The sequence below is a fragment of the Engystomops pustulosus genome, chromosome 5 (assembly GCF_040894005.1).
Source record: "Engystomops pustulosus chromosome 5, aEngPut4.maternal, whole genome shotgun sequence".
Classification (NCBI taxonomy): Eukaryota; Metazoa; Chordata; class Amphibia; order Anura; family Leptodactylidae; genus Engystomops; species Engystomops pustulosus.
In genome coordinates, this window is record NC_092415.1 from 112,513,001 (window position 1) to 112,585,089 (window position 72,089).

A 72,089-nucleotide genomic window follows, 5' to 3' on the forward strand; every position below is an offset into this window, starting at 1 on the left:
TTGATACCCCCCGACCCATATATAAAAAAATGCTTTTTAACCCCCTCCTCCACTGACAACACACAAGCTTCCCACTCTCTTCTGACACACACATCCTCCCCTATAGACAACATCTAAGCTCCCCCTCTCCCGACGATGACCCACCAGGTACCCCACTCCCACCCAACACATGCCCTCCCCAACTTATAACTCACACTCCCAATCCCCTCCCCCCACCCACACTGCCAACACACGCACAACCCTAAGCGACAACATCTAAGCGATTCCTCACTGATAACTCACACTCTGGAGGAGGTGTAGTCTCCTTTTAATGATAAAAACCCAAAAGTTTATATTACACCATTTTCCAAGAATAGTCATATAAATAAATTAACAAAAAATCATAAACTTAATGGTTATTTCCAGCAGTGAACATCATAACGGAAAATAATGATCAAATGTCCAAACTGCATAAAAACTTTAATAAAAAGTGATCAAAAGGTTGTGCAGTATGCAACATGGCAGCAATGTCATCTTGTCCCGCAAAAAAAAATTAGACCATACACACTTCTGTACATTGTAGTATAAAAAAGCTATTGGTGTTAGAACATGGTGAAATGAAGAAGGAAAAGTGAAAGGCTTAAATAAAATGAGCCCACAAGAAAATGTTTTTTTTCAGGGGAAATTTCATCACATTTAGATTTTTTTCCTGCTTCCCAGTACAAAATATGCAATATTCGATGCTGTGGAAAGTACAATTTGTTACACAGAAAGCAAGCAGTAACACAGCTCTGTACATTGAACCTCCATTTTGTTTTATGTCAATAAAGCGTAACTGTAAAGTTATTATAATTTGGTACAATCATTATATGTAGAGATGAGCGAACACTAAAATGCTCGGGTACTCGTTATTCGAGACGAACTTTTCCCGATGCTCGAGTGCTCGTCTCGAATAACGAACCCCATTGAAGTCAATGGGAGACTCGAGCATTTTTCAAGGGGACCAAGGCTCTGCACAGGGAAGCTTGGCCAAACACCTGGGAACCTCAGAAAAGGATGGAAACACCACGGAAATGGACAGGAAACAGCAGGGGCAGCATGCATGGATGCCTCTGAGGCTGCCTAATCGCACCATTATGCCAAAATTATGGGCAACAGCATGGCCATGACAGAGTGACAGAATGAAGCTAGATAGCATCTAAAACATCCAATAATTGACCCTGACACTATAGGGGACGGCATGCAGAGGCAGCGGCAGCAGGCTAGAGAGTGGCATGGCGACATACCCTAATTGGACTCAGGCTTCAAACCAATGGGTGTCAGAGAGGAACCAAAGGAGGTGAGCAAGAAGCGCTCAAATAATATCGGTACATGATAAAAGTTTGCCAGTATATTTTGTGGATTACACAGCAGGGTGGCGACAAAGTTAACATGGAAGCCATGAAAACAACCCAAAATTCTGCCTGACACAGCTCGTTTGATAAGGGGACCATGTATGCTTACAGTTCATGCCAGTCGCTGCACTGGCTGCCAGTCTCCTTTCGAATACAGTTTAAAATAATAATAACCCTCATCCATAAAGCTCTGTATAATGCTGCACCCCCCTACCTCTCCTCTCTTATCTCAGTCTATCGCCCAACCCGTGCTCTTAGATCCGCCAGTGATCTTAGATTAACCTCTACCCTAGTGCGGACCTCCCACTCGCGTCTCCAAGACTTCTCTAGAGCTGCACCAATTCTATGGAATGCTCTGCCCCGGACTATCAGACTAATACCTAACCTCCAAAGTTTCAAACGTGCTCTTAAAACCCATTTCTTTAGGCAAGCCTATAACACTCATTAACTGCATGAAGTTTTAACTCTTCTACTAACCCGTCCTGTGTCGTCCTCCCATCTGTTATCCAGCAACCAACAGGCACCAGACTTCTCTGCAGTCCCATTCACCCTGGACCTGGTATATAAGATGACGGCTGAGTGGTTCAAGCGACAGCAATTCCATTTATTATATTTTTTTCTATTCCCTAAGAAGAATGGCTTGACCATTAAATATTCTTTTACCTCGTGTTAACCCATCATCTTCATAAACCGTAAGCTCTGGCGAGCAGGGACCTCACTCCTGTTGTTCCATACAAATGTTGTGCTCTGTTACATTACATTTGTATTTGTTTCCTATGATTTGTAAAGCGCTACAGAATATGATGACGCTATATAAATAAAGATTATTATTATTATTATTATTATGGAGGCAGTGAACTAGTAGTAGATTAAAGGTGCTGCAACTATGTTAGTTGGATCTTGGGATGGAGCTGGCGCTCTGCAGCCAGGCGAGCTTTCGCCAATCCAAGCCCCTGTCTCTAGGCTACTCCCCAAACAGCACTTCTAAGAACCTTTTGTATAAGATCAAGTGTAGTAGCGTTCTTATAAGTTTAGGATATGCCGGGTGAGGGGAATGTAAACAGATGCGCAAGAAGCGCTGAAATAATATCCCTAAATGGTAAACGTTTGCCAGTATATTTTGTGGATAACACAGCAGGGTGGCGACAAAGTTAACAACTTTGATGTGGAATCCATGAAAACAACCCAAATTTCTGCCTGACACACCTCGTTTGATAAAGGGACGATGTATGGAGGCAGCTATATGGACGACTTTTGGAGGTAGCAATGGAGACAACGTGTGGAGGCTGCTATGGAGACAATTTAATTTGGATAGTGCCTGTATGTGGCAGTCCCAAACATTTTTCAAACCAGAGGAGCAGGTAGGTGGCCCTCCAGTAAAATGGAATAGATTGAGTGCCTGTATGTGGCAGTCCCAAAAATTTTTCAAACCAGAGGAGCAGGTAGGTGGCCCTCCAGTAAAATGGAATAGATTGAGTGCCTGTATGTGGCAGTCCCAAAAATGTTTCAAACCAGAGGAGCAGGTAGGTGGCCCTGCAGTAAAATGGAATAGATTGAGTGCCTGTATGTGGCACTCACAAAAATTGTTTCAAACAGAGGACCGGGTAGGTGGCCCTCCAGAAAAATTAAATGCATGAAGTACTATAGCAAGAGCCAGTGGGCCCTGTCAAAAAATAGCCATTTTCCTCTGCTTTACTGTACAAAGAGGAGGAGAAGGAGGAAAATGAGGAGGAGGAGGAGTGGATCAATTATTCAGGTTGAGCTTCCTTCACCTGGTGGAGATTGGAAATTCTGAGAAATCCAGCCTTTATTCATTTTAATAAGCGTCAGCCTGTCAGCGCTGTCAGTCGACAGGCGTGTACGCTTATCGGTGATGATGCCACCAGCTGCACTGAAAACCCGCTCGGACAAGACGCTAGCGGCAGGGCAGGCAAGAACCTCCAAGGCGTACAGCGCCAGTTCGTGCCACATGTCCAGCTTTGAAACCCAGTAGTTGTAGGGAGCTGTGTGATCATTTAGGACGATGGTATGGTCAGCTACGTACTCCCTCACCATCTTTCTGTAAAGATCAGCCCTACTCTGCCGAGACTGGGGACAGGTGACAGTGTCTTGCTGGGGTGACATAAAGCTGGCAAAAGCCTTGTAAAGCGTACCCTTGCCAGTGCTGGACAAGCTGCCTGCTCGCCTACTCTCCCTCGCTACTTGTCCCGCAGAACTACGCACTCTGCCGCTAGCGCTGTCAGAAGGGAAATACTGTTTCAGCTTGTGCACCAGGGCCTGCTGGTATTCATGCATTCTCACACTCCTTTCCTCTGCAGGGATGAGAGTGGGAAGATTTTGCTTGTACCGTGGGTCCAGGAGAGTGAACACCCAGTAATCGGTGCTGGAATAAATTCTTTGAACGCGAGGGTCACGGGATAGGCAGCCTAGCATGAAATCTGCCATATGCGCCAGAGTACCAACGCGTAAGAATTCACTCCCCTCACTGGCCTGACTGTCCATTTCCTCCTCCTCCAACTCCTCCAACTCCTCTTCTTCTGCCCATACACGCTGAACAGTGAAGGACTCAACAATGGTCCCCTCTTGTGTCTCGCCAACATTCTCCTCCTCTTCCTCCTCATCCTCCTCCACCTCCACCTCCTCCGATATGCGCTGAGAAACAGACCTGAGGGTGCTTTGGCTATCAACAAGGGAATATTCTTCCCCTGTCTCTTGTGACGAGCGCAAAGCTTCCGACTTCATGCTGACCAGAGAGTTTTTCAACAGGCCAAGCAGCGGGATGGTGAGGCTGATGATGGCGGCATCGCCACTGACCATCTGTGTTGACTCCTCAAAGTTACTCAGCACCTGACAGATATCAGACATCCACGTCCACTCCTCATTGTAGACTTGAGGAAGCTGACTGACCTGACTACCAGTTCTGGTGGAAGTTGACATCTGGCAGTCTACAATCGCTCTGCGCTGCTGGTAAACTCTGGATAACATGGTCAGTGTTGAATTCCACCTCTTGGGCACGTCGCACAACAGTCGGTGAGCGGGCAGTTGGAGGCGGCGCTGCGCTGCCCTGAGAGTGGCAGCATCTGGGCTGGACTTCCTGAAATGCGCACAGATGCGGCGCACCTTCGTGAGCAAATCAGACAGATTGGGGTATGTCTTGAGGAAACGCTGAACTATCAGATTTAACACATGGGCCAGGCATGGCACATGTGTCAGTCTGCCGAGTTGCAGAGCCGCCACCAGGTTACGGCCGTTGTCACACACAACCATTCCCGGCTTGAGGTTCAGCGGTGCCAGCCACAGATCAGTCTGCGCCGTGATGCCCTGTAATAGCTCTTGGGCGGTGTGCCTTTTGTCGCCTAGGCTCAGCAGTTTGAGCACCGCCTGCTGTCGCTTAGCGACGGCACTGCTGCTGTGCCTAGAGCTACCGACTGATGGCGCCGTGCCCACGGATGGTAGTTCGGAGGAGGAGGTGGAGGAGGGGTGGGAGGAGGAGGAGGCATAGTAGGCCTGAAACACCTGGACCGAGGTAGGCCCCGCAATCCTCGGCGTCGGCAGTATATGAGCAGCCCCAGGGTCAGACTCGGTCCCAGCCTCCACCAAGTTAACCCAATGTGCCGTCAGCGATATATAGTGGCCCTGCCCGGCAGCACTCGTCCACGTGTCCGTGGTCAGGTGGACCTTGTCAGAAACGGCGTTGGTCAGGGCACGGATGATGTTGTCTGACACGTGCTGGTGCAGGGCTGGGACGGCACATCGGGAAAAGTAGTGGCGGCTGGGGACCGAATACCGAGGGGCGGCCGCCGCCATGAGGTTGCGAAAGGCCTCGGTCTCTACTAGCCTATAGGGCAGCATCTCCAGGCTAAGCAATCTGGAGATGTGCACATTAAGGGCTTGGGCGTGCGGGTGGGTTGCACTATATTTGCGTTTCCGCTCCAGCGTCTGGGGTATGGAGAGCTGAACGCTGGTGGATGCTGTGGAGGATCGTGGAGGCGACAATGGGGTTTTTGTGGCAGGGTCCTGGGCAGGGTGCTGACTAGCAGCTGACACAGGGGAAGGAGCAGTGGTGTGCACGGCCGGAGGTGAACGGGCTTGTTGCCACTGAGTGGGGTGTTTAGCATTCATATGCCTGCGCATACTGGTGGTAGTTAAGCTAGTAGTGGTGGAACCCCTGCTGAGCCTGGTTTGGCAAATGTTGCACACCACAGTCCGTCGGTCATCCGGTGTTTCCTTAAAGAACCTCCAGACTTCTGAAGATCTAGCCCTCGCCGCAAGAGCCCTCGCCACGGGAGCTTCACTAGTTGACACATTTGGCGCTGATGCACCAGCTCTGGCCCTGCCTCTCCGTCTGGCCCCACCACTGCCTCTTCCAACCTGTTCTGGTCGAGGACTCTCCTCCGTCTCAGAAGCACTGTGTTCACCCGGCCTCTCAACCCAGCTTGGGTCTGTCACCTCATCATCCTCCGATCCCTCAGTCTGCTCCCCCCTCGGACTTCCTGCCCTGACAACAACTTCCCCACTGTCTGACAACCGTGTCTCCTCATCGTCGGACACCTCTTTACACACTTCCACTACGTCAAGAAGGTCATCATCACCCACAGACTGTGACTGGTGGAAAACCTGGGCATCGGAAAATTGCTCAGCAGCAACCGGACAAGTGGTTTGTGACTGTGGGAAGGGTCCAGAAAACAGTTCCTCAGAGTATGCCGGTTCAAATGCCAAATTTTCCTGGGAGGGGGCAGACTGGGGGGGAGGAGGCTGAGGTGCAGGAGCTGGAGGAGAGGCGATTTCGGTGACATGGGTGGACTGCGTGGAAGACTGACTGGTGGTGGACAAATTGCTCGAAGCATTGTCAGCAATCCACGACATCACCTGTTCGCACTGTTCTGGCCTCAACAGTGCTCTACCACGAGTCCCAGTAACTTCAGACATGAACCTAGGGAGTGTAGCTCTGCGGCGTTCCCCTGCTCCCTCATCAGCAGGTGGTGTCTCACCCCGCCCAGGACCACGGCCTCTGACCCCTGCAGTAGTTGGACGCCCACGTCCCCGCCCTCGTCCTCTACCCCTAGCCCTCGGGTTAAACATTTTTAAAATGAGAGTTATAACTTTATTTTTTTTTTAACTTTTTTTTGTTTTTTTTTGTGTTTTTTGTTTTTTTTTGTGTTTTTTGTTTTTTTTTGAGTTTTTAAAACCAAACAATGCTATCCTATTGCTATGGCTATTTTCTAGCCAAGTATCAAAGCACACTACTATGCCAGATGAGATGACACTGAGTTAGTGCCTAATTGAAATCCAACCCCTACTAAATTTTCCCACTTCGGTCTTTGCTATGGATATGTGCGTCACTAAGCGCAGAACACAGCGGTCGCAAGTCTCACTACAAATTGCTCAGAATTGGCTAGTACATGCACTGCAGAAAGTACAGCCACCAGCAGATCAACCAGAAATCAAATATATAGAACGCTACTGTAGGCGTAAGTAAGCTCTTTGTATTCTCCTATGGCTATTTTCTAGCCAAGTATGAAAGCACACTACTATGCCAGATGAGATGACACTGAGTTAGTGCCTAATTGAAATCCAACCCCTACTAAATTTTCCCACTTCGGTCTTTGCTATGGATATGTGCGTCACTAAGCGCAGAACACAGCGGTCGCAAGTCTCACTACAAATTGCTCAGAATTGGCTAGTACATGCACTGCAGAAAGTACAGCCACCAGCAGATCAACCAGAAATCAAATATATAGAACGCTACTGTAGGCGTAAGTAAGCTCTTTGTATTCTCCTATGGCTATTTTCTAGCCAAGTATCAAAGCACACTACTATGCCAGATGAGATGACACTGAGTTAGTGCCTAATTGAAATCCAACCCCTACTAAATTTTCCCACTTCGGTCTTTGCTATGGATATGTGCGTCACTAAGCGCAGAACACAGCGGTCGCAAGTCTCACTACAAATTGCTCAGAATTGGCTAGTACATGCACTGCAGAAAGTACAGCCACCAGCAGATCAACCAGAAATCAAATATATAGAACGCTACTGTAGGCGTAAGTAAGCTCTTTGTATTCTCCTATGGCTATTTTCTAGCCAAGTATCAAAGCACACTACTATGCCAGATGAGATGACACTGAGTTAGTGCCTAATTGAAATCCAACCCCTACTAAATTTTCCCACTTCGGTCTTTGCTATGGATATGTGCGTCACTAAGCGCAGAACACAGCGGTCGCAAGTCTCACTACAAATTGCTCAGAATTGGCTAGTACATGCACTGCAGAAAGTACAGCCACCAGCAGATCAACCAGAAATCAAATATATAGAACGCTACTGTAGGCGTAAGTAAGCTCTTTGTATTCTCCTATGGCTATTTTCTAGCCAAGTATCAAAGCACACTACTATGCCAGATGAGATGACACTGAGTTAGTGCCTAATTGAAATCCAACCCCTACTAAATTTTCCCACTTCGGTCTTTGCTATGGATATGTGCGTCACTAAGCGCAGAACACAGCGGTCGCAAGTCTCACTACAAATTGCTCAGAATTGGCTAGTACATGCACTGCAGAAAGTACAGCCACCAGCAGATCAACCAGAAATCAAATATATAGAACGCTACTGTAGGCGTAAGTAAGCTCTTTGTATTCTCCTATGGCTATTTTCTAGCCAAGTATCAAAGCACACTACTATGCCAGATGAGATGACACTGAGTTAGTGCCTAATTGAAATCCAACCCCTACTAAATTTTCCCACTTCGGTCTTTGCTATGGATATGTGTGCCACTAAGAGCTAAACACAACGGTAGCAAGTCCCCCTGCTAATTCCTCACAAAATGGTACTAGATGCAAATTAAAATAAAAAAAGTAGAACGTTATTGTAGCCCTAAGAAGGGCTGTTGGGTTCTTTGAGAATCACTCCTGCCTAACAGTAAGCTAATAGAACACCCTAACGCTCTCCCTAGCGGCATCCAGACACAGAATGATCCGAGCAGCGCGGGCAGCGGCTAGTCTATCCCAGGGTCACCTGATCTGGCCAGCCAACCACTGCTATCGACGTGTAAGGGTACCACGTCATGCTGGGTGGAGTGCAGAGTCTCCTGGCTTGTGATTGGCTCTGTTTCTGGCCGCCAAAAAGCAAAACGGCGGGAGCTGCCATTTTCTCGAGCGGGCGAAGTATTCGTCCGAGCAACGAGCAGTTTCGAGTACCCTAATGCTCGACCGAGCATCAAGCTCGGACGAGCATGTTCGCTCATCTCTAATTATATGTGATTCCCCCTTTGATAACAAGCAGAACGATGCCTACTTTGTGCTGCTCACCCTTTTGTTTCCAAAGTTATGGCATTTTGTCACAGATGACCCGCGGTCCATGTCACATATCACGGGCACACCCGTGCCCCTCCCCGTGGCGCTTCGCCCACCAGTTTGAACTCACCCCTCCACGTGCCTGCACCCGTCCTGGCTAGGCCACACGCGCGTCCCCACTAGCACTTGAAGATTTAAAGGACCAACGCACCGCTGATTGGCTCTTCCAGGTTTCCCATAAAGACCAGCGGTTCCCATCTCTCCCTCCGAATCTTTGAGCTACCTAGCCATAGAGAAAGCTTTCCTGCATTGTTCCTTTCACCTTCCTTCTGCATTTATCTCCTGTTGTGACCTCGGACCTGACCTTTGCCCTCTGCATCTCTGCCACCTGCCCTGACTACGTGCCTGTGCATGTTCTCGAGTCTGAACACTGATCCTGTACCCCTCAGCCTTGGCTGTCACCGTGGGCTTGTCGCACCTGTGGAATGACCTGGTGGCATCCTGCCACAGCAAGATCATCCCACTTAGATTCCGGTCCCAGGTGTCGGCTAGTGCCATCTCCCACAGAGGTCCAGAGGGGTCCACTGACCCCGAACCCTGACATTAAAATCCGGCCATGGACCCCGCAGAGGTGCCACTACCGATACTGACTATTTCTAGAGTTGTCGCCCGGCAATCCCAGAAGATTGCTGCACATGGAGAACTGCTTGGTCAAGTCACCTCCGTGCTACAACAGCTGTTTACCTCTGAGCAACAGCGTCAGGTTCCAGCGACTAGTCCTGCGGCAGTTTCTGTGACTGCTACAGTTACTCCAGCTTGTCTACCGGCGGTAGAACCCAGGCTCAGACTCTCCATGCCTGATAAGTATGATAGCGACCCCAACTTTTGTGGGGCCTTCATTACTTAGTGCTCACTGCACATTGAACTGATGCCTTCCCAGTTTGTCACCGAATGCTCCAAGGTGGCATTCATTGTCAGTCTTCTCTCCGGAAAGTCCTGGCCTGAGCTACCCGTCTATGGGACAGAACAGAAGCGATCCAGTCACGGCTACCCATACTGCATCCCTGGCTGAATTCCGGTCCATGTTTGAGGAACCTGCACAAGCCTCCTCAGCTGAAACGGTGCTGCTGAACTTACAAATATGCTGAACTTAAACAAATACGCTGTCAAGTTCCTCACCCTTGCTTCCAAGCTCTCCTGGAATGATGCAGCCCTGTCCGCAACTTTTATAAAAGGACTGTCATCTCAGGTCAAAGACACATTGGCCACCCGTGAGCTGATGGCTACTCTGGTCTTATCGCCCAGGCCGAGCGTGCTGAAGAGTTGCGTCACGAGCAACCACAGATAAGGCTTCCACGTCTTACTTGGATTGATCCAGTTTCCCAAAGGCCGCTCCAGCCTCCAGTCTGCAGTGGTGACAGAAGAACCTCTGCTTGTACTGTGTCAGTTTAGGTAAAGAGTTGGATACAGGTAGTGGGGTTCTGGGGAGAGAATCCCCAAAATGTGTATACCGGGGCCAATTGTAAGGCACTCTGTGCGGTCACCCCTCACTAATAACACACTGGTCCTAAATAAACAATATCGAAAAAACTTTTACCCCTCAAAAGAGGGGAGAAAAAGGACCAACTGAGAGAATGCATGTAAAACACGAAATCTTTACTTATAATATTTTACATTAAAAATTACAATAAAAAACATAAAGTGGTGGTATACAGAAAAATGCGGAGCGATCCAATCTGGACAGGATGGAGTAATATGGGTTGAAATGAGGAACAGCCTAGGTATGAGATAAACCCAATAGATATGGGGTGGCTATTGGTTGATAATGTTTGTAAAAAACCCTGTGGTAATTAGCATATAAGTCATGTTTACTCTTACCAGGCAATATAGGTGTTTGGAGTTCCACTGTCCAGAGAGGGCCGCGTCCCCGACGTACGTTTCGGCTCACGCCCCCCAGACGAAGGCGTGAGCCGAAACGTACGTCGGGGACGCGGCCCTCTCTGGACAGTGGAACTCCAAACACCTATATTGCCTGGTAAGAGTAAACATGACTTATATGCTAATTACCACAGGGTTTTTTACAAACATTATCAACCAATAGCCACCCCATATCTATTGGGTTTATCTCATACCTAGGCTGTTCCTCATTTCAACCCATATTACTCCATCCTGTCCAGATTGGATCGCTCCGCATTTTTCTGTATACCACCACTTTATGTTTTTTATTGTAATTTTTAATGTAAAATATTATAAGTAAAGATTTCGTGTTTTACATGCATTCTCTCAGTTGGTCCTTTTTCTCCCCTCTTTTGAGGGGTAAAAGTTTTTTCGTTCTTGTACTGTGTCAGTTCCAAACACTTCATCGGGGCTTGTCCGATCCCTCGTCCTCCTTTTCCGCTGTCTACTGCTTCCGATGTCCCGGTGGTAGAGGATCTGGTGCAGGACCTTAAATCAATTGGGGACCAGTCCCGCCAGTCTCTTCCGCGAGCCTCAGACCGCACCAAGACCCAAGCTGACAAGAAGCGGCGGCCTCCTCCTGTCTTCTCTCTAGGTGACAAGGTGTGGTTATCTTCCAGATATGTCTGGCCAAAGATGCTTATCTACAAGCTTGGTCCTCGCTTCCTTGGTCTTTTTGAAGTTATCATGCCCTCCCCTGAAACTGACAGATAAACAAACTATAATTAAAGTACGGACTCACAGGGCTTGTAAGCACATGGAGAGGTAGCAGCTCCCTCAGCACGGAGATATTCTGAGAGGAATAGAAAAGAAACTGCTGCATATAGGTAACAAAGATAATAGATAAGTTTTACATGCCAAGAGCTATTAAGCTTCCTACAAGCTATTTTGAATACTTTGAGGGATGAAGTTTGTAAAATGGGGTAATTTGTGAGGGTTTCATTTAAACCATATAAATTAATGCAAAACCTATCACCCAAAATTTACTACTAACCTGAAGTACAGCATTTCACGAAAAAGGTTAAAGTGTTCTAAACATAGCAGCAGATAAGATGTCATAAGCCAATTTTAAAAAATAGTGTTTGGTCGAAATTAGCTTGGTCCCTAAGGGGTTAAACATGTCAAGGGGAACTGGCAAGTTTTTATATTTTCAGTTGAGTGTGTTTTATCAAACATTGCATCAGATTTGAATTGTTAAATAAATGTTTCCTGCGGCCTGTTAATGCACCTGGCACATTTTGTGACCTATTTTTATTCTTTTTTAGCCACTGTACTCTTTTACAAATTATTGTTTGTAAATATTTGGCCCTTTCTTACTGTAATGTATTATCCGTATTCCATTGACTGGTCAATTTTTCCAATTGTCTTGATTTGGCAAAAAAATATAGGCATGAAATATTTGATGATTAGATTGTGTCAAAAAGTATCAAGCTGCCAAATGTGCTGATAAACACTGGGGCATGTATCAAAGTTTCAGCCAGGCAAATTGTCAAATTTTAGCGACTTTTGCCATTTTTGCACCATTTCTGGTGCAATTCTGCACCTAGTCCTGGGCAGGTGCAAAGGAAGTTTTTTTTTTTCAAGGACCCGATTTTAAGGTGTAAATTTGAATTATTTCACAATGCTTTAACTGTTTAACATTTTGCACAGTAACCTCTTTTGTCATCTTAGCTCATGTACATTCAGCTTCAGGAAGAGTCTCCACGTATGTAACAATGCTTCAGAGATGGTGACCATCCTAATGGCACCTTTTCAGTATGAATTCTTCATTTTACATGTCAATACACAAGGCATAGAACCTCCTCTCAGCTGTTGATTACTTACGGGTACATTTTTTTTATAATTTTCAATTTTATATAGGATTAATATTTTCCAGATTTCTTTCATAAACCATGGTGTTCTGACACAGGCCAGGGATGTTTCATGAAAGTGGAACAGAAAGAAAGGTTGTACTTATTTTGTAGTGACCTGAATTCAACATCAGATGTTAAAATCATGACAAGAAATTTTGGTTGAGAGATAAAAGTAAGAACAGAGAGTTGACCACATGCCGGATAATATTAGTGGCAGATGTGATCGTCAGAAGTGTGATGGCATTTCCTCTGAATAGGCAAATGTACTTTTAAAACTTTGATGTTAACATGATTAGCAATGAAAGTATGCTTTGTTCCTTTGCCTTCACATGGTCTCAATATTGGCACTTATCGTTTACTTGTATTTTTTAAATCAAATATTATCCCCTCCTTTATTTATGTGCAGATGCTGAACACAATACCGCTCTTTTGCTCCTCTAAAAGTGAACTGTGAATAAAATATACAGATTGAGAATAAAGTGCTAAAAATAGGCCTTTTTTCCTGTTTGATTGTAGTTTAATCCAACTCTTTATGTTTTTCCGCTTTTTTTATTCTTTTGATCTTTATGACATTAAAATAGCCAGTACTGTGCACCATCTTATCTGCAGACTCCATAATTATATGCCACGTCAACTTTTCAATAGCAAAACTGCTGGTTAGCTATATTAATAGAAAGTAGCAACAGTTTATAAAGAGATGAACCAAAAGATGTTATAATATGTAAATAAATATATCTGTGTAAGATAGATAGATAGATGAGTACCACCAACTTAGCAGCAAAGGTTACGCATACACTTAATATGGGTTTTCAACTGTAAATGAGCTTACTATTTGAAGTCATTACTTAATTTAGAGGCACCTTAGGAATGACAAACTCAAAGCCAGTTCCTTTTCCCTGTGAAAAGATACTCTGCTTCAGAGACATTTAAAGAGCCCCCCTGCCAGAACTACACTAAGCACTCCAAACAAGCAGAAACAAGCTGGGTGTGATCCTAAGCTAATTATAGAATTAAAATAGGAAAAGATCACTACTTAGGATGACTGCAAAGTCAATCCAGCTGCTGCTTCACAAAGACTTTCTCCTTCACTGCACTGTATGAGCCTGTAATAAAAGGCCAGCAGGCAGAAGTGTATGCAATTGATTAAAACAAGTGCACTTATATTGCTACTTGTGTTATGTAGAATGATCAAGCTGAAATTTTACGATTAAAATGAAGGTCGTTTACAGCATGGTTATTATGGGACTTTTGTAAGATAAATGCAGTTGAAGGGAAAGTTTACCATGAACTGGCAATATGCCAATATGGCATGTAATATGTAGGCAGAATGTTACAGAACAGCAGAAGCTGAACAGATTGATATACAGTTTTGAAGGAAAAGAATTACAGTAGAGATTGATATACAGTTTTGAAGGAAAAGAATTACAGTTGTTTTACAGTAGACACCACTGTGTTGTTATTGTGGACTACTGTGACCTGTTTCCTCACCCATGCATTAATGGTAGTGCCCTTGAAATGAGTTGCAATGGATTATAGCAGTGATGGCGAACCTTTTAGAGACCAAGTGCCCAAACTACAACAAAGTCCCACTTATTTATCGCAAAGTGTCAACACAGAAATGTAATTAGTGATTTACACTCCCTGCTCTGTTACAGTTTTCCTTCTTATCAGCACCTTGAGGACACTAATAAAGCAGAAAATAAAAAAGATTTGGATGATCATTGTAGCTTCCCACCAGGGTCCCATAAACAGGAAGAATTGTCAGGGCCGGAACAGGACCTACAATGATAATCCAGATCTGTCCACACCTTCCTACTTCTCCAGTAGTCCCAGGCAGGGCCAGATTAAGGGTCCCAGCGGTATGGAGCACCTCATTTAGGATGGGGCCCCCCCAGCTCGGCAGCCAATGCGGGGCCCCCTCCCACAACAATATAAGTAAAAAAGATACCACATAGTTATACTGTTAAAAAGCTCTAGAGATATTAGAAACCAAAAAATACTCCCGCCATACCATTATAAAATAATTATACCACAATACTGTTACCAATTAAAACTACCATAAGGCCAGTATTCCAAACAATAGCGCTGCTATTTATAAATGATCCCTCCAAAATGCAGCACACAGCATCACCACAACATAAAGATAATACCAACATCCTGATAATGTGCACAAGCCTCTATACACAGACCAGAATTACCAATAATTTACCAAGTATGTACTCCATTTACTGATGATCTTTACCGCCATATTATTATTATACAAACCCCAACCAGCACAGGACAATATCACTACTGACACTTCTGTACAAGGCCCAAATAATAACATTACATCATGATTATCACCACTACATAATAACTGAATAATACTGCGATACTAAATGATAACGTACATACACAGACCAGTATTTACCACCATATAGTGACCATATAGCAGTAGATACCAGTCCTGCACAGAGGCCGCAGTGTAATATAATGACTTACCTATTGACGTCCCTGATGTTGTCTCTTCCCTTCTGTCTGATCTTTCAGGAGACTTCTTCCATCCATGACTCTATCTCTGCGGGTTTATAAAACAAACATGGTTGACATCATCCTATGTACTCCTCACACCTGACGGTCACACCACAACTGACAACTTTGTGCCCCCACATATATCATATATACCCCTCACACCACAACTGACCACACTCTACCCCCACATGTATCATATATACCCCTCACACCACAACTGACCACACTGTGCCTCCACATATATCATATATACCCCTCACACCACAACTGACCACACTGTGCCCCCACATATATCATATGTACCCCTCACACCACAACTGACCACACTGTGCCCCCACATATATCATATATACCCCTCACACCACAACTGACCACACTGTGCCCCCACATATATCATATATACCCCTCAAATCACAACTGACCACACTGTGCCCCCACATATATCATATATACCCCTCACACCACAACTGACCACACTGTGCCCCCACATATATCATGTATACCCCTCAAATCACAACTGACCACACTGTGCCCCCACATATATCATATATACCCCTCACACAACTGACCACATTGTGCCCCCACATATATCATATATACCCCATACACCAAAACTGACCACACTGTACCCCCACATATATCATATATTCCCCTCACACCACAACTGACCACACTGTGCCCCACATATATAATATATACCCCTCACACCACAACTGCCCACACTGTGCACCTACATATATCATATATACCCCTCACACCACAACTGACCACACTGTGCCCCAACATATATCATATATATCCCTCACATCACAACTGACCACACTGTACACCCCACATATATCATATATACCCCTCACACCACAACTGACCACACTGTACCCCCCACATATATCATATATACCCCTCACACAAGTGATCACACTGTACCCCCACATGTATCATATATACCCCTCACACCACAACTGACCACACTGTGCCTCCACATATATCATATATACCCCTCACACCACAACTGACCACACTGTGCCCCCACATATATCATATATACCCCTCACACCACAACTGACCACACTGTGCCCCCACATATATCATATATACCCCTCAAATCACAACTGACCACACTGTGCCCCCACATATATCATATATACCCCTCACACCACAACTGACCACACTGTGCCCCCACATATATCATATATACCCCTCAAATCACAACTGACCACACTGTGCCCCCACATATATCATATATACCCCTCACACAACTGACCACATTGTGCCCCCACATATATCATATATACCCCACACACCAAAACTGACCACACTGTACCCCCACATATATCATATATTCCCCTCACACCACAACTGACCACACTGTGCCCCACATATATAATATATACCCCTCACACCACAACTGCCCACACTGTGCACCTACATATATCATATATACCCCTCACACCACAACTGACCACACTGTGCCCCAACATATATCATATATATCCCTCACATCACAACTGACCACACAGTACACCCCACATATATCATATATACCCCTCACACCACAACTGACCACACTGTACCCCCCACATATATCATATATACCCCTCACACAAGTGATCACACTGTACCCCCCACATATATCATATATACCCCTCACACCACAACTGTCCACACTGTGCACCTATAATGCTACACAAAGAGTTCCCCATAGAGCTTCATTAGGTAGGTCTCTCACTTAGAAACAGCTCCATGCCGTAATGGTACAGCGTGGAGAGTTAAGAATTTAATATACTAGAATGACTGTTGGAATACTAATAATACATTATTTCACGAGGAGCGACGATCCTAGGCATGGGCGCCGCCATCTTTTTGAAGCTGCTGGTTGCTTTGCCGGCAGCGATCACTGTGAAAACACCCGCGATTGGTGTTAGCACAGATTGCGGGTGTTGCTGGGAAGGGTGATGTCAGACGTGGCGCTTTGTCTGCGCTTGCAAACGCAGACAAAGCCGCGCCCCCCGGGATGGCCTGCGGCCCAATCGCATCTGCGTTTCTATAAAATTAACGCAAACCACCGGCGACTCATTCCCGATCGCAGGCGTTTCCATAGAAACGCCAATGCGATTGGTCCGCAGGCCGCCCGGGGGGCACGGCTTTGTCTGCGTTTGCAAGCGCAGACAAAGCGCCACGTCTGACATCACCCTAAGTCTTTGCTGCAATATGCAGCAAAGACTTACCGGCTATGGAGAGGGTTCAGCCCGTAAGCCCTCTCCATGCAGTAGGACCCGCTGCGCGCCGTGAACAAGTTAATTATTTCATATGCTTCCCCCCCACAATGAATTATATACCCCTCACACCACAACTGACCACTTTGAGCCCCCACATATATCATATATACCCCCTCACACCACAACTGACCACTTTGTGCCCCCACATATATCATATATACCCCCCACACAACTGACCACACTGCCCCCACATATATCATATATACCCCCCACACAACTGACCACACTGTCCCCACATATATCATATATATTATATTATATCCTCCCCCACAATAAATTATATAATCTGCTGCCCTCCACAATGAATTATATTACATCCCCCCCCCACAATGAATTATATTACACCCCCCCACAATGACTTATATGATATCCTCCCCCACAATGCATTATATGATATCCTCCCCCACAATGAATTATATTATACCCTCCCCCACAATGAATTATATTACACACACCCCTCACAATGAATTATATGATATCCTCCCCCACAATGAATTATATTATACCCTCCCCCACAATGAATTATATAATATCCCCCCCACAATGAATTATATAATATGCTGCCCCCACAATAAATTACTTCATGTTCTGCCCACCGATCCCCTCTCTCCACCAATGAATGATTTTATACAATAAGCCCCCACCATGTTTTTACTGCTGTTTGATGAAAAAAAAACAAAAAACCTCATACTCACCTCTGGCTCCCGCGTCTTCTTTCTTCGTCCTGCGTCCGGACAGGAAAGGGTGCGCGGCCGCGTGATGACGTCATCGCGCGGCCGCGCATCCCAGTTCATGGAGCGATGTGCGCCGGGGTGGTTTTCCGGCCACATCGCTCCAGTAATAGTGCTCGAGCGGCCGTTTCCGGCCGCACCGTGCACTATACAGTGACGGGCAGGAGCTTCCTGTCCGGACGGACGGAGGCCCCTGCCCGACTGCCGAGGCGAGGTTCGGGGCCTGTCGGTGGGCCCAGCTGGATACTGAGCATTAGCGCTATTGGAGCGCCAGCCCGGGGCCCCTAACCTATAAATCCGGATCCGGGGGCTCGGCGCTAGCGCTCCAATAGCGCCAATGATGATCCGGCTCTGGTCCCAGGTAGTTCTGTCACTTTAAAATAGCTCTGTGCACAGCAAGTCATTAGCAATGAAAGTATGCTTTGTTCCTTTGCCTTCACATGGTCTCTGCAGAGACTGCAGGAAGATACCTGGAGTCCTCTATGGTGATGGCCTGGGTGCCCACAGAAAGGGCTCTGAGTGCCACTTCTGGCCCCCGTGCCATAGGTTCGCCACCACTGGATTATAGGAGCATTTTAGAGTTATCCAATAATGGTAAGGGGCAATAACTGGGCAGGTCTCTTGTCGGGCAGAAGCTTTACAGGGCTGCTAGGCTGTATATTGAACTCATGACACATTAGGATCATTACTTTATTATTTTTTTTACTGTCTCCTCAGTACTGTTGGCTCCTCCCTCTGGACTCCTAGTTCTTGTGTCTGGGTGGCCGCTAAGACCCAATAATTTACCTATTTGTGGGTTGTTTTTATGCACTATAGTTTGCTTAGGTCAAATAACTGTCTACATTTCCCTTTGTGGTATTTTGTATGGTTTTGAACTGGTTTTTGAGCTTTTAAATGAGATGTTCAAAGTTATGTTTTATTTTATAAACTCTTAAAATGTGGACTCTACATATATATTTACAACCTTTTAAATTTTGAGGTTTTCATTTAGCAAATGCACCTTTGCACATACACTGTTGTGTGTTGTGTTCACCATATCTCTTAAGCTTAGCAAACCTTCTGATTGATATTCTTCTAACTTACAAAGAAAATACCTTCACATTGCAGAACGTCTGCAATTTGTCTATTTTTCAGTCATGAAAGACAGCAGATTGTTTTAAGCATAGCAAAGAACAATTTGAAACATGCTAGTTACATGAGTAGTCAATTAGAACTCTCTCAAGACTGGCTAAATTGAGCAGAGAATAGAGAACTCTCTAAGACATGCCACTTTGATCTTTTTTTTCAGTTCATGGCTATTGTTTTGCATTCCTTATGTCTCCTTCTCAAATACAATATTATGACTACCTTAATAACTATACTTTAAAAACATTCATCACATATAGACTGTATGATGAAGTAGAACTTTTGCTGTAACACTATCTTTACTACAAGAAGATGAGTAACAAATATCTTTGTCTATAAGCAATACAAGCTACAAGACCTAATGGCGTTGAAATTGCCTTAGAACCTATAAATGTGATATCCTTTATTTAAATAGCACCAACATTGTATATCAACACAAATTATTATCTATAAATGATAAAACTAAGATATACCAAAAACTGCTAGCAAATCAGTAGTAAGATTACTACTAATGCTCGCAAGGCTCTTATTCAGGGTTTCTGGTGCCACACAAGTCAAAAGCAAGCCCAATAGGCCCCACATCTTTCATTTGCTACAAGAAACAACTTTATTCAAGTTTTTACATGCAGCGCTAAAACTGCCAATACTGGATCTTTTCAGGATCTCATGTTCTAAACCTTGCAATGACCCTTAAACATGTCAGCTAAGCCCCACAAATAAAAGGTTAACTGTCAAAACTGTTGCCAGTACCATTTGCAGCAGTTTGTGGCAGGTATTTGCTATAAAATACCATAGATACCTGCTCTCTATGGATAGGGTTAAGCTTGAACTCACTTTTAGCAGCACTTATTTGCAAGCCACTTGCCTATGCAGTTTACTAATTTACTAATGTTTACTAATGTAGGGTGCATTGTAAGCTCCACCTAGTTGTACGCAATGCATTATATAACTACTCAAACACACACAAATGAAAGCTAGGATGTCATTGTCTTCTTGTTCATCCATCCATGCGACAGCTCAACAGCAAAATCATCCTGACCTCTTAAGTGCTTTGATTAATATACCCTGTCTTTATTCACCAAAGAAAACAACAATTGCCATGATGCCATGCGCTTTAGTTTAGACATACACACTTAAACTGGTTTTAACTAAGAAACATGTATTCATTGTATTATGAAACTTCTGAAGCTCTCTACGATACTTTCTGATTCAACTTTATCTGCTTCAATAAATGGTAAATGATGCATACTTCAGGAGGACCTGCTGTCACAGGCCTACTGCAAAGAGGGGCTTCTTTCACCTGCGATCTAGTAGTTATTCCTCTGGATCCATTTGATTTTCATTTGTGTGAAAAGGTATGATCTTTATCCTGAAAAGTATACTGTACATTATAAATCACTACACAGTAAAATTATTAAACTTATCTTTCACAATCTTGACACTTGAATGAAACCGGTAAAACAGAAAGAATAAACCTAGGGTAAATCTGACTCATTTCTTTCTTGGTTTCAGTTATACTTGATGCACACTGTGAACTGTGAACAGTGAATACTCCTATTATAACCATGAATGTATCTGAATGTTGTAAGAGTTAAGTAAAATGAAGTAAAAGGTGGAATACTGCAACCCATGCAGCTGCTTAATTAACATCTTTTGTGATAAATCTCAGTGTGCAGAGTAAGGTGAAAGGTTCTACAATGCTAAAATTGCAGGGACTTGTTGGACCTAGTTGCAAATTCAACAACTGTGATTTCTTTATTTACTCCACTGGGTCCAACCACTGGGGTTCAATGTTTCCTGCTATCCAAGCTGCTTTTCTACATGTAACTTTACCTTCTGCTGAAAAAAGAAAAAAATAGAAAGTGTATTTTTACTGTGCTCTTTGTATCAATATATCAGTGATTTTTTTATTCCAGCTAATGCACAGAATGATAGTCAAAACAATGCTAGTGAGAAAACTAAAGGATAGTATAGTGACAAAGTATAATCTAGCCATTGTGTAGCTTGCATTTTTAGCTTTATTCAGTCACTGATATAATATAATTTCCATGACGTGAGACCCTGTTTTCCATTTATTTTATTTAAGTTCAGAATTGTGTTGAAACTCGCACATCAGTTCCAAAACTGAACACATCTGTGCTGCATGTATACAGAAGTACGTAATTCATTTCCATGTGGTATTTTTACACCAGGGGATAAAGCAGGTCATCTTTAAACAAACAAAAAAAGGAAAGCTCCTGTGTGACTTGGCCAAATATTAACAGAGGGAAGGAACTCCTGATAGATGCAAGAAAGAGAGACATTAATGTGTTATTCCATTTCAAAAAGCCTCGTTGCAAGTGTTTCAAATCATATGTACATCATACAGTTACAGCATATTATTATGTTTTGCAGTCTAGTCAAGATGAATTGATGGAAGAGCAGGTGAGGATACTAACAGCTTGGTGATAACTCACACAACATAACCTCCACAACTAACATCTGCCAGCAAACTTACCGCTGTCAAATGCAATTTCTCCCAGAATAGTCCTTAAGTAATAAAGTTCTTCTAAATCATTACTCAGGATTGGTGATGGAAGGGGGATGCAGTAATATTTCAAGCTAGTGTTTAAAAAATGGTTAATACAGATGTTAGGCGGCTGATATGCTGTGAGAGTTATTTAATTATTCCCTGCAGTACTGCCCCAGCAATCTGCTGACATTTAGCCCCGACCTTGCAAATCCTCAGTAAATATTAATATATCAACTCAAACAGGGACCGTCGTTTTATTGGTTCACAGAGCTCAGAGAGATTCACCACAGCAGTGAAAAATAATGTGCAGAACTGAAAAAGAACGGCTTCTTTGATATCACCTTCTGCTCCCCACATGTGCTGGGAGCATCAACAAAATGGAAATTCTGTTACTTTGCCACAGCTGTAGAGTGACACTTCAGATGACTTCGCTTTCCTTTGTACAGCCTGCTGGAATAATCCCAAAACCACAGTGGCAGGAGATTAGAAAAAAAAACAGAAGAGGAGAAATCACATTTTATTATCTGACACAGTGGAAATTTTAATAATGGGTAAGCTCCCATCTTAAAGCCTAATAAGCTTTACTCAGTGGGTGCTTAAAAAAGCATCATTTAGCAATAAAGTGTTTATAAACAGAGCTTGTGTTTTCTCCTGTGTATTTTTCAACATTAATTGAAATTCCATCATCTCTTTCTCATCAGCCTTTTACACTTGAAAGGCTTGAGGACCATGAATTGCAATAAACACACTCTATGCACCCTTGGAACGTTTGGTTTGGCTTTGAAGGTGTTAATATAAACACTGCCATAATCTTGTGGCATGATTTCTTATTCTGCATGAGATTACATTATCCCCCTTAAATAGTGTGAAATTCCAAGTAGCAATGTGTTTGATGTGGGTCAATTCTGCCTCCAGAATTCTTGGGTGTAAGAACAGGAGAGGGAGGGGGGTTGGCTATGTAACATTTGGTATTCAGATGTATTGAGCTGCCGAGTTAATGCGTGATTAATTTTATTCATAAAAATGTTAATCACTGCATTGTTGAATCTTTTTAGCATTCCCCACATCACCTTATAATTACTTTTTCGCACAAGCTGGGAGATGTACTTAAAAATATGGCAGTCACTTTGGAATTTTAATAAAAATGCACTATAAAATATAAACCAGACCTATTACTAAAGCATCTTTTTTGCACATCCCTTTTGCACAAACCCCCAATTTGCTCTGTATTTAAAACACCCATTCTTCTTTATCCACATGTCCTATTCATTGCAATAGGTGCTTCTTTATTTCTTACTAAAATCCGTAATGCGGTGTATTATCTTTGACAAAATAATACGGCAGGTTAACTAACTAAACTAAAACTTCAGTTAAAATATCTATAAAGTATGTGGATGCCACTTGCTCCATTGTTTCTGGAACATGCAGCAGAAACACAGCCTAAAGTGGTATCAGGCATTTGTGGGTGTGCAGGCAGCACTCACTGACTTGTCGTTTCCAGCTGGGTTTCGCTATTGTGCTTGTAGTCAGCCAATGCACTCATGAAACTGGATAAATGGATTAGGGGATCAGAGACACCATCGGCATCTTCAAAAGAGAAACAGCAGCCTGCAAAAAGACTGACATTTGTGTACTGGGGCAGAGGGTGTGTGAATACTCTGCCTCTGCCAAAGGGACAAGACAGTGATAAACTTCAGCACTGACCACCTCTCCCTGTGCTGCAATTCACCAGCAAAATAAATGGATTGCTTCATTGTGCTTGAACTGTGGGCAGCCCTTCTTGTGCTGTGACAGAGGACAATGTATTGTGTGCAGCCGCCAAGCCAAAATAAAACCTTTAATTACCTAATGGTCAACAAGAAAGCTTGGGTGCAAATTTATTGTAACTACTTGGTCATACAGCAAGGAAGATTGGCCACAAGGCAATGATGTAAAATGATGTGAATTTGTACCAACAATTGGTATGGCAACCTTAATAATGAAGAACTGATAAATGAATGAATGAATGAATGAATGAGATGAAGGATCTTATAGATTTTTGTTATGCCTCTTCTTGTCCAAACCCCTCAATTTCTATACTATAACAACAGTAATATTTTACTGTGCTTGTTCCTATATATGAAGTAGTAAAATATTTCATTTCAGCAAAAATTGACGGTTTTAGAAAAGATGGAACTTTACTTATTAGGAATTGTAAAATGCCTTTAGCTTTAAATAATGGCAGTACATGAGACAGTACAAGCCTGGGTATATTAAATATAAGAAAGAAGGAACTGAAAATGATTCTCTTCATATAATGATGCTGGAAGGACAAGAGAACATTTCAGGCCTATAAATAATTGTGAGATAATGTCTGACACATCCATCAATCAGTTTCTCAGTAGGAAGCAGTTAGTGAGCCATTGTTTTTAGGCACGCCTCACACATTGGAATGCTTCAATGGCTGGTAATTGTTAACCTGAATGAAAAACTTCTAATTGTGGTGGAAAACTGGTCACCAACCTCATGTATAGCATCTAACAATTATTATCTAAAATTATAACCAACTTTGAAAGAGAAAAAAGAACTGGACCGCAAAACCACACATTATACAATGATTTATTGCCGCTAGGCTACATTTACAAATCAAACTCAAGGTCCTTAGTCATGTTTTGATCAAATTATATAACCCACTAACCACTTCATGGTGACCTCATTGTAGTGGGTCCCTATGCTATTAGGCGCGGCATCGAATGGAATCCACATCGCTGCAACATAACACCAGCAGGGACCAAGACCCAGTTGCCACCAAGCACCCATAATGGCAGGCATAGCCAGCCCCACGGCTCCAGGTCCCAGGTTCCCACCAGCACCTCACCACAGAAGCAGCAGATGCAATGCAATACCACACCATGTGAACAGAACTAAAATGCTCCAGGTCAGATAAAATGAATCTCCCTCAATGTGTTTGCATTGACTTTTAAAATGCATTGCAAACTCATTGAGAAAACACATATGCATTTTTACCACGATTAATCATGCTGTGTTTTGGCATGCAATTTGCCCAATGGTGTGAACGCAGCCTAGAAGTTTACAAGTAATATTTCCATGTGGCAGTAGGTGGGCCCCCAGAATTAATTTCACTGGAGGACCCAAGGCTGACTGTCACGGGTGCCCCTGCAATCTAGGATCGCAGGCACACCGGTGCCCCTCTCCATGGCGGATCCCCGTTACGAGGTCACTTACTTCTCCGCGTTCCTGCTCCCATCCCGGCCGGCACTCGCAGATTTAAAGAGCCAGCACGGTGCTGATTTGCGCTGGTCACTTCTAAGTTTCTTTATAAGCCGGCTTCTCCCAGCAACCCCTGACAGATCTTTGAGCTTCATGCCACTGAGAAAGCTTCCCTCTGCGATTACTACTTGTCTTCTGTTTTCCCGTTGTGACCCCGTACCTGACTTTGACTTCGCTCCTTCGCTGCCAGCCCTGACCTCATGCTCCGTCCACAATCTTGCATCATCGCTGTCTGCCTTGACCATCTAACTGATCCTTAACCACAAGACTGCCTATCGTTCCTGTACCTCAACCTTGGCTGCTACCACGGACAAGTCGCGCCTGTGGAAAGACCTGGTTGCACCACACAGCAGCAGGACCATCCTGCTATGCGGTGGGCTCTTGTGAAGACCAGGTGCCACTTAGATTCTGGTCCCAGGTGGCAGCTTGGGTCATTGTCCGCGTTGGTCCAGGGGGTTCACTACCGCTGAGGACTGACCAGTCTGACATTGGATTTGTTCATAAATTAATAATTGTAAAGTTGCAGTGCATCTTATTAGATTACCATGTTTCATCACTGTCAATATCAGGTAATAAGAGATGCTATTTATCTTTTACAAAAAATGGGCTAATGCAAGAGAATATAACTACTATGTGTCTCTATGATATCAAAATGTCTTAACCAACTGGAGAAGACCTTGGAAACAATTCCATTCAATCAGGTCATATACCACTGATGAATCATTCTTGACATCTTGTTTATTGTTTTGACCATTGTTAGGTTGCCAATTCATACCTTACTCAAGATAAATCTATATAATATAAAAATAGAGTACAATAGTAACACCAAAATAAGTATAGACAATTAATGATAAATCAAAAAACAGTCTTGAGGACACTAAACTACTGAATCTATGACCAATGACTCACAAAAGTACTGGAAACCTGGAAAACTTTAAATAAAAAAGTGCCCTATAGGAACACCTGTATAACAATAAGAAGAGAAGAGATAGAAGAGACAAATAGAAATAAATATGAATTAAGCTTTGCTCCAACACGGGGCACAATGCTAGAGGCACAATGATAGAAAGATAAAATATGCATCTGGGCTACATTCACAAATATTACTTGCATCAGTTTTTGTTATCATTAAAGGGGGTATTCCCGGAATATGAACATAACCCATAATGATATATTTAGCATTTAATTAATTTATAGCATTTAATTAATGAATCTAAATGCTTAAATAATTAGATTTTATGATTCACAAAATATTATGGGCTTTCTAAAGTAGGTGGAGTTATCACCAAGATGGCCACCACTGGAAACTACAAGTCCCATGATCCTTTAGTTCTCAGTAACTCTTCCTCCCTCTTGTGCTCTGCTCCCAGTGATGATATAACAGACTTTCCTGCTCTGTTATCATACTAATGATGTGTAACTATCATAACTGCACATTGCCTCACTGAGATGACATCTCATCACAACACTGGCCATACGGGATGCACTGCAACCAATCGACTACAGCCAAACAGGCAGGTGCAGGACATGTGATGTGGACATGTGACCAGTAGCCATATTCTGTCCTGTGTCTGCTGCGCACAGAGAAAATCAAGAGACTGCTTAAAGGGCCAGTAGCATTTGCATTCGTCATTACAATGTATGTCAACAACATGTCGACACATTTGTATATAAATTATGCTTATTCCTGGAATACCCCTTTAAAGGAAATCTACCATCAAAATCAAACATGATAAACCAATGACACTTGCTGATAGATCCAAGCACTTTGGCAGTCTTCTTATATTTGTCATCTATGGCCTCCTTTCTCAAATAAAATTATGCTAATGAGACAGAAGGGTATTAGCAGAGCCTCTCTGTGCTGCAGCTTCATAGGATGATAGAATTTCTCCCCCTCTGCTCCCTCAGCACTTTACCCCCCCCCCCTTCTGCCTCATGTAATACTGCAGCAGAAGTTTTAACAGTGGGAGGGGTGAAATGTTCCTCGCACACTATAACAGCCTGTAAATCTGCAGCACAGAAGAGCTCATCAACATAATTTTAAAAGTTGATTTTAGAAGGAAAGAGACCATAGATAACAAATAAAAGATTGATTTTGATGGCAGATATGTGGATATAAATTTAAAAAATTGCACACAGCTTCAATGTATTATACTGTTATTTTGTGATATAACACAAAGGCCCACATTTATCAAAACTAGTGCAAACTGCTATATTTGCGTCAGATTATTCAAGAATGGTACAGGGTCTTCATTAATATGTAACACCCTGCACTGCTCTGGAAGTGTGCACCATTTTTTTTAGTGCACTTTTTTCATGCTTCAGAATTGTGGTGCATACAGAATGAATTGTGGCGCACGTCAGTTATAAATGTGGTGCAAACTTTAACTAAGCAATAACACATCCATTTAGGTGCACATTTTTCCTCTTGTCAGACACACTGCAACTGTGACACCTAACTGGTGCAAACACCTTATGAATATTCAGATTCATAAAGTGCAAAGTCAAACAGACAAAGCGTTCTGAGGATAAGTATTCAACCATCATCATCTATACTTTATAGGACAACATCTGTACGGAGAGCATAAAGTCATCTAAAGCAGTTTTCCCCAACCTTTTTGTATCCGGTGGCTGGCTTCACCCAAAAATTTTTTACCAGGGAACGTACCAGTTAACCCTTTTATCATGGTCCCTTACAATGATCATTTTTCGGGCAATGGCATTCTGACACAGGACTGTGCTCACCATACCATACACATTGCACTCCTATGGTAGCCATATGCTAGCCAGTGTTTGCATGGCTAGCATACAACCACCATAAGCGATCATGTGAAAGGGGTCTAATAGAGATACACCGAAAGTCCTCCTGAAAAAATAATACATATATTATATACATTTTAGTTTACACACAGTACATGGTCCCCATTGTAGCCCTCACACTTTATAATGAAGCTGACAATTACTGCCCCACAATGGTATAAGGCCCCCATAATTTACATTATACTCCCTCATTGTGCCACCTATCTAATAATGTTCCCTAATCTTGAACTAACAAGTAAGAATGCAATCTGCACTTAATACCTCTGGCCCCCCATTAACTAGCTCTCAACCCTAAACTAAATAATGCCCTGCCTAATCATGTCCACATAAATAATCCCCTCACCTAATACCTACACTAAGTAGAGCCTACAGTAATGTCATCCACAGCCCCCAATAAGAATTTTCCCAGAGGCCCCTTTAATGTTACCCACTGCCCCGTCTAAGAAGTCCCCATAGTGCCCTTTAATGTCCCCCACAACCCACCAATGTCGTCACAACTCCCAATGTCGCCCACAGATCCCTGTCTCTCCACCGGCTTCTCCCTGTTCACTCCAGCACTGAGTAGTGGTGATGTCATCACCTGGGGTCTCCTGCTCCCGGCAGCTAGAGTGAGCTGCTTGAAGCAGGAGACACCATCCCTTCTGTAGTGGAGAATGGAGCTAATGGCTCTGTCTACGTACTGAGGGCACAGATAGCGATGAGAGTGGGAAAATTTGCCCAGACAGCGGCAAAGGGCTTTTGATACATAAACACTGGCTGTTGCCATTAAAAAACGAAATAAATGATGGAACAGAATTTAACTATGCCAACACTGAGAGAAAACGACCTGGACCGCACATCCACACACTATGCAATGATCTATTGCAGCTTGGCTACATTAACAAAAAGAACTCGATGGCCTACATTTACTAAAGGCTGTTCCGCAGTATTATGCCGGACTTTGCACGTTCTATCATGTGCAAACTGCTTGCACATGTATTTAAGCAATGTCTGAGACACATTTGTGGTGCTTGCAACACTTTGTGGCGCACAATGCACTATACCCGACGCGGAACAAAAATCTGCACTGCGATTCAGTGTTTAGTAGGACCATGCACCAAAAAAATATGGAGCAGTGCAGAGGGCATCTAATGTATGTAGAATGGGTGCCACAAATCATGAATCTGGAACCTTCTGCTCACTACACAGGCAAACTGCACATAGTGAATATTGTAAATATACATGTGCAGGTCGTGAAGGGGAGTATGGAGAGGGCTCCATACGGCGGTAAGTATCATCTGTATTACACAGCTTACACATACCGCAAACTGCCCCGGCCTGTGCTGGCACCTAAGGCCGGCGCCACACGTGGCGCTTTGTCTGCACTTGCAAACGCAAACACAGACAAAGTCGCGCCCACCGGGGCGGGCCTCGGGCCGATCGCATCGGCGTTTCTATGGAAACGCCTGCGATCGGGAACGAGCCGCCAGTGTTTCGCGTTAAATTAACGCGAACCACCGGCGGCTTGTTCCCGATCACAGGCGTTTCCATAGAAACGCCGATGCGATCGGGTCGAGGCCTGCCCCGGTGGGGCTTGCATTTGCAAGCGCAGACAAAGCGCCACGTGTGGCGCCGGCCTAACAGGCATGCTGCAGGGTACCACCATATTTAAATGGCTCAGTGACAGCTATGAAAGGCTCCCATAGTTGTCATTAGTTTTTATGAGTTACAGTCCGTCTGAGACTGTAATGTAGAAGAAGTATAAGTGATCAGACCCACCAGGGTTCACTTAACTTAGTGGTTTTTTTATTTGATCACTGATTTATTTATTTTTTGCCATTATACTCTATGGAAGCTGCCTCCTATCTGCATACCACCACTTTCCTGTGCAAAGAGATCTGCTCAAAAAGGTTGCGCTGTATATACACTGTGCTATGTGTGCATGGATCTGATGCCATTCATTAGAGCTGATGGGTGCCTGAGCTCTGTCTTTATTTGTGCAATTAAAACTTTTATACATACACATTTCTACCATATTCAAACTTTCAAACACAAACAGGTCTGCTACCAACCATTCTTGGTATGTAATTGGATGACCTGAAGCATGTGATTAGTCACATACTGGGACATCACTGCAGGTCCTGGAGATTTTTACATGCTGCCGCGACTGATATTCTCCTGCACTGATCGGAAGCAGGCATGTGCTAGTAACCACTCCCAACAACATCCACCCACCATCCTCTCCTCCGTCTACCTACAGATTCCCATGGCAACCAACCAAACAAAGACAGTCAGAGGGGCAAGGTAACTGCTGCGGTAGCAGTGAAAAAATAGGCACAAAAAAAAAGAAAAAACTTGAAGGGATTTAATGTAGCCTAATGGCAATAGATGTATGGATTTGTTGTATGGTGTGATGTATGGATATGTTGTCTAGGTCTTTTTTCTCTCAAATGCCAGTGTAAATTACCAAACAATTTGTGCACCAAAAACTCGGGCCCTGCACCGATTGATGAATGCTAACATTTAGGGAAAAAAGTTTAGTTGACCAAAGCACTTTTTTGTATAAGCTTGCTGTGTCCCTTAGATAACTTTTTGAGAATTGATAAGTTTTGAGAATTAAACAAATATTATATTTTCACATGATCTGTTGCCCTCCAGTTTTTATGTGTGTTTGTGGGATGTTTTTATCACATACAGAAATAAAACTGCAATCATATTATGAGTAACAAAAGCTTTTATTGAGGGCGCGTTCACACGTTGCGTTTTGGTCGCGTTTTCATTGCGTTTGAAACGCATATACAACAGCTGATGAGAGGTTATTTGCCTAATTACATTACCGTTTACGTTTGTAAACGCAATGTTAACGCATGCGTTAACAAAATGCATGCATTAACACGTTGTTAACACATGCGTTACCATCGCGTTTACGATGCGTTTTGAAAACGGAAATGTTAACAGTGATGTAATTAGGAAAATCACCCCTCCTCAGCTGTTGTATATGCGTTTCAAACGCAATGAAAACGCAGGTCAAAACACAACGTGTGAACGCGCCCTCACAGTTAGAATGAGTTAATGCAGCAAGTCAATATTTGCAGTGTTGACCCTTCTTCTTCAGGACCTCTGCAATTCTCCATGGCAGCTCTCAATCAACTTCTGGACCAAATCCTGACTGATAGCAGTCCATTCTTACACAATCAATGCTTGCATTTTGTCACAATTTGTTGGTTTTTGTTTGTCCACGCGTCTCTTGATGATTGACCTCAAGTTCTCAATGAGATTAAGATCTGGGGAGTTTCCAGGCCATGGACCCAAAATCTCTATGTTTTGTTCCCTGAGCCATTTAGGTATCACCTTTGCTTTATGGCAAGGTGCTCCATCATGCTGGAAAAGGCATTGTTGATCACCAAACTGCTTTTGGATGGTTGGAAGAAGTTGCTCTTGGAGGACATTCTGATACCATTCTTTATTCATGGATGTGTTTTAAGGCAAGACTGTGAGAGAGCCGATTCTCTTGGCTGAGAAGCAACCTCACATATGAATGGTTGCAGGATGCTTTACAGTTGGCATGAGACAAGACTGGTGATGCCAAGCACCAGCCTCCTTTCAAAGTGTCCAGTGGTGTGATTCTTACTTAATCATGACAGATTGATCTCCAGCCCTGTCCTCATCAACACCCACACCTGTGTTACTGGAGCAATCACTGACACCATGTTAGCTGCTCCTTTTAAGGCAGGCCTGCAATGAAGTTGAAATGTGTTTTGGGGGAAAAAGTTAATTTTCTAGGCAAATATTGACTTTGCAATTAATTGCTGTTAAGCTGATCACTCTTTATAACATTCTTGAGTTTATGCAAATTGCCATTATAAAACCTGATGCAGTAGACTTTGTAAAAATGAACATTTGTATCATTCTCAAAACTTTTGGTCATGACTGTATACCAACACCTCCCAAGTGTCCAACTGTCTCGCTGAAAAACGCCGATGTGACACCACAAGCACCAAGCCCATACACACCATACCAGGGAAGGATTTAGCTTTCTATGCCCCCAAACAATGGAGAAAAAGTGAAGGTTTGATTCGATTCACCTGAAATCCCTGACCCTGAATAGAAGCATTTAAACATTTCTGATACTTGAAATGCTACCATCCAGGCTGGTGGAGACAGATAGCTTAAAAAAATTCTTATGACTGCAGCTGTCTCACAATACATCATTCCCAGCCTTACATCATTAACAATGTTTTTCTCTGTAGGCTATCCCTGCCCAGCACCAACAGGTTGTGGAGAAAATAAGGTGTTAATGTACTAATGACTACACAATGCCCAAAGTAGGAAACGACTCCTTCTCGACCTCTAATATGGCAATCAGCGTAACTCACTGGATAAACTGAAACTTTTCAGAGAAACAGAAACGTTTAGTTCCTGTTCCTTGTGACAAGTGTTTTACTAGAACTTGTGTTCAGCACTGCAGGGGTTTTCAACACTGACAAGAGGATCCATCTAACCAGAGCCAACATAGACATCCTTTTGTTCATTATGATGAACCAGGTATGGCTACCACAGAACTTGACCATGCCAGTGCCTGAGTACTGATATACAGGTTTAATGCTCCAAATAGTAAAATGTCCTGGACATACAGGTGTCCAGATATGTAATGCCAGCAATATTTACATATTCATATATATAGTTCATATAATTCATTATATACTTTCATATAATGTCTAGTATGTCTTGATGTTGATGTTATCATCCCCTGTGATGGCTTGTTTTTTCACTGTGGATTTCACTGTGTTTTTATTATTAGATTAATATAAAGCATATTTGGCCTTAATAAGTTGTTTTGGTATTTGTGCGTGTATAGATTCAGCCAGGCAAATTTTGTGCATTCTTCTCATGTACAGTGGGTACAGAAAGTATTCATACCCCTTTAAATTTTTCACTCTTTGTTTCATTGCAGCCAATTGGTGCTCATTAATGTACACACTGCAATTTAGGTTTTTTAGCTAATTTATTAAACAGGAAAAACTGATACATTGTCATTAGTCTTCTTGGGAAACTGCTCGTTGCTCGGACGAATACTTCGCCCGCTCGAGAAAATGGCAGCTCCCGCCGTTTTGCTTTTTGGCGGCCAGAAACAGAGCCAATCACAAGCCAGGAGACTCTGCACTCCACCCAGCATGACGTGGTACCCTTACACGTCGATAGCAGTGGTTGGCTGGCCAGATCAGGTGACCCTGGGATAGACTAGCCGCTGCCCGCGCTGCTCGGATCATTCTGTGTCTGGATGCCGCTAGGGAGAGAGCTGCTGCTGGTCAGGGAAAGCGTTAGGGTGTTCTATTAGAATAGTGTTAGGCAGGAGTGATTCAACAAGAACCCAACAGCCCTTCTTAGGGCTACAATAACGTTATACTTTTTTTTTTTTTGTTTGCTTGTGGCTGGGCTTGCTGGCACTAGTAGTGCAGCTAGTACCATATTGTGAGGAATTTGCAGGGGGACTTGCTACCGTTGTGTTTAGCTCTTAGTGACACACATATCCACCTCAAACACCAAAGTGGGAAAATTTATTAGGGGTTTGATTTCAATTAGGCACAGTCTGCCATTTCCTTTTTATTTTACGTTTATTTTTTCATAACTCAGCGTCATCTCATCAGTGTGCTTTCATACTTGGCTAGAAAATAGCCAAAGGAGAATCCAAACGGCTTACTTACGCCTACAATAGCGTTATATATATTTTATTTCTGGTTGATCTGCTGGTGGCTGTCCTTGCTGCAGTGCATATACTAGCCAATTGTCAGGAATTTGGAGTGAGACTTGCGACCGCTGTGTTTAGCGCTTAGTGACGCACATATCCATCGCAAAGACTGAAGTGGGAAAATTTATTAGGGGTTGGATTTCAATTAGGCACAGTCTGGCAGTTTCTTTTTATTTTACGTTTATTTTTTCATAACTCAGCGTCATCTCATCAGTGTGCTTTCATACTTGGCTAGAAAATAGCCAAAGGAGAATCCAAACGGCTTACTTACGCCTACAATAGCGTTATATATATTTTATTTCTGGTTGATCTGCTGGTGGCTGTCCTTGCTGCAGTGCATCTACTAGCCAATTGTCAGGAATTTGGAGTGAGACTTGCGACCGCTGTGTTTAGCGCTTAGTGATGCACATATCCATCGCAAAGACCGAAGTGGGAAAATTTATTAGGGGTTGGATTTCAATTAGGCACAGTCTGGCAGTTTCTTTTTATTTTACGTTTATTTTTTCATAACTCAGCGTCATCTCATCAGTGTGCTTTCATACTTGGCTAGAAAATAGCCAAAGGAGAATCCAAACGGCTTACTTACGCCTACAATAGCGTTATATATATTTTATTTCTGGTTGATCTGCTGGTGGCTGTCCTTGCTGCAGTGCATCTACTAGCCAATTGTCAGGAATTTGGAGTGAGACTTGCGACCGCTGTGTTTAGCGCTTAGTGACGCACATATCCATCGCAAAGACCGAAGTGGGAAAATTTATTAGGGGTTGGATTTCAATTAGGCACAGTCTGGCAGTTTCTTTTTATTTAACGTTTATTTTTTCATAACTCAGCGTCATCTCATCAGTGTGCTTTCATACTTGGCTAGAAAATAGCCAAAGGAGAATCCAAACGGCTTACTTACGCCTACAATAGCGTTATATATATTTTATTTCTGGTTGATCTGCTGGTGGCTGTCCTTGCTGCAGTGCATCTACTAGCCAATTGTCAGGAATTTGGAGTGAGACTTGCGACCGCTGTGTTTAGCGCTTAGTGACGCACATATCCATCGCAAAGACCAAAGTGGGAAAATTTATTAGGGGTTGGATTTCAATTAGGCACAGTCTGCCATTTCCTTTTTATTTTACGTTTATTTTTTCATAACTCAGCGTCATCTCATCTGGCATAGCAGTGTGCTTTCATACTTGGCTAGAAAATAGCCATAGCAATAGGATAGCATTGTTTGGTTTTAAAAACTAAAAAACACAAAAAAAAACTAAAAAACACAAAAAAACACAAAAAAAAGTTAAAAAAAAATTAAAGTTATAACTTTCATTTTCAAAATGTTTAACCCGAGGGCTAGGGGTAGAGGACGAGGGCGGGGACGTGGGCGTCCAACTACTGCAGGGGTCAGAGGCCGTGGTCCTGGGCGGGGTGAGACACCACCTGCTGATGAGGGAGCAGGGGAACGCCGCAGAGCTACACTCCCTAGGTTCATGTCTCAAGTTACTGGGACTCGTGGTAGAGCACTGTTGAGGCCAGAACAGTGCGAACAGGTGATGTTGTGGATTGCCGACAATGCTTCGAGCAATTTGTCCACCAGTCAGTCTTCCACGCAGTCCACCCATGTCACCGAAATCGGCACTCCTCCAGCTCCTGCACCTCAGCCTCCTCCCCCCCAGTCTGCCCCCTCCCAGGAAAATTTGGCATTTGAACTGGCATACTCTGAGGAACTGTTTTCTGGACCCTTCCCACAGTCACAAACCACTTGTCCGGTTGCTGCTGAGCAATTTTCCGATGCCCAGGTTTTCCACCAGTCGCAGTCTGTGGGTGATGATGACCTTCTTGACGTAGTGGAAGAAGTGTGTAAAGAGGTGTCCGACGATGAGGAGACACGGTTGTCAGACAGTGGTGAAGTTGTTGTCAGGGCAGGAAGTCCGAGGGGGGAGCAGACTGAGGGATCGGAGGATCATGAGGTGACAGACCCAAGCTGGGTTGAGAGGCCGGGTGAACACAGTGCTTCTGAGACGGAGGAGAGTCCTCGACCAGAACAGGTTGGAAGAGGCAGTGGTGGGGCCAGATGGAGAGGCAGGGCCAGAGCAGGTGCATCAGCGCCAAATGTGTCACGTAGTGAAGCTCCTGTGGCGGGGGCTCCCGCGGCGAGGGCTAGATTTTCAGAAGTCTGGTTGTGGTGTGCAACCTTTGCCAAGCCAGGATCAGCAGGGGTTCCACCACTACTAGCTTAACTACCACCAGTATGCGCAGGCATATGAATGCTAAACACCCCACTCAGTGGCACCAAGCCCGTTCACCTCCGGCCGTGCACACCACTGCTCCTTCCCCTGTGTCAGCTGATAGTCAGCCCCCTGCCCAGGACCCTGGCACAAAAACCCCATCGTCGCCTCCACGATCCTCCACAGCATCCACCAGCTTTCAGCTCTCTATACCCCAGACGCTGGAGCGGAAACGTAAATATAGTGCAACCCTCCCGCACGCCCAAGCCCTTAATGTCCACATCTCCAGATTGCTTAGCCTGGAGATGCTGCCCTATAGGCTAGTAGAGACTAAGGCCTTTCGCAACCTCATGGCGGCGGCCGCCCCTCGGTATTCGGTCCCCAGCCGCCACTACTTTTCCCGATGTGCCGTCCCAGCCCTGCACCAGCACGTGTCAGACAACATCATCCGTGCCCTGACCAACGCCGTTTCTGACATGGTCCACCTGACCACGGACACGTGGACGAGTGCTGCCGGGCAGGGCCACTATATATCGCTGATGGCACATTGGGTTAACTTGGTGGAGGCTGGGACCGAGTCTGACCCTGCGGCTGGTCATATACTGCCGACGCCGAGGATTGCGGGGCCTACCTCGGTCCAGGTCTTTCAGGCCTACTATGCCTCCTCCTCCTCCCACCCCTCCTCCACCTCCTCCTCCGAACTACCATCCGTGGGCATGCCGCCATCAGTCGGTAGCTCTAGGCACAGCAGCAGTGCCGTCGCTAAGCGACAGCAGGCGGTGCTCAAACTGCTGAGCCTAGGCGATAAAAGGCACACCGCCCAAGAGCTATTACAGGGCATCACGGCGCAGACTGATCTGTGGCTGGCACCGCTGAACCTGAAGCCAGGCATGGTTGTGTGTGACAACGGCCGTAACCTGGTGGCGGCTCTGCAACTCGGCAGACTGACACATGTGCCATGCCTGGCCCATGTGTTAAATCTGATAGTTCAGCGGTTCCTCAAGACATACCCCAATCTGTCTGATTTGCTCACGAAGGTGCGCCGCATCTGTGCGCATTTCAGGAAGTCCAGCACAGATGCTGCCACTCTCAGGGCAGCGCAGCGCCGCCTCCAACTGCCCGCTCACCGACTGTTGTGCGACGTGCCCACGAGGTGGAATTCAACATTAACCATGTTATCCAGAGTTTACCAGCAGCGCAGAGCGATTGTAGACTGCCAGATGTCAACTTCCACCAGAACTGGTAGTCAGGTCAGTCAGCTTCCTCAAGTCTACAATGAGGAGTGGACGTGGATGTCTGATATCTGTCAGGTGCTGAGTAACTTTGAGGAGTCAACACAGATGGTCAGTGGCGATGCCGCCATCATCAGCCTCACCATCCCGCTGCTTGGCCTGTTGAAAAACTCTCTGATCAGCATGAAGTCGGAAGCTTTGCGCTCGTCAGAAGAGACGGGGGAAGAAGATTCCCTTGTTGATAGCCAAAGCACCCTTAGGTCTGTTTCTCAGCGCATATCAGAGGAGGTGTGGGTGGAGGAGGATGAGGAGGAAGAGGAGGAGAATGTTGGTGAGACACAAGAGGGGACCATTGTTGAGTCCTTCACTGTTCAGCGTGTATGGGCAGAAGTAGAGGAGTTGGAGGAGGAGGAAATGGACAGTCAGGCCAGTGAGGGGAGTGAATTCTTACGTGTTGGTACTCTGGCGCATATGGCAGATTTCATGCTAGGCTGCCTATCCCGTGACCCTCGCGTTCAAAGAATTTATTCCAGCACCGATTACTGGGTATTCACTCTCCTGGACCCACGGTACAAGCAAAATCTTTCCACTCTCATCCCTGGAGAGGAAAGGAGTGTGAGAATGCATGAATACCAGCAGGCCCTGGTGCACAAGCTGAAACACTATTTCCCTTCTGACAGCGCTAGCGGCAGAGTGCGTAGTTCTGCGGGACAAGTAGCGAGGGAGAGTAAGCGAGCAGGCAGCTTGTCCAGCACTGGCAAGGGTACGCTTTACAAGGCTTTTGCCAGCTTTATGTCACCCCAGCAAGACACTGTCACCTGTCCCCAGTCTCGGCAGAGTAGGGCTGATCTTTACAGAAAGATGGTGAGGGAGTACGTAGCTGACCATACCATCCTAAATGATCACACAGCTCCCTACAACTACTGGGTTTCAAAGCTGGACATGTGGCACGAACTGGCGCTGTACGCCTTGGAGGTTCTTGCCTGCCCTGCCGCTAGCGTGTTGTCCGAGCGGGTTTTCAGTGCAGCTGGTGGCATCATCACCGATAAGCGTACGCGCCTGTCTACTGACAGCGCTGACAGGCTGACGCTTATTAAGATGAATAAAGCCTGGATTTCTCATAATTTCCAATCTCCACCAGGTGAAGGAAGCTCAACCTGAATAATTTATGCACTCCTCCTCCTCCTCATTTTCCTCCTTCTCCTCCTCTTTGTACACTAAAGCAGAGGAAACTGGCTATTTTTTGACAGGGCCCACTGGCTCTAGCTATAGTACTTTATGCATTTAATTTTTCTGGAGGGCCACCTACCCGGTCCTCTGTTTTAAACAATTTTTGGGAGTGCCACATACAGGCACTCAATCTATTCCATTTTTCTGGAGGGCCACCCACCTGATCCTCTGGTTTGAAAACTTTTTTGGACTGCCACATACAGGCACTCAATCTATTCCATTTTACTGGAGGGCCACCTACCTGCTTCTCTGGTTTGAAAAGTTTTTTGGACTGCCACATACAGGCACTCAATCTATTCAATTTTTCTGGAGGGCCACCTACCTGCTCCTCTGGTTTGAAAACTTTTTTGGACTGCCACATACAGGCACTCAATCTATTTCATTTTTCTGGAGGGCCACCTACCTGCTCCTCTGGTTTGAAAACTTTTTTGGACTGCCACATACAGGCACTATCCAAATTAAATTTTCTCCATAGCAGCCTCCACACGTTGTCTCCATTGCTACCTCCAAAAGTCGTCCATATAGCTGCCTCCATACATCGCCCCCTTATCAAACGAGGTGTGTCAGGCAGAAATTTGGGTTGTTTTCATGGATTCCACATCAAAGTTGTTAACTTTGTCGCCACCCTGCTGTGTAATCCACAAAATATACTGGCAAACTTTTATAATTAACCAATATTATTTCAGCGCTTCTTGCGCATCTGTTTACATTCCCCTCACCAGCCATATCCTAAACTTATAAGAACGCTACTACACTTGATCTTATACAAAAGGTTCTTAGAAGTGCTGTTTGGGGAGTAGCCTAGAGACAGGGGCTTGGATTGGCGAAAGCTCGCCTGGCAGCGGAGCGCCAGCTCCATGCGCATCATGCGCTTCTTGCGCATCTGTTTACATTCCCCTCACCCGCCATATCCCAAACTTATAAGAACGCTACTACACTTAACTTGGTGCAGGCTGGGACCGAGTCTGACCCTGGGGCTGGTCAGATACTGCCGACGCAGAGAATTGCAGGGCCTACCTCGGTCCAGGTCTCAAAGGCCTAGTATACCTCCTCCTCCTCCCACCCCTCCTCCACCTCCTCCTTCTCCGAATTACCATCCGTGGCCATGGCGCCATCAGTCGGTAGCTCAAGGCACAGCAGCAGTGCCGTCGCTAAGCGACAGCAGGCGGTGCTCAAACTGCTGAGCCTAGGCGATAAAAGGCACACCGCCCAAGAGCTATTACAGGGCATTCCACATCAAACTTGTTAACTTTGTCGCCACCCTGCTGTGTAATCCACAAAATATACTGGCAAACTTTTATCATTTACCGATATTGTTTCAGCGCTTCTTGCGCATCTGTTTACATTCCCCTCACCCGCCATATCCCAAACTTATAAGAACGCTACTACACTTGATCTTATACAAAAGGTTCTTAGAAGTGCTGTTTGGGGAGTAGCCTAGAGACAGGGGCTTGGATTGGCGAAAGTTCACCTGGCAGCGGAGCGCCAGCTCCATGCGCTTCTTGCGCATCTGTTTACATTCCCCTCACCCGCCATATCCCAAACTTATAAGAACGCTACTACACTTGATCTTATACAAAAGGTTCTTAGAAGTGCTGTTTGGGGAGTAGCCTAGAGACAGGGGCTTGGATTGGCGAAAGCTCGCCTGGCAGCGGAGCGCCAGCTCCATGCCAAGATCCAACTAACATAGTTTTAACTGCAGAACCTTTAATCTACTACTAGTTCACTGCCTCCATACATGGTCCCCTTATCAAACGAGCTGTGTCAGGCAGAATTTTGGGTTGTTTTCATGGCTTCCATGTTAACTTTGTCGCCACCCTGCTGTGTAATCCACAAAATATACTGGCAAACTTTTATCATGTACCGATATTATTTGAGCACTTCTTGCTCACCTCCTTTGGTTCCTCTCTGCCACCCATTGGTTTGAAGCCTGAGTCCATTTAGGGTATGTCGCCATGCCACTCTCTAGCCTGCCGCTGCTGCCTCTGCATGCCGTCCCCTATAGTGTCAGGGTCAATTATTGAATGTTTTACATGCTATCTAGCTTCATTCTGTCACTCTGTCATGGCCATGCTGTTGCCCATAATTTTGGCATAATGGTGCGATTAAGCAACCTCAGAGGCATCCATGCATGCTGCCCCTGCTGTTTCCTGTCCATTTCCGTGGTGTTTCCATCCTTTTCTGAGGTTCCCAGGTGTTTGGCCAAGCTTCCCTGTGCAGAGCCTTGGTCCCCTTGAAAAATGCTCGAGTCTCCCATTGACTTCAATGGGGCTCGTTATTCGAGACGAGCACTCGAGCATCGGGAAAAGTTCGTCTCGAATAACGAGTACCCGAGCATTTTAGTGCTCGCTCATCTCTATTTGCTACTCTTCCTTGTAGGTCCTTGTAGACAACCATTTCAAGTCTTCAAGATCGGCTTAGGTCAGTGCTCTGAACAGAGTTGGTCTGAAGCCACTGCTTTGTTATTTTAGCTGTGTGCTTAGGGTTATTGTCTTGTTGAAAGCTGAACACTAGGCCCAGTCTGAGGTCCAGAGAACTCAGGAAGAGGTTTCCATTCAGAATATCTCTGTACTTGGACGCAACCAGTCGTCCTGTCCCTGCAGCTGAACAACAACCCCGTAGCATAATGCTGCCAATACCATGTGGTGGTTGGAACCAAAGATCTCAAATTTGCACGCCACAGACCATGACATAATCCAAAAATACCCTTTTATACTAAATTAATATTTCCAATTCCCTGATTCATAATTCCACTTTGTAATCAATAAATGTTATTAGCAGAGTCTGGACCACCGCAGACAATGATGTAAGCCAACACCTGGGACCGGAATCCAAGTGGCACCCGGTTTTCACCAGAGCCTGATGCAAAGCTGGTTGGACTTGCTGCAGCGTAGTACCACCAGGTCGTTCCACAGGTGTCAGGGACATAGCAACAAGTCAGGGAAGGCTGAACAGGATTAAAGTCAAAAACAGTTAAACAAGAAACGGGAAATCAATAAACAAGCACAAGACAGGGACAAAAGCGTTCTCAACGGCATAGAGCACGAAGACCTGTCAGGGCGCGTTCACACGTTGCGTTTTCATTGCGTTTTAAAACGCATTACAACAGCTGAGGAGAGGTGATTTGCCTAATTACATTACTATTTAGATATGTTAATGCATGCGTTATTAAGGCATACGTTAACAATGCATTAACACATGCGTTTTGTAAACACAAACATTAACAGTTTAAACCGCAATGAACCCGCAACCAAAGCGCAACGTGTGAACACGCCCTCAAGGAATGCTGTGAGAGGCCAGCTTTTAACCATATCCTGGAATGGCAAGCACCAATCAGTGGTGCACTGGCCCTTTAAATCTTCACGAGTCAGGGATGCACTGACACAGCCGCCGAAGGCGAAACAAGAATGGAGGTAGGTAGCGTGCTGGTGGGGAGCAAGCGGCAAGGGTGAACCCACAACATAATGCAGTAAATTCCTTTTGTAAATGTGGGAATATATAGAGGTAAATAATGTTCATTTTTTTGGGCAAAGCTACTTAGTATGATTACTTTAAAATGTATGTTATTATATGATGTTATTATAACCCTCTAGTCACTATTACATTACATTGTGTAGGCACACCAGTATATTAGTGGGTGTAATTCCCTCCAATGGGTGGTCTGCTTGCAAGGGAAAGCCCTAGTCATGTTTGCTATTATATATATTGTGACAGGACCAGGGAAAAGTGTTAAATGGTGTGTATGTTTCTCCTAGGTTTCTGTCCTACAGTTTCTAGGAAGCCATAACCTGGTCTGGAGGACCTGGCTGCAGTTTGGAGAGTTGGGCTTGGTCCCTACTCTGCTCAGCCACTCCAGGTGATTGAGGTGGTTGGGGCTAATCACCAGCAGCGCTGAGTTGTTGCTTTAACCCCTTAACGACTTGGCCTTTTTTAGTTTTTTCACTTCCATTTTTCACTCCCCATCTTCAAAAATCTAACTTTTTTATTTTTCCACATAAAGAGTTCTGTTATGGCTTATTTTCTGCGTAACAAATTGCACTTCGTAGTGACGGTATTTAATATTCCATGGCACGTACTGGGAAGCGGGAAAAAAATTCCAAATGCAGTGAAAATGGTGAAAAAACACATTTGCAACGTTTTCTTGTGGGCTTGGATTTTACAGCTTTCACTGTGCGCCCCAAATGACATGTCTACTTTATTCTTTGGTTTGCTACGATTACGTGGAGACCAAATTTGTATAGGTTTTATAATATTTTCATACATTTAAAAAAAATTAAAACCTCCTGTACAATTTTTTTTTTTTTATTTTGCCATCTTCTGGTGGCAATAACTTTTTCATACTTTGGTGTACGGAGCTGTGGGTGGTGTCATTTTTTGGGAATTTTGATGGCGTTTTCATTGCTATCATTTTTAGGACTGTGCGACCTTTTGATCACTTTTTATGAATTTTTTTATATTTTCCAAAATGGCAAAATGTCATTTTTGACTTTGGACGCTATTTTCCGTTACGGGGTTAAACGCAGTGAAAAACCGTTGTTATATTTTTAATAGATCGGACATTTTCGGACGCGGTGATACCTAATGTGTTTATGATTTTTACTGTTTATTAATATCAGTTCTAGGGAAAGGGGGTGATTTGAATTTTTACATTTTTTTTATGTAATTATTTATGTAGTATAATTTATGTATTTATGCATTATAATTTTTTTTTTTTTTACTTTTACTATTTTTCAGACTCCCTAGGGTACTTTAACCCCAGGTTGTCTGATCGATCCTACCATATACTGCCATACTGCAATATGGCAGTATATGGGGATTTTACTCCTCATTCATTACAATGTGCTGATAGCACATTGTAATGAATGGGTTAAAACGAGACAGCTTCGGGCCTTCGTGAGACCCGAAGCTGTCATGGCAACGGATCACCGCTCCCCATGACGTCATCGGGGAGCGGCGATCCGTGACAAGATGGTGCCATCTTTTTGGAGCCTCCGGCAGCATTGCACCGATCGCGGGTGTTACTGGTAAGCCTTTGCTGCGAGAGACTGCTACTAGTACGGCGCACGTCGGGAAGGGGTTAAAAGTCAGAAGCTGCAGAAGAGGAGTCTCTCTCTGCTCCTGGGAAAACCTTATGTGAGTTGTCAATTGCTGTATGCTGTGGTTGGGAAACTGTATAGTTTCTTGGTAGTGAGGAAACTACTGTATTGTATAGTTAGTGGCCAGACAGCCCAGGACTTTTTTTCTGTTTTGCCATTATTCCTACTTCAAAAGCTATTAAAACTGGTTGCGGCCAGTTGCACCCAACTTGTCTGGCGTGGACTGTGGCTGTGCCAAAAAGTGCTTGTCTATCCCAGGAGATGGCGATCCCAGAGCTAATCCCATTCCAAAAAAAAGAAATTATATATAGGACAGTCATCAGACCAGTTATTAATAATCCTAAAAATCTATATCTACCACGGAAATATAACAGGGACAGTATTCATTTTAAACTAATATTTTATCATGTCTAACAATCATTTATAACAGACTATTGAAAGAACATCTATCTTTTTGTATCTTGCACTGGCGAAGCCTAAAAATAAATGCAAACTATCTTTTCTGCTGATATCAACCATTCACTACACCTCTTTTGGAAAATGTGCTGTGATTGTGTTTTTTTTTTTCCAACCCCTTGTCACCAATTCCTTTTCTCTTTTTTGCATTTTCAATTTTCTTTCCACAACTTTAAAAATCTGTAACTCTTTTATTTTTCCATGTACAGAGCGGAATGAGGGCTTCTTATCTGCATACCAAATTGCACTTCCTAGTTAAGGTATATAATATCCCATGCCATGTTCTGGGAAACTGTTAAAAAAATTGGTGAATTTGGAGAAATTTCTGAAAAAGTGCTCTTGCGCCATATTCTAGTTGGCTCTGTATTTATAGCTTTCCCACTGTGCTCCAAATGACATCTCTAATTTATTCCTATTCATATATACCGTATTTTTCGGACTATAAGGCGCACTAAAAATCCTTTGATTTTCTGAGAAATCAAAGGTGCGCCTTATAGTCCAGTGCGCCTTATATATGAACCATACTTAAAGACAACAGCTGCCTTGAACTGTGCACAGGTCTGCCACCTGCTGGTCATTCATCCTTATAATCAGCTGCGCCTTATATATGAACCTAGACGTTTTAGCATGCATTTATTGATGGTGTGCCTTATAGTCCGAAAAATACTGTACTTATTTAATGTATAAGTAATTTCTTTAAGGGTGAGATGCTGTTTTAATTTCTATCACTTTGGGAACTGCGCAACCTTTTGATCAACTTTAGCACATTTTTTAGATGGTGTGAAATGGAGAAAATGCTTATAGTGTTTTGTGTTTTTTGTTTCCCTGCATTTTTTTCTAGTGCAGTATATGAGGATTTTCCAACAGGTCTGTAACAGTGTGCCGTTGGGGTTAAATGAGAGCTCTTGGATCTTGGTCAAGATGGCAGCACAAATACATGTAGTATTTGGTTCTGCTTTTACCAGTGCATGGTTGCTGCAAAATGTACTTTGTCATTAAGGTGCTAAACACATTATGATGCCCTCTTGCATTTTTTCCCCTCTCACTTAAAAAGCTAGAAATGTAGCATTTTTCCAATTACAGATATAAATTGACTTGTTTTCTGCATAACAATTTGGACTTTCTAGTGGTACTATATTCCATGCAATGTCATGGAAAGCTAGTAAGAAATTTCAAATGCTTAAGAAAATGCATTGCCACCATTTTTATGGGCTCTGTGGCTTTAACTATGTCCAAATGACACATTCCCATTATATAAAATATGGATAAAATTATGTTTTAATATAATTTAAAAAGAAATGATGTTGTATACAATTTCATTGAATCAATTTTTGGTAACTATATTGACGTAATTTTTTCACCACACATAAAATTTTATTAAGAGCATTTTTTTCCATTAAGGGTTACATCTGATAGAGCATTAATTTTTTTATATTTTAATAAATCTGGCATTTTGGGATATGTTCATACCTAACCTGCTTATGAGTATGCTAATTTGGCTATTCAAATTTTCATTCTAGGGAAAGGGGGCACTTTCATTACATATACCTAAACTCTCACTGCTGCCCCCTCCCTCACATTAGCCTGGAGAATTAGCATATATACTACACACACACGCCACCATACTCATATACCATATGTTCAAATAATATCATATATAGGTGCACATAAATACAAAAAGACTGTAAATATACCAGCAATAGAAATACCAAAGTGGAGAATATACTGCACAATACTATAGAGTGAAAAAAGTTACTCCATACCAGGACCACTATTAGATAGACAAAACCTATTGTAAAAATCAGATACAGATGCTGCCTCATCTGCCTTTGTGCTGGCCTGGTCTTCATCCTGGGGGAGTCCTCACTGGTGACAATTCTTCCTCATCTGGTACAAAATTTCATGAAAACTTCTCCCCGCCATGACTCATTGCTGTAGCATTCAATACCAGATGTCACCTGGATAAAAACAATGTCCTTTATTGACACAAGGAAGCCACAGCAACAACATTCCCTAAAAAAATTATGTACAGCACCATATGGTTATAACTTTTGAACACTGTTACTTATCAAATCGATTATGATTACGTTTTTTTTTTATTTTTTTTCCCCCACACGTTGTACTTCATTTTAGTGGTAAATGTTGGCTGATAAAAAAATCATTGCGTTTTCAGGCAGATAGATTTACCACCTAATTAAGTTGCTGAATAACATTTCCCATATGTCTACTTTACATTTTCATAATTTTTGAAATGTCTGGATAATTTATTTTATCACACGGCTTTCAAATCGAATAGCGATTTTTCAGAATTGACTATTTTGGGGATAAATCCTGTTTTGAATGAAATTTTATATACTTAGCATCAAAATCCCCTTTTGTATCAACCCATTTTCAAATGTGCACCCCTCAAGCTATCAGAAACAGCTTTTAGGAAGATTGTTAACCCCTTGAGATCTTCATCGTAATGAAATCAAAATGGAGGTGAAATTTAGAATAGTCAAATTATGTGCTTATATTTTCATTTAGCCCTAAAATTTACACATTTCCAAAAGACAAAAAGATAAAATCCACCATACAATTTGTTCTGCAATTTCTCCCGAGTACAGAGACCCCACATATGTGGCCGTTACTTGTTTTATGGGTGCACAGCGAGGCACGGAAGGGAAGGAGCGCCCTGCAGCTGCCAGGATTTTAGTTTCCTCATTGGCCCCTTTTGTAGGCTATAAAATTTTTCGTTATTGGGGCCATGTGACGGCATTTTTTTTTTTTGCGGGATGAGATGCTTTTTCCAGTGTTATCATTTTGGGATTGGTATCCCCTATTGTTGAAAATTTAGAACTTTTTTTTTTTTTTTTTTGAGGGCAGGAGTACAAAATAATTCTGCACTGGATTTTTTTTTTTTTTTTTTTTTTCTTGTTCAACGTAAAGCCTAATAATCAGGTTATCTTTATTCTTTGGGTCGATACAAGACATGAATATTTTTTTCTTATGTTTTACTAAATTTGCCAAATAAAACCCTAATGTGGGAAAAAATCTTTCATTTTTGCATTGCCGTCTTCCAAGTGGCATAACATTTTTTTTTTTACTTTTTTTGGCTACGGAGCTTGTTGATGGCTTGTTTTTTGCAGGAGATGTTGTACTTTGCAACAGTATTATTCTGGAGTACACATGTTTTTTGAACACTTTTTTATTGCATTTTTTTGTGGGATTCAATAGGTAAAAATAATTTGTGGCACTTTTTTTTTTTTAGCGGCATTCATCGTACGGGTTCAATAATTATTTACTTTTATTCTACGGGTTTTATTGCAGTGTATAAGCCATGTCAGCCTATGCACATGCATAGGCTGACACTGCCTGAAAGATGACGTCAGGGACGCCATCTTTCAGGCACTGCCTTTAGGCATCTTTGGGGTCCCAATCGGACCCCAGAGATGGCATAGCAACGATCCGCCCCCTCTACGAAAACAGTTCGGGGGCCGATCGTGGGGGAAAGACTTCCCAAAGGCATGTTAAATGCCGCGTTCACACTGACTGCTGCATTTAACAGGACAAATACCTGCAATAGGAGCCCACTCCGACCACGGGTGTTAGACTGGGGTGTCGGCTATCAGTTATAGCCAGCACCCCGTGTTTCCTGATGCCGGTTTGGCTCAGATCTTGAGCTGAACCGGCATCGGCTCAGCGTCTGATATATCGGATGCTGAGGGTCAACAGGTTAACAGCTTCGCCCACAAGAATATGGTGCAAATGTGTTTTTTCATTTTCACTGCATTCAGAACTTTTTTTTTTCCGCTTCCCAGTACACGGCATGGAATAATAAATAATGTCACTATGAATTGCAATTCGTTATGCAGAAAACAAGACCAAACACAGCTCTTTATATGGAAAAGTTGTAGATTTTTGAAGGTGGGGAGTGAAAAATGAAAACACAAAAATGAAAATGGGCCACAGGCTGAGCAGCCACATCATTAAATAGATGTCCAGAAGCAGCCACTCTTGTTAAATTCATATCCAGCACTAGCCCCCTTATTAAATTCGTGTCATTCATTCAGCAGTGGTAGCCCCCTTTAATTAAAATGGCATAGTGCCCCTTTAAAAACAAAGGGGACCAGAGAGAGAGAAAATGTCTTCAACACAAGATTGATGTAAGTGAGGAAGTTAGCCATGTAGTTACTGATACATTTTTAGGGTGATAGTATTAATGCCCTCTCAAGACCTGGGGGTGCCCTGCAAAGCAATCCAAGGGTTCCATATCCCTTCAAAGAGCTGGAAATTGTCAGTTTCCTCAAAATTATCATAGTATACAAGGCTGGAAAAAGACGCAAGTCCATCAAGTCCAACCTTTAAGAATTAAATAAATGTTTTATCCCCATAACCCGTGATATTTTTGCTCTCCAGAAAGGCATCCAGGCCTCTCTTGAACATGTACATAGAGTCCGCCATAACAACCTCCTGCGGCAGAGAGTTCCATAGTCTCACTGCTCTTACAGTAAAGAACCTTTGTCTATGTTGATGGTAAAATCGCCTCTCCTCTAGGCGTAGAGGATGCCCCATTGCCCTGGTCACAGGCCTAGGTATAAAAAGATCTTTGGAGAGATCCTTGTACTGTCCGTTCAGGTATTTGTACATTGTAATGAGGTCTCCCCTCAGTCGTCTTTTTTCTAAACTGAATAATCCCAAATTTTGTAATCTGTCATTGTATTCTAATCTCCCCATTCTCCTAATAATCCTGGTTGCTCTCCTCTGCACCCGTTCCAGCTCTACTATATCCTATTTATACACTGGTGCCCAAAACTGTACACAATCTTGTGTGGTCTGACCAGGGATTTGTATAAGGGCAAAACTATGGGGCACATTTACTTACCCGGTCCAGTCGCGATCCAGCGGCGGGTTCTCCGGCGCTGATTCGGGTTCTGCCGGGATTCACTAAGGTCCGTGCGCCGATATTCACCAGGTGTCGCTGCTGCCCGAGGTCCGCCGCAGTTCACCTGCTTTTTTCTGGTGTATGTGAGTGCTTGATCTTGCGACACAAATGGCTTTTTAAATTCTGCGGTTTTTCCGAATCCTTCGGGTTGTCCGGTGGCCACGCCCCCCGATTTCTGTCGCGCGAAAGTCGGCGCGATTGCGCCAAAAATCTATCGCGTGCGCCACAATTCCGTGAAATACAGCGCAAAGAGGAAATATTCGGGGAAAACCCGACGGATTCACGGCTGCGGACCCTTAGTAAATGTGCCCCTATGTCTTTATCATGAGAATCTATTCCTCTCTTGATACATCCCATAATTTTATTTGCTTTAGCAGCAGCCGCCTGGCCCTGTTCACTAAAATTAAGTTTACCATCCACCAATACCCCCAAGTCCTTTTCAGCTTCAGTTTTACTAAGTAATTGACCGTTTAGTACATAATTATACTTTTTGTTTCCATGGCCCAAGTGCATAACTTTACATTTATCTACATTAAACCTCATCAACCGTTACTCTGCCCACTCCTCAAGCTTCCACAAATCCCTCTGTAATGCTAAACTATCGACCTCAGTATTTCTTACTTTACACAGCTTAGTATCATCTGCAAATATTGAAACTTGACTGTGTAAACCCACTACAAGGTCATTAATAAAAATATTAAAAAGAAGTGGCCCCAATACTGACCCCTGTGGCACTCCACTGGTAACATCAACCCAATCTGAGAATGTGCCATTAATGACCACCCTCTGTTTTCTATCACTAAGCCAATTACTTACCCCAATACACAGATTTTCTCCTATTCACAGCAGTCTAATTTTATATTCCAACCTTTTATGTGGCACCGTGTCAAATGCCTTTGAAAAGTCCAGATATACAACATCCACAGCGTCTCCCATATCCAGTCTTGAACTTACTTCCTCGTAGAAACCAATCAGATTAGTCGGACAGAACCGATCTCTCAAAAACCCATGCTGACGCTCGGTTATAAGGTTGTGCACAGTGAGATACTCCAGGATAGCATCTCTAACAAACCCCTCAAATATTTTCCCCACCACAGAAGTTAGACTCACGGGTCTGTAGTTTCCAGGATCGCTATTTGATCCTTTTTTGTAAATTGGTTCCACATTTGCTATGCGCCAGTCCTGTGGAACGTAACCAGTCCTCAGTGCATCTTCAAATATTAAAAATAACGGTCTGCCTATCGCGGTACTTAATTAATGCAGAACCCGGGGGTGTATGCTATCTGGCCCCGATGATTTATCTATCTAAATGGTTGCGAGGCGGCGCCGTACCTCTTCCTGGGTTAAACTGTTGACATTCCAAAAAGAATTTACATTATTCCTCATTGTGTCTTCCACCAGGGAATTTTCCTGGGTAAAGACAGTTGAGAAGGCGACATTCAGTAGATTGGCCCTTTCCTCATCTACTTCCACCATGACCCCCATGTTATTTCTAAGGGGACCCACACTCTCTGTTTTTAGTTTCTTATCATTTATATACTTGAAAAATAATTTGGGATTATTTTTGCTCTCCCTGGCAATATTTCTCTCAGTCTCTATTTTTGCAGCCTTTATCTGCTTTTTACAGGATTTATTTATCTCTCTATAATCCTGTAATGCCTCATCGCTACCTTCACGTTTTAGCACCTTAAACGCTTTATCTTTCTCGCTTATTGCTTTCCTTACAAGACTAGTTAGCCACATAGACATTTTCTTGTTCCTTTTATGCTTTTTCCCATAAGGTATGTGTTTCTCACAGGACTTTTTCAGAATATATGAGAAAAAGTCCCATTTTTGGGGGGCTTTTGTCTTTGAGAACATTATCCCAGTCTATGCCTTTTAAGGTCTTCCCTTAGTTGCTGAAAATTTGCCCTCCTGAAGTTTAGAGTGTTGGTTGCCCCTTTACTAATGCTCTTAGTAAAGCGTAATAAAAAATCAATGATATTATGATCACTATTACCCAGGTTCCCCCCAACCTGTAGTTTTGATGCCCTATCAGGTCTGTTGGTAAGGATAAGGTCCAGCAGTGCCCCCCCCCCCTCTTGTTGGCTCCAGGACTAGTTGCAACAGGTAATTGTCTTTTGTTGTTGACAAGAACCTGCTACCTTTGCAGGACCTGCAGGTTTCTGCCCCCCAGTCAATATCTGGGTAATTGAAGTCCCCCATGATAAGTACTTCACTATACTTTGAAGACGCATCCATTTCACTTATCAGCATTTCCTCTGCTGCCTCCATTATATTTGGAGCCTTATAACAAACTCCTAGTAATATTTTATTATTCTTTTTCCCTCCCCTTATCTCCACCCATAGGGACTCCACATTTGCATTTGCGTTACTGATGTCATCTCGCAAGACATGCTTGAGGCAAGAATTCACATATAAACAAACCCCTCCCCCTTTTTTATTTATACGATCCTTTCTAAAAAAGACTATAACCATCTATAGTAACCGCCCAGTCATAGCTACTGTCCCGCCATGTCTCGCTGATACCCACTATATCATATTTCCGCTCCAACATCAAGAGTTCCAGTTCCTCCATTTTGTTTGTGAGGCTTCTGGCATTTGTGTGCATACACTTTATATGGTTTTCCCTGTCCGTATTCCTTTTGTTCTTATTCCCCAATCTCATTCCAGCCCCCCTTACTCCCCCACGGACTGACTCTTCCCAGCTCTCTATCTACACTGTCTATTTGCCCTGCACAAGTGTACTTGCCCTTCCCCCAGGTCTCTAGTTTAAACACTCCTCCAACCTTCTAGCCATTTTTTCACCCAAAACAGCTGCACCCTCCCCATTGAGGTGCAGCCCATCCCTACTGTAGAGCCTGTAGCCGACAGAAAAGTCAGCCCAGTTCTCCATAAACCCAAAACCCTCCCTCCTACACCAACTTTTGAGCCACTTATTTACCTCCCTGATCTCCCGCTGCGTTTCTGGCCTGAATTGCCTGAATTGGCTCAAACAACATCAGATGGTTAAAATCTATTTTTTTTACCACTGATCAGGCCATTTCCAGTTTTAAAAATATTTAAAACTAAAGGAGTAAAAGATTAAGAAAGTAAAAGTTTTTTTCATTTTAAGTTTTATTTGGGGTTAAAAGTGGGGGATTTACTTTTTTTGAATTTTATAGTCTATTATTTATAAAAAAAAATTATATTTTTTTAATCAAAAGGAACATTTTCAATGAATTCCCAATTTTGCTTCAGTCTCAGGCAAATGGGGAGACTATGGCAATGTTTTATGTAGTGTAGCAGGGAATTTTTTTTGTATTGAGAAATATGAATGCATTTTTCTGAATATGTATTAATGTTTTTACTTTATATGTCCCCCCCATTAAGTCATAAAAGACTCCTGGGAAACATTTTCACAATTATTTCTTTTACAGGTTTTTCCCTGTAACTGGGGTATCTATAAGAGCCCCAGTTACAAGGGAAAACGACCACCTGTGAGGGCTGCTGTTGATCAGTGCTATAGCAACTTCGATAAACCCTTTTAGACCCGGCAGTTAAGTGCCCTCTGAGTCTATAGAGCCAGTGCAATGCAGTAAGAAGTGGAGAAAGGAGAAGCAGTAATCAACTGCATCTCCCTTCACCCTAGGGTCTCCAGGCCTGCAATATCTAAAGATGTCACTGCTGACTCTGGACCTGCACTTGCTGATGTCTAAAGCAGGTGGGAGAGACGGAAAAAAAGAAAACAAACACGTGCTCAGCTGAGCACTAACGAAAAAAACACAGTTCTGACTCCAGTCCTCACCATTAAAATTAATAAGAGATTCACATCCCACATATATATATAGTATCATCGCATCTGTGACAACACATAGAATAAAATTAAATCATTATTGAACCCTAACGATGAACGTTGTTAAAAACCCACCAAAAACTATCATTTTTACCTATTCAATCTTACAATAAATGCAATAAAAAGTGATATAAAAATCATATGTACTCCCTAATGACACTGTTAAAAAGTACAACATGTCCTGCAAAAAACAAGCCATCAACCATCTCTGTAGCCAAAAAAGTAAAAATGTTATGCCACTTGGAAGACGGCAATGCAAAAATGATGGATTTTTTTTCCCCCACATTACGGTTTTATTTAACAAATTTAGTAAAATGTAAGAAAATGTATTCTAGTCTGGTATCCCCGTAATCGTATCCATCCAAAGAATAAAGATAACATGATTATTAGGCTAAACGGTGAACACGAAAAAAAAAAAATAACAAAAATCCAGTACAGAATTGATGCTTTTCTACACCTGCCCTCAAAAACGAGTTCCTAAATTTTCAACAATAGGTGATACCAACCCCAAAATGGCAACATTGGAAAAAGCATCTCATCCCGCAAAAAAAATGCAATCACAAGGTCCCAATAACAAAAAAGCAAAAACTTTATAGCTTACAAAAGGGGCCAATGAGGAAACTAAAATCCTGGCAGCTGCAGGGCGCTCCTTCCCTTCTGTGCCTTGCTGTGCACCCGTAAAACAAGTATCGGCCACATGTGTGGGGTCTCTGTATTCGGGAGAAATAGCAGAACAAATTGTATGGTGGGTTTTTATCTTTTTGTCTTTTGGAAATGTGTAAATTTTAGGGCTAAATGAACGTATAACGGCACAATTTGACCATTCTAAATTTCACCTCCCTTTTGATTTCATTACTATGAAGATCTCAAGGGGTAAACAATCTTCCTAAAAGCTGTTTCTGATAGGTTGAGGGGTGCAGATTTGAAAATGGGTTGGTTATATAGGGGATTTTGATGCCAAATATGTAAAATTTCTTTCAAAACTGTATTTATCCCCAATTTGTAAGCTGTGTGACTAGAGATGAGCGAACATACTCGTCCGAGCTTGATGCTCGTTCGAGCATTAGCGTACTCGAAACTGCTCGTTGCTCGGACGAATACTTCGCCCGCTCGAGAAAAAGACTCTGCACTCCACCCAGCATGACGTGGTACCCTTACACGTCGATAGCAGTGGTTGGCTAGCCAGATCAGGTGACCCTGGAATAGACTAGCCACTGCCCGCGCTGCTCGCATCATTCTCTGTCTGGATGCCGCTAGGGAGAGAGCTGCTGCTGGTCAGAGAAAGCGTTAGGGTGTTCTATTAGAATAGTGTTAGGCAGGAGTGATTCTACAAGAACCCAACAGCCCTTCTTAGGGCTACAATAACGTTTTATTTTCCTTTTTTTGGTTTGCCTGTGGCTGGGCTTGCTGCCATTAGTAGTGCAGCTAGTACCATATTGTGAGTAATTTGCCGGGAGACTTGTGTTTAGCTCTTAGTGACACACATATCCACCTTAAACACCGAAGTGGGACAATTTATTAGGGGTTTGATTTGAATTAGGCAGAGTCTGCTGATTTATTTTTTTTATCTTTATTTCTTTTTATAACTCAGTCATCAGGCACAGCACAAAATCTAGTTGTGTGCTGTCAGTGTAGGTTAGAAACTAGCCATAGCAATAGGATAGTGCCATACAGGCACTATTCAAATTAAATTGTCTCCATAGCTGCCACCACACATTGTCCATATAGCTGCCTCCATACATCATCCCCTTAACAAACGAGCTGTGTCAGGCAGAATTTTGGGTTGTTTTCATGGCTTCCACATCAAGCTTGTTAACTTTGTCACCACCCTGCTGTGTAATCCACAAAATATACTGGCAAACTTTTATCATTTACCAATATTATTTCAGCGCTTCTTGCGCATCTGTTTACATTCCCCTCACCCGCCATATCCCAAACTTATAAGAACGCTACTACACTTGATCTTATACAAAAGGTTCTTAGAAGTGCTGTTTGGGGAGTAGCCGAGAGACAGGGGCGTGGATAGGCGAAAGCTCGCCTGGCAGCAGAGCGCCAGCTCCATCCCAAGATCCAACTAACATCGTTTTAACTGCAGCACCTTTAATCTACTACTTGTTCACTGCCTCCATACATCGTCCTCTTATCAAACGAGCTGTGTCAGGCAGAATTTTCAGGTGTTTCACCAGATACATAGTGGAACTCGGCCCATCTGTCGCCGCCATGCTGGAGACCTGAAGTTGCAATCATAGCAGCGCAATATGGATGCCCCATACTGTCGGGCTTAATCATGGAAGTCGTCTCCATGGCTGCCTCCACATGTCGTCCCCTTATCAAACGAGCTGTGTCACGCTCATTTTTCGGGTGTTTCACCAGATATGTTATGGAACTTGGTTACTATGTCGCCACCATGCTGTGTTATCGACTAAATATACAGTCAACCTTTTGTTCACATAGGAAATCCATGCATTCGGCCCCTGCTGTTTCCTGTCCATTTCCGTGGTGTTTCCATCTTTTTCTGAGGTTCCCAGGTGTTTGGCCAAGTTTCTCTGTGCAGAGCCTTGGTCCCCTTGAAAAATGCTCGAGTCTCCCATTGACTTCAATGGGGCTCGTTATTCGAGGACGAGCACTCGAGCATCGGGAAAAGTTCGTCTCGAATAACGAGCACCCGAGCGAGTGCTCGCTCATCTCTAATGGCATCTAATCAGCAAATATGAACGGTATACATATATGCACATCTAATATATAAATCTGAGTGTATGCATGTATGTTCGCTAAAGGAATCTGCACCATTGCATTTACAATCATTAAATTTTGCACAGTTGTTGCTTGTCACTCAGGAGATGTCTTAGACCACTTTTTGAGCCGAAATTTTCACCCCAAGCTTTATAAAAAAAAAACACTTATTACCCAACATATACAGGAGCCATTGGGGTACATTTACTTACCCAGTCCAAGGAGTACACCGAAAGTGCATTGTCCAACAAGAATATACTCTGCTGAGATTCACATGGTGCGCTCGATATCCTGCATGTGTCACCTACTTCTTCTTCCTGTGTAAGTGCATTGTCTTGCGACACAATTTTAAAGTTAAATCCCGCTCTCAGTCTAAATCAGTCGGATCGTCCAAAGGCAAGCCTCCCAATTTGTGTCGCATGGAAGCCTGCGCAGCTCCGCCAAAATAGAGTTTGACACAATCCCAGAGAAGACACATGTTCAATACCTGTCAATGCCGTGCAATTCCCGAAAATGGTGCAAAGTCCGACAAAAGTGTGATCTGCGACCCTTAGTAAATAAGCCCCATGGTCTGCTGCTACTGCTGTGGCAGTTTGAAGCTGAGACGTGATTGGCTGCTGTACTGCCACAGGTCTATACTATACTACTATACTATAGGCAATGAGTATAAGCCACTTATGTGTGAGGTAAGCTTTATAGGGATACAGAGATGAGGCAGATTTATCAGAAATGTCTGAGGTAAAACTGTTCCAGTTGCACATGGAAACCAATCAGAGACCAGCTGTAATTTTATAAACAGCTGCGCAAAAATGAAACTTAAGCTATGATTAGTTGCAATGGGCAACCAGAGCAGTTCTGCTTTCAGACATTTCTGATAAATCTCTCCATAGACGAGTGACAGTCAGACACAGACATTCGCTGGAATGAGAGTGCCCTAGACGGAGACACTTGCTGGAATGAGAGTGTCCAAGACAGACAGTTGCTGCAATGAAACAGAAAGCTGAATGTATGTGTGTATGCATGTATGTATGTATGTCCTCTAAAGGAATCTGTTATGTCGCGTTTATAATCACCAAATTTTGCACCGTTGTTGCCTGTGACTCAGGGAACATCTTAGACCAGGTTTTGAGCCGAAATACTGTATCAGGTACAACACTGAAAAATTCTTGGTGGCTAGCATTGGTTGACGAGTGGGCAAGTTGCACATTTAGGCACAAATGAATCAAATGTGCCAAAGAAACGGTACAAAAATAGAAAAAAAGAGAAAATTCTAAGATAAATGAACCCCAACTAGTGGTGGTGCTATTCAGTCAATGAATAGTTGTATTATTGAGCCATGAGATGGTGGTGTTATGTAGTCGGATAATAGTGATAGGATAACATCAGTGCCTAGAGATATTTTTCTGTGTCAGGAACCTGGCTGCTTGCTGACTGGATCTGACTTGGGTTCAGGAAGGGAGCCTGTCTGGACCATGATCTGACAGCTCTCCACTTTCCAAGAACCTGAGTGATATAGTTGCCACCAGTCGTCATATATAGACTGATGAGACACCTAAGATATAATATTCACAAAGATTAGATTACAGTTACAAATTAAGCAATCAATGTAGGTAACGTCTCCTCAGAGTTATGGAATCGTTAGAACTAAAGAAAGATCTTAAATGGAAGTTTAATATATAAAAACAGTGCTTACAATTAACAAGAGTTGTTATGCAAAAAGGGTGACACATTAAACAGACATAAACTTACAATGCAACAAAATAACAGTTTGGTAAAAGAAAAAGGATGAAGAAAACAGAACTTAATATATTACATGATGGTTTAAGTCTCCCACTTGGGGAAGCAGTAAAGCCTGATCAAACTGCTCACCTGGGACCCCCAAAGTCCATTTTTTAAATGGAGACTTTCACCTAAATAAATTCTAAGATTCACTGACCAGCTCTCCTGCTTGTGATGACACCAGAAGGCGTGGCATATGATTGCCTTTTATCACCTAGTAGTTGTAAACCAACCTTGTATGCCTCAGAATCTTTCTTTGGTTTTACCAGCTTTTTGTGGTACAATTAGGGGGGCTTGACTTATATTTGGGTCGGCTTATACTCGAGTATATACGGTAATTGCTTCCTGTTGTAGTGAAGTCACCTCTTAGCCATTGACATAAGAACTGCAGAAACCTGCCTGTAATTATTAGGGACATTTGAGAAGCTGAAATATTGATTATGCCACTTTTTTTTTTTTTTTTTGGATCTATAAATCCAGATGGTGATTTATACCTGTTAGCTTTGGTGAGTGGGCCATAACCTATAGTTGAACAGTTGAAATGTTGTAGAGTGACTCTTCTTTCCACTCCATTAATTTTATGAGAGGGTCTGGGTGAGCACTGCTTAGGTCAGTGATGGCTAACCTATGGCACTGGTGCCAGAGGTGGCACTCAGAGCCCTTTCTGTGGGCACTCAGGCCATCACCAGAGAGGCCTCCAGGTATCTTCCTGCAGTCTCAGACAGCCCAGGACTTGCTGTGCACAGAGCTATTTTAAAGTGACAGCTCTACCTAGGACTATTTTCTGCTTTATTGGTGTCCTCAGGAGCTGGTATCAATGAAAACTGTGACAGAAGGGAGTATACGGTAAATCACAAATTAAATTTCTGTGTTGGCACTGTGCGATAAATAAGCGGGTCTTTCTTGTAGTTTGGGCACTCGGTCTCTAAAAGGTTTGCCATCACTGGCTTAGGTGTTGAAGAAGGAGAGTCTCTCTCTCTCATAATTTAGATGCTATCACCACATTCTGCTACAATATGGTGGTATAATCGAGTCACAACAGTAGTGTAGCTATGGGGGTGGGGTCAGGGAGAGCGGGTACACTGGGATAATACCCACGCTGTGCACGCCATCTCGGCCCCCCATAGTGATCAGCTGTGTGTGTCTAAAGATGCTGCAGAACTACTTGCTGTAGAAAAACTTAATGATACCAAGAAAAAGTTCAGCTTGTTCCAAAAAAAATAAGCTCTAAAACAGCTCTGTTAACAAAAAAATATAAATGTTATGCCCATTGCTACATGGCAATGCAAAAACTAGTAAATTTCTCAAAAACCTATATATATGGGCTATTGCCGTAATCATGATGACCCATATAATAAAGATAACACATTATTTTTATGGTACGGTGAACATCCGGGGAAAAATGCCAAAAACCATAAACAAGAATTAAAGATTTTTTTTAACCACCACCAAGAGAGAGTAAATAAAATCTGCTTATTAGCTATTGAACCCCCCGTAAATGATGTACTGTATATACTCGTGTATAAGCCGAGTTTTTCAGCACAAGAGTCAATAGCGAGCCCAGCACTTAAAAAAAATAAAATAAACTTATATACTCACCCTCCGGTGGCCCGATGCGCAGCGCTGTTCCCCCGATTTCCGTGCGTGTCCTCTTCTGGCTTCTATCTTCTTCTGTCTTCTGCAGGGCGCCGCCATGGTGGCGCCCTGTGGAAGACAGAAGAAGAGGACCCGCATGGGGGAACAGCGCTGCGCATCGGGGCCACCGGAGGGTGAGTATGTAAGTTTTTTGTTTTTTTAGTGCTGGGCTGGCTGTATACTAGTGGGGGTAGGTTGTATACTTAAGGGGGCAGGCTGGGCTGGCTGAATACTACTGGGGGCAGGCTGGCAATATACTGGGGGGGCTCTGTGATCAATGCATTTCCCACCCTCGGCTTATACTCGAGTTAATAGGTTTTCCCAGTTTTGGGTAGTAAAATTGGGTGTCTCGGCTTATACTTGGGTTGGCTTATACTTATACGGTACGCGAAAAGTGGATCTCATCCACAAAAAAATTAATATATTGTCTAAAAAAAATTACATCTTGTAGAACATCTAAAGGGTTAACACGCTTCTTAAAGTTGATTTTTCACACATTGAGGGGTGTAGTTTTTAAAATGGCATTTATGCTTTGTTACAGCTATTTAAGCCTCTCAAAGTCACTTAAAAATTAGCTTAGCCTTTAAATAAGGGTTTTGTTGATTTTCAAAAAAATTTGAAAAATTGCACCCACAATTCTAAACCTCCTCCAAAACCTAGAAAAGAGTGAGGATGCATAAAAAAACACCAATATAAAGGAGACTTAACTAAACACAAAAAATATCATCAACATTTTTCTATTACTTTGAAGTATGTGTGACGAGAAAATCTTAAAATCCTCTGGATAGGTTAAAGGTTGTAGATATGTTACCTCCTATAATGACAGAGAGCAAATTTTAAAGCCTAGTCCTAAAGCTTTAACATGGCTTAGACCTTAAGGGGTTAATGGATATTTCCGAATCAGTGGTAGTGGATCCTCTGTATCACTGCGGACAATGATGTATGCCAACACCGAGTCTAAGTGGGACGCGGTTTTCACCAGAGCCAACCGCAAAGCGGGTTAGACTTGCTGCGGCGTGGTACCACCAGGTCATTCCACAGATGCTACTTTTTCTGGGGTGGCGGCCAAGGCGAAGTACAGATTCATGAGACAGTATCGTGGTCAGGGACAGGCAGGAGATTAGGACTGGTGGCACAGGATCTGAGTCTAGATCGAGGTCAAAGCAGGCAGTGGAGGAGCTGAGTCAGGAACAAAACAGGGATTGCAACAGGTTGCAACTGGAATTCAGCAAACAGCCGCAAGGCATAGGGATAAAGCTTTCTCTCAGGCTATAAGGCACAAAGACCCAGCATGGGGACGCAGGAAGGGGCTGGGAATTCAAGAATTATTGGGGTGATGGCCCTTTAAATCTCCAGAAGCCAGTGGGGGGACATGCGCCGACCGCCGGAGACAGCATCGGATCGAGGGAAGGTGAGAGCAGTGGCATTGTCCATCTATAATGCTGGGTGCGGCAATTCACTAAGATCGTGCACCAGAATTCATTAATATGGTGCTTCCCTGCAATGGTGCGACAGAGTTCATCATCTTTTTAGTGGTTCACCTTCAACATAGGGCATGCAACACAATTTGAAAGTTAAATACGCGGTCGATCCGAATCAGTCGGACCGACCAACGGCACGCCCCCTAATTTTTGTTGCATGGAAGCCAGCGCAGTTGCACCACAAAAGGGTTGTGTGCGACACAATCCCAGCACAGACACTTCTTAAATGGCTATGTTTGCCGTTTTAGCTATGAAGAACATGCACGCCCCGACAAAATTGCACCGCGTGACCAATCGTAAATATGCCCCATAGTACCTCTTCCTTCTCTTGATCACCAGTTTCCCTCATATTCAGTATATAGGGCTACTCGTTTTCAGAATTTTTATATACTTAACTCACCCCCATTAACTTTAGACATCAGTTGGTGCCCGAGTTTCTCCTGCACCTGCTCAGTTTGCAGGAGCAGGATGGGTTTCACCAGCTGGAGACCCAAGGCAGTCCTCACTATATAGCACTGAAAAACCACTATATAGTGAATAGAGGAAGTGGCAGTGCTGCTGGCTTTATGGACCCAGCGTTAATGTGATAGCCTGGTGTGAAAGGGTTAACCAGAGCTACTGCGTGTGATCAGACTGATCACAGCTCTACCATAGACATCTAGTTTCCTCATGTAAGTCTTGTTCTTTTTGATGCCAGAGTTACAGTTGAATACACTAAATAAATTTTTAAAAATGTAAATGTCCCCTAGGAGTCTATGACCCCATAAAAAAAAGATTTATATATATACGTTGATGGGTGTAGTTTATACAATGGGTTATTTTGGGGGTTTTGCTATTATTTATGCCTTTTAAGGGACTTGTTAGCTAAGCAGGTCACTAAAAAGATTGCAAAGTCATAAAAATGAACAAAAGAGCCACCGGCATTAACATCAACACAACTGCACAGGAGGGATCCCCTCAGGTCACAGTGACAAACGTGGCAACAGGTGCAGGAGACTAGCCGTTTAACCTTCACATCCAGATCTCACGGTGTCAGAGGTTTAAGAAAGTGTTTGTTGGTTGAAAGTATATCCTTCAAATAAAGTAAAGATTGCCCTCCATGCCAGTGAGTGTCATTTTCTTCTATTTGGATTGTTCCTCAAAAGTATGATTTTGCGTTTTTTATTAAAATAGGAAAAATCACACCTAAACTTCTAATCCTAATAACATTCTACAAAAATTAGAGGAAGCATGAAAAACCATGTCAATGCAACATCCCACTCCGGGGCCTAGCCTTTCTCGTATCATGGATAAAGCCGAGGCCCAGAATACCATAGTGGCTGGCTGTCGTGAGCTTTTGCATGCTATGGTCACGGTGCTTTATATAATGCAGAGGGGGCCTTGTCTAGAGCCTGGTAGGTGTGTGCAGGATAATAGAGGGAGAAACAGATACAAGAGGTTTCTCCCTGGGTTAACCCCGATGTGTAGATAAGAATCTCTGGGTGATGAAAGATACGGAGCCCGTAATGGTGAACAGTGAGTTGTAAATCAGCTCACAGTTCTTTATAGGAACTTCAACAGCAGTAGATTTCAGCTGGAAGGAGTGCTGGTCTGCAGGAAGATGAATACTCACAGCCGGTATAATGGGACATATAATGATGGAGCAGAGTCCTGATGGTGGATCTCTGTCCTCAGGCCTAGACTCTTGGGACTGGCTAAAGTGTCAGGGCGCTTGCCTGGGATACAACTGCTTACTGGTCTGGAACACTGACTTCTGCAGCACAGGCAGGTGAGGAATGGACTTACCCTCCTAGGTAAATGGACTTTGTGCTCCCTCCCACCAGGGGTTTTATAAACTCCCCATTTTGAGGTGGCAGGCATGTGACCAACCAGCACACTCGTTTCTTCACAGTAATCACAGAGCATACAATTGGATAGTTAATTTAACTCCTAACCTCCCAGTCTTAAAGCTGCAATGACTAAGTTTCCCATGTTAAAGACCTCCTAGGTCAGTGATGGCAAACCTTTTGGAAACTGAGTGCCCAAACTACAACCAATATCCACTTACTGTGAAGTGCCAACATGGCATTTTAAGCAGTAACTTATTGATACCCGTTCTTGCACATTTTTTAATCGTATTGGCCACCTGAGGCCACCAATTCGGGCGAAAGAAGGATTCTCGTTGTAGCGTCTCTCCAGGGTCTCTCTGTAGAGAAAGAATGTTGGGTCCAGCAGGATGAGCTTCAAAGATAATGCAGTTCAGTCAGCACCTTCTCACTTTTTCCGTAGTTTGAAATAGCCAATGAAGTGCCGCTTAAGTTGCTTTGGACTGCAGAAAGATTTGGTCCTATTTGGTGAACTCTGTCCTGGGGTGATGGTCTGAGTGCCCACAAAAATGGCTCTGAGTGCCATAGGTTCGCCACCACTGCCCTAGGTGATCAGTCTCACCAGGTAGCTAGTGACATGGAGAGAGACACTTTCACAACACAATAGGTAGGTGTTGTGAAAGTGTCCATCAGCAAATGGGTTGCATCAACATAAAGCAAACAGTTGGTAAATGTTACTTATCAAGTTGTTTTGGTGTTATAATAATGTGCCAGAAAAGTATAAATTGTAAAAAATCAGCAATTTTCAAAATTTTATACTTTTTTATACACTTTTTTTTTTTTTTTTTTTTTTTTCATAAATAAATGCAAAACTTATTACCCAAGATTAATTGGATTTTAACAACTATACATAATACCAAGGAATAAATTAATTCAGATAAATCACCGGTCTTTCAACTAACATGAACTGCAATGTGTCATGAGAAACCAATCTAAAAATCACCTGGAGAGGGCGTGACCTAGCTATGGAGGAGACGGGACACGTAGCACCAGCTCCTGCTCCAGACCGGGCTATAACCATGCACTGTGTCCCCAAACCAGTTCTGGTGGTGAGCTCCAGCATCCACCCTCCGTCATTGCTGACCGAGATGGATGTTGCCCTGTGCTGACCCTCAGTATCGCTCAAAGCCAAGATGACTGCTACATGTGGTGCCAAGCACAGAAGCTGCCGTGGGGGCAGGCGCCGCTAATACTGCTGGTACCTGTCGGGCCGTGTGGTGGAGGCTGCAGCAGAAGCCACACAGCTGTCCACGGGAGTGCAGATGGGGCTAAGTAAACAGTGCTACGGGACTTTGCACTCCACACACCACGGATGCAGAGACACTGAGTGGATCTGTTCCAAGATGCCAGGCTGCAGTTATTGCCGGATCTCTCCCGCCTGACCTTCTTGAATAGGAAGACTCTTCGGCCTTTCCCTGACATCCTTCGGCAACATGATATGTCCTATATTTGGGGATTCCGCTTTCTGCTCCAATTTAGGCAAGCCAACACTACCTACAACATCAGACATCCTAATGATATTCCTGCTGTGGCAGCCGCCCTTAATCTTCCAGCTCCAGATCTACTTGCATGGCATTTTATACCTATGCCTGGTGATCCCACCTCATCCCCAACGTCCTCCCACTCAGAGAGCTGGCAACGCTCTTGAAGGTCAGAGGAGGGGCCAGCACTGCCAGGAGGTCCCTCCAGAATAAATTTCTGCTTTCTGACCAAATGAAGGATCCTGTTTTTGCTCCCTTGATATCCTTTCCTAATGTTATAGATTTTTCAACTCATAATGCTCTTTAATATCCATGCCTTTGTTATGATGTTGTTGTGTCACTAGATTGCTGGTTTGACTTTACCTCACCTATTCTTGACATTGTTCATACACGGAAGGAGCCTCCTCTCTGGTTAGACCACCTTCCAATTGGGGAACCGCACCCAGGAGGCCTGAGTGCGTGCTTATAGTTACCCCGTAATTCGCTGGTAGGCTTCTACTGAAAACCTAGTCCTTTTCTTCACCCTCTTTGCCACAAGGCACTTCTGTTCTAGTTCCTCCTTTCCTTCTTTTTTCCTTCTACAACTTTTCTTCTCCCTAGTCCACCTTTTTCCTTGTTTTCTTTCCTAGTGTTTCTCTCTTGGCTCTCCCTCCATCTCCCCTGGGTAAGTTGATGGATGATGCTGGTAGATATGCTTTAATCATGGTACAAATCGCTGATCAGATCTTTACATTACCGAACCTGTACCTTCCCAATCGCTCCCAGTCTCTGTAAGAAAATTCTGAATTAACTGTTGTGGTCCTCGGAGGGGATGCTGCTGCTTTGTGGGGAATTCAATTTCCCATTAGACGCCAAACTAGATTACTCCATGGAGAAAAGTCACATCCCTCTGCGGCAGCTGAGCTCCCTTAGGAAGGACCTACACAGCCTTCAATTGGTAGACGTCTGGAGGAATCTATATCCTAAATACAGGGACTACACTTATTATTTCCCAGCACACGACTCATATAGTTGTATAGTTTTTTCCTTAGGCTCTTACTTGGGAACCAACAGCCACCATTGGAAACATTGTAATCACAGATCACGGCCTGATTTATGTATTTGCACTATCCCGTCAATAGCCAAGCGACCTTGGTCGTGGGGCCTTAATGACTATTTGTTAAAAGACGCACTTTGCACACAGGAAATCAAGCATACCATTGAATCCTTCAAACCTTCCCCGGATCTTCTCCCAGAGGTCCTGCGGATGAAGTGGGAGGCTCTCAAATTATGCAGTAGGTTCACTGATTATTCAGTCATACTAAAGAAAGAAAACTTGGCCAAACTCCTCACCTCTTTACTACAGCAGTTGCAACGTCTAAAAAGTAAGCACAAATCAAACCAGTACTCTGAGGACTTGGCAGACCTTATAATTACTAGAGATGAGATCTGTGCCCAACGAGATCGGAAATCCCTGGCCCAGCAAATGCAGTTTAACCCCTTCCCGACATGGGCCGAGCGCTCTCCATAGCCAGTAAGTCTTTGCTGCATATTGCAGCAAAGGCTTACCGGTAACACCCGCGATCGGTGCCGGCACCGATCGCGGGTGTTTTACTGCTTTCTGAGGCCATCTACGCCATCTTTCTGAGGATCGTCGCTCCCTGTGACATCATCGGGGAGCGGCGATCCGTCGCCATGGTAGTTTAGGGTCTCACGAAGACCCGAAGCTACTTCGGGTTAACCCATGCATTACAATGTGCTATCAACACATTGTAATGTATGGGTAGTAAAATCCCCATGTACTGCCATACTGTGGTATGGTAGTATATGATAGGATCGTACAGACACCGTAGGGTTAAAGTACCCTAGGGAGTCTGAAAAATAGTAAAAATAAAAAAAAGTTTAAAAAAAAATTATAATAAAAAAACCTAAAAATTCAAATCGCCCCCCCTTTCCCTAGAACTGATATAAATATAAATAAACAGTAAAAATCATAAACACATTAGGTATCGCCGCATCCGAAAATGCCCGATCTATCAAAATATGATAACGGTTTTTCACTGCGTTTAACCCCGTAACGGAAAATCGCGCCCAAATTCGAAAATGGCACTTTTTTGCCATTTATAAAAAAATTAAAATTCTATAAAAAGTGATTAAAAGGTCGTACAGTCCTAAATATGATAACATTGTAAACGTCATCAAATTTCGCAAAAAACAGCACCACCCACAGCTCCGTACACCAAAGTATGAAAAAGTTATTAGCGCCAGAAGATGGCAAAATCCCCCAAAAAAATTTTGTACAGGAGGTTTTAATTTTTTTAAATGTATGAAAACATTATAAAACCTATACAAATTCGGTATACCTGTAATCGTACTGACCCAAAGAATAAAGTAGACATGTCATTTGGGGTGCACAGAGAAAACCATAAAATCCAAGCCCACAAGAATACGGCACAAATGTGTTTTTTTTTTACCAATTTCATTGCATTTGGAATTTTTTCCCCGCTTCCCAGTACATGCCATGGAATATTAAATAACACCATTTTGAAGTGTAATTTGTTACGCAGAAAGTAAGCCATCACACAGCTCTGTACATGGAAAAATAAAAAAGTTACAGATTTTTGAATGTGGGGAGTGAAAAATGAAAACGCAAAAACGAAAAAGGGCTGCGGCGGGAAGGGGTTAAAAGCCACCTATGTGAACACTTGAACAAATGCGGAAGCCCACTCCCTCGGTTTTTACACCCACGGTCTGGATTGATGCATATTGCTCAAATTAAAACCACAAAGATTTCACATAACTCCATAGACATCAGTGCGGTGTTTTGTAGAGTACTGTACCCAACTATATAACATTAAAGGTCAGCTCACAGACCTACACCTGGCTTCACTATCAAACAAAATTGCTAATTCAAAGATAAGGATCCCCCTCCCATTGAAGAGGCGGCGACCGCAGTGTTGGAATCTTCGATGTTGCCCAAATAAATGATGCCTTTAAGAATATTCCTGCAGGGAAACGCTCCGGCCCTGATGGCTTCTCACCTGCCTTTTACGAGTGATTTTTAAAGGCTCTATCTCCTTTTTTGACAAAGGCTTAAAAGTCTACCTTCCTTGGCTCCAGCTTCCCAAAGGCTGCTCCAGCCTCAAGCCACACAGTCTGTAGTGGGGCCTATGCTAGTCGACTCACCGTCAAGGAACGTTCCAGACGTTGTCAGGAGAACCTCTGCTTGTACTGTGCCAGTCCCAAGTACTTCATTGGGGCTTGTCCTGTCTGTCACCTAACGTCCAGGAGACGCCAGCACCTAGGGCTCTTCGGAGAAGCATCCCTAGATGTGAATACAGCTTCTCCACGTCTGACTATTGCTGTGCTCCTTGGTGTCGGTACCCGCACTCCTCTGCTAGTCTCAGCCTTCTTGGACTCGGGTTCTGCGGGAAACTTTGCGGCATCACATTCCAGTGGTTCCTCTAGAAAAACCTCTTGTCATAGCTTTAGTCATTGGACAAATCTTGTCGGATCCGGTCCGGTACCGCACTGAACCAGTCTCTCTTCAAGTTGGAGCTCTTCACAAAGAAGTACTGTTCTTCTATGTTCTGCCATGCTCCAAATCATCTCTTCTCCTGGATCTTCCATGGCTGCAACTTCACGCCTCAGTCCTTGACTGGAAGACTGGGGAGGTCCTGTGTTGGGGATCAGAAGGCCACTCACGCTGCATGGTGACGCCTCTACCTGTCCCGACTTCATCTGTGTCTTCCAAATCTCTGGAGGGTCTGACTGGTTTTCCAGGATGTCCCATTTTGATCCCCTCCCAGGTCTTCTGTATCCTCCATGGCTTGCCAGTTTGTTCTTTCAGCAACTTGTTCTTCCGGCTGGAGAATATTCTAGATCGTGGCCTCCTCCAAAGGTTTCTTGGGACCAAGTGGGAGGACTGAACTCACCTCTCCACGCTCCTGCTCCCATCCCGTCTAGGCTGCGCGTGCATACCTGCTCTCTAGTGTGTGTGCGTCAGCACTGGAGGATTTAAAGGGCCAGTGCACCCGTGATTGGCGTTGGCACTTCTTGGTTTCCCATAAAGACCAGCACCTCCCATCACTCCCCTCCGCTTCTTTGTGCTCATATGCCTCATAGAGAGCTCTCCCTGTGATTCCCCAGTGTTTCTTGTCCTTTTGCATTGATCTCCTGTTGTGACCTCGGACCTTTGACCTTGCATCTCTGCCGCCTGCCCTGACTGCCTGTACCTCGAACTTGGCTGTCACCACGGGCTAGTCACACCTGTGGAACAACCTAGTGGCACCCTGCCTCAGCAAGACCATCCCGCTTTGCAGCGGGCTCTGGTGAAGACCAGTTGCTACTTAGACTTCTACCATCATCATAGACAGGATTTACTGTAAGGGTAGGTGCGCATAAAATAAATTTTCTGTTTGAAACCATATTCTAAACAAAATTTTCTGTTGGTGCAGACCTTGACCAAAATAGCCTATATTTCTAGTTGCATCCAACCAGATTCTTCCTGGAACATGCTATCTGCTATGGATATTTTGGCTTTAAATAGTATAGCAATAAGTGGCAAAAAATACTATACAGAAATCTAGCCAATTTATGATTACATCCAAGCCTCTGACATCTGCATACATATGAGGAACTTACAGCACCACTTAGCACTCATAAATAGATCTCATGGATCAGCCAGCCAAAGCTGTATGCAGAAAAAATGCTGTTAAGTTTGGCCAGACACATGTTCTTACAACCAACCTTTACCTCATTTATGTGAGCCATTTGTACTGAATCAAATATATACAAATGACGGTACGTGGAAGAAAAGTAGAAAAACACAGTGGACGGAGGGATCTCCAGCTTCCCTTTAAATCCCTTTAAGTTCTATGAACAGTGTCCAACAAATTGACCACAAAAAATATATATATAAACTTTCTTTTACTTTTTTTATCCATAAACAATTCCAGTATTTATAGAAATATTAAAAACATAGGCCACAAGTATTTAACAAGCCAGGAGTATAATACTGCTTTTAGAACTAACATTCTTGCTGAGGTAAAGCTGAAATTAACTTGTTGAGGTAGTTCATAGAAGTTGTCTGACACATGGAGAGAGTAAAAAATGAGCACACCATACAATATAAAACTAGAACAGGATGTACTGTATTCCTGGCACTGGCTTTTGTTTGTCATCACAGAGGCTATTGCTCTTACATACTGCACTTTCATTTCCAAATATTTCCTTTATGCTTTAATTAGTAAAGTTACACATTGTATCAGTACTTTGAAGAGAGAATTTTCTGATGACATTTATGATGTATACTACTAATGTATGGAAATATAGGATGGAAATATGAACAGAGTTTATTTAGTATGGTATAATATTGTAATATTGACAAACTAGAAGCTTTTTCTCTATGACTAGCTTTACAAGGATGACTTTGGTATGGTATTTTTCTTAAAAATGTAGAGGGAATCTACCATCAAAATGAAGCATGATAAACTAGGAACACTTCCTCATAAATCCAGGAACTGTGACTGTGTGTAAGCTTATATTTGCAATCCAATGCCTCGTTCCTTTTAATCCATTGATGACCAGGTCCTTTTTTGTTTTTGCATTTTTATTTTTCACTCCCCACCTTCAAAAATTCATAATTTTTTTTTATTTTTCCATGTAAGGAACTATATGAGGGCTTGTTTTCTGCATAGAAATTGCACCTCATAGTGACAGTATTTAATATTCCATGCCGTGTACTGGGAAGTGGGAAAAAGTACCAAATGTAGTGAAATTGGTGAAAAAATTAATTTGCCATTTTCTTGTGGGCTTGGATTTTACAGCTTTCACTTTAAAAAATTAAAACTTCCTGTACAAAAATAAAATTTTGATTTTGCCATCTTCTGGTACTAATAACGTTTCATACTTCAGTGTATAGAGCTATGTGAGGTATAATTTTTTCCAACTTTGCATGACGTTTTTTATGCTACCATTTTGAGGACTGCATGATCTTTTGTTCACTTTTTATAGAATTTTTTATATTTTTCAAAATGGCAAAAAAAGTGGCTTTTTTTTCGACTTTGAGCGCTATTTTCCATTATGGGGGTTAAAGCCCGAGAATAACCATTATTATATTATGATAAATCGGGCATAATGGGATGTGGCAATACATAACATGTTTAGGATTTTTACTGTGCAAATGGCACATTGTAATACACAGTGGAAAAAGAGACAGCCTCTGGTCTTTTTGTGACCCAAGGCTATCATAGCAAAGGATCGCTGCTCCCTGATGACATCACGGGGAGCGACAATCCGTGCCAAGATGGCTGTACCCACGCACCGCCAGCAATCGACAGCACCTTATGCCCTGTTTATGTTACAAAAAAAGGTTTTAAATTCTGCAAATGAGCCTCAGGGGCTCCGGGCTCCATAGGAGTTAATGGAGCCTGGAGCCAGGCTCATTTGAAAAAACTTTTAAGCCTTTTTTTTCTTAAAAAAAATGGGCATAAGAAGTTTAAAGAGCAAATTCTGCCAGAGGGGGCCAGAGTATGTCTGTGTGCTTGGTTTACAATCCTTCATCCTGGTGGTAGATGTCCATTAACATCTGCATGTCTTCTGCTCCTTGCACTACATTTCTACACTGTGTCCCCCAAGATACCACAAAGACAAAAATAACAGTCCACAGCACTCTCCCAGGACTATACCTAAATAATGTTTTTGTCAATTCTGTTTAGCACAGCATTAGAGATGAGCAAACACACTCGTCCGAGCTTGATGCTCGTTCGAGCATCCACGTACTCGTAACTGCTCGTTGCTCGGACGAATACTTCGCCAGCTCGAGAAAATGGCATCTCCCGCTGTTTTGATTTTTGGCGGCCAGAAACAGAGCCAATCACAAGCCAGGAGACTCTGCACTCCACCGAGCATGACGTGGTACCCTTACAAAGCGATAGCAGTGGTTGGCTGGCCTGATCAGGTGACCCTGGAATAGACTAGCCCCTGCCCGCATCATTCTCTGTCTGGATGCCGTTAGGGAGAGAGCTGCTGCTGCTGCAGGGATAGCGTTAGGCTGTTATATTAGCTTACTGTTAGGCAGGAGTGAGTCTACAAGAACCCAACAGCCCTTGTTAGGGCAAGAATAGCATGATATTTTATTTTTGTTTTGTTTGCTTGTGGCTGGGCTTGCTGGCACTAGTAGTGCAGCTAGTACCATATTGTAAGGAATTTGCAGGGAGACTTGCGAACATTATATTTAGCTCTTAGTGACACACATATCCATCTCAAACACCTAAGTGGAACAATTTATTAGGGGTTTGATTGAATTAGGCACAGTCTGATTTTTCTTTTCTTTTCAGTTTTTTTTTTTTTTTCAAAACTAAAAGTCATCAGGCACAGCACAAAATCCTGTTGTGTGCTGTCAGTGTAGGTTAGAAACTAGGCATAACAATAGGATAGCTTTGTTTTGTTAAAAAAACAAAAACACAAACACAAAAAATTTACAGTTTACACTTTAATTTTGAAAATGTTGAACCCGAGGGCTAGAGGGCGTCCAACTACTGCAGGGGTCAGAGGCCGTGGTCCTGGGCGGGGTGAGACTCCACCTGCTGATGAGGGAGCAGGGGGACGCCGCAGAGCTACACTTCCTAGGTTCATGTCTCAAGTTAATAGGACTCGTGGTAGAGCACTGTTGAGGCCAGAACAGTGCGAACAGGTGATGTCGTGGATTGCGGACAATGCTTCTAGCCATTTGTCCACCAGTCATATATATGGGGCTGGTCATATACTGCCGACGCCGAGGATTGCGGGGCCTACATCGGTCAAGGTCTCTCAGGCCTACTATGCCTCCTCCTCCGAATTACCATCCGTGGGCATGGCGCCATTAGGCGCTCTAGGCACAGCAGCAGTGCCGTCGCTAAGCGACAGCAGGCTGTGCTCAAACTGCTGAGCCTAGGCGATAAAAGGCACACCGCCCAAGAGCTATTACAGGGCATCACGGCGCAGACTGATCTGTGGATGGCACCGCTGAACCTGAAGCCAGGCATGGTTGTGTGTGACAATGGCCATAACCTGGTGGCGGCTCTGCAACTCGGCAGACTGACACATGTGCTATGCCTGGCCCATGTGTTAAATCTCATAATTCAGCGGTTCCTCAAGACATACCCCAATCTGTCTGATTTGCTCATGAAGGTGCGCCGCATCTGTGCGCATTTCAGGAAGTCCAGCACAGATGCTCGGGGCAGCGCAGCGCAACCTCCAACTGCCCGCTCACCGACTGTTGAGCGACGTGCCCACTAGGTGGAATTCAACATTAACCATGTTATCCAGAGTTTACCAGCAGCGCAGAGCAATTGTAGACTGCCAGATGTCAACTTCCGCCAGAACTGGTAGTCAGGTCAGTCAGCTTCCTCAAGTCTACAATGAGGAGTGGATGTGGATGTCTGATATCTGTCAGGTGCTGAGTAACTTTGAGGAGTCAACACAGATGGTCAGCGGCGACTGATAAGCGTACACACCTGTCGACTGACAGCGCTGACAGGCTGATGCTTATCAAGATGAATAAAGCCTGGATTTCTGAGGATTTCCATTCTCCACCAGGTGAAAGAAGCTCAACCTGAATAATGTATGTACTCCTCCTCCTCATTTTCCTCCTTCTCCTCCTATTTGTACACTAAAGCAGGAAACTGGCTATTTTTTGCCAGGGCCAACTGGCTCTAGCTATAGTAC